At 41.6% G+C, this 72,089-nt stretch overlaps 1 protein-coding gene across 1 annotated transcript; it reads left to right on the forward strand.

Annotated features, from left to right (window-relative positions):
- The first annotated feature begins 974 nt into the window (after positions 1-974).
- prokr1b (prokineticin receptor 1b) lies at positions 975-25,205 on the forward strand. The gene is made up of 2 exons (XM_014154809.2): positions 975-1,444; positions 24,297-25,205. The coding sequence occupies exons 1-2, from the start codon at positions 975-977 to the stop codon at positions 25,006-25,008; spliced, it is 1,182 nt and encodes a 393-aa protein (XP_014010284.1). The 3' UTR covers positions 25,009-25,205.
- Positions 25,206-72,089: the final 46,884 nt, after the last annotated feature.

Here is a 72,089-nt window from a genome sequence, read left to right on the forward strand (position 1 = left end):
TATCTATCTATCTATCTATCTATCTATCTATCTATCTATCTATCTATCTATCTATCTATCTATCTATCTATCTATCTATCTATCTATCTATCTATCTATCTATCTATCTATCTATCTATCTATCTATCTATCTATCTATCTATCTATCTATCTATCTTCCCCCAACCACTCTGTCACTTGCTTCCTGTCCTCTGCCCTCCACACACACTCTCTCTCCCTTACCAAGAGTGTTGATGTTGTTTCTGGAGGGCTTGTCTATTGAGTCAGTGTTAAGCCTTTTTTCTGAGTGTTTCATAACACTATTGTGCGTTGGATGGTGTCCAGGTCATTACAGCTGGCTCATATTCCACGTTATTATTCCAACAATGAGAGTAAATTGGCAAATTCTCTTTCAGCTTTGTCTATCTCCTGACCACAAATCACTCTGACGCAATGTCCATTCATGTGGATTGAAGTGAATAATTTTACAACATACTTGTTAGGTACTTAACCCAGGGTTTCTCTTCAATAGAGAGCAGACTGGGGGCAAGAATCTGTGTCATTGACCAATAATAAAACTGATGAACAGAAAATATTGTTATAGCGGTTTTCATGATTATTTTACCAGCTCTGCAATGTCAACAGGGGCACCCACAAGATGCTACATTTATTCATGCTTATTTGATCCGGGGAGCATGTTTGCTTCTGAAATCAATGTTTAATGAGTTTTCACACATTCTCTGGTCTCTCTGTGAGTCTAAGTTGAGAACAACTGTGTTGCAGGTCAGTGGAAGATGTTCTCTTGGCTGTCTGAGTGACAAGTGGGATCTTCTCTACCCTCCAAAAGACCCTCCCTCATCCACCTCCATAGTTCCTGCAAGACACTGACACCATGACCCAAACATCTTCTGAAATGGTTCCTTGAAGACACTGAAATAATTTAGAAAGAAAACACAAATTAAAACAAGAAACCTAAAACTTATTGTGAATTCACCATGGGAGATCCCAACATCAGCCAGCTGGCTGCGGTGTACGCTGAGACCCCTGGCCACGTGCTGGGAAGTAGCGAGCTGGACCCGTTTACGGATAACTACGACACAGACTACGGTATTCCAGACAACGAGATTCCCGACACTACGCAGGGCACAGCCTTCTTCATTGCCACCATCGTCATCGCCATGGTGCTCATCTGCATTATGCTCGTCTGCGGTGTTGGCAACTTCCTGTTTATCGCTACTTTGGCACGGTACAAGAAGCTACGTAACCTCACTAACCTGCTCATAGCTAATCTGGCTATATCTGACTTCATAGTGTCAGTGGTGTGCTGCCCGTTCCTGGTGGATTACTATGTGGTGAAGCAGTTGTCCTGGGACCATGGCCTGGTGCTGTGTGCCTCCGTCAACTACATCAGAACTGTGTCTCTCTACGTGTCCACTAACGCACTGCTGGCTATCGCTGCAGACAGGTGGGTTAGTGCCTCATCCCCTTTTATTGGTGTTTTTCAATGACAGGTGTGTGTGTGCGCGTGTGTCCACTAATTGCCTTGCACTTGTCAGGATTTTTATCTTGTTGAAGGCACCTTGCCCCTTGTGTCAGCCTTGTAGCAATCAATAAGTGACTTAGCTAGCATAGTCTGCCATCAAAGTCAGTGTCAATGTCTCTAAATTGTCCCCTGTAAGTGTCTTCCTTCCTTTGTTGCAGCTTCATTAAATAGTACCCGCAAAACACCAGTCTCAACGTCAACAGCGCAGAGGCGACTCCGGGATGCTGGCCTTCTAGGCAGAGTTCCTCTGTCCAGTGTCTGTGTTCTTTTGCCCATCTTAATATTTTATTTTTATTGGTCAGTCTGAGATATGGCTTTTTCTTTGCAACTCTGCCTAGAAGGCCAGCATCCCGGAGTCGCCTCTTCACTGTTGACGTTAAAACGGGTGTTTTGCAGGTACTATTTAATGAAGCTGACAGTTGAGGACTTGTGAGGCGTCTGTTTCTCAAACTAGACTCTCTAACTTTCTTGTCCTCATGCTCAGTTGTGCACCGGGGCCTCCCACTCCTATTTCTATTCTGGTTAGAGACTGTTTGCTCTGTTCTGTGAAAAGAGTAGTACACAGTGTTGTACGAGATCTTCAGTTTCTTGGCAATTTCTCGCATGGAATAGCCTTCATTTCTCAGAACAAGAATAGACTGACGAGTTTCAGAATAAAGGTCTTTGTTTCTGGCCATTTTGAGCCTGTAATCGAACCTACAAATGCTGATGCTCCAGATACTAAATTAGTCTAAAGAAGGCCAGTTTTATTGCTTCTTTAATTAGCACAACTGTCATGTATACTCCCTCTCCGGCCTCTAGGTCATCAGGCTGCTGATTATCCTGCACACCTGTCACCATTGTCAAGCGCACCAGCACCTCATGACCTCATTATCTTCCCTATACAGTGAGGGAAAAAAGTATTTGATCCCCTGCTGATTTTGTACGTTTGCCCACTGACAAAGAAATGATCAGTCTATAATTTTAATGGTAGGTTTATTTGAACAGTGAGAGACAGAATAACAACAAAGAAATCTATAAAAACGCATGTCAAAAATGTTATCAATTGATTTGCATTTTAATGGAGGAAATAAGTATTTGACCCCTCTGCAAAACATGACTTAGTACTTGGAGGCAAAACCCTTGTTGGCAATCACAGAGGTCAGACGTTTCTTGTAGTTGGCCACCAGGTTTGCATACATCTCAGGAGAGATTTTGTCCCACTCCTCTTTGCAGATCTTCTCCAAGTCATTAAGGTTTCGAGGCTGACGTTTGGCAACTCGAACCTTCAGCTCCCTCCACAGATTTTCTATGGGATTAAGGTCTGGAGACTGGCTAGGCCACTCCAGGACCTACATGTGCTTCTTCTTGAGCCACTCCTTTGTTGCCATGGCCGTGTGTTTTGGGTCATTGTCATGCTGGAATACCCATCCATGACCCATTTTCAATGCCCTGGCTGAGGGAAGGAGGTTCTCACCCAAGATTTGACAGTACACGGCCCCCGTCCATCATCCCTTTGATGCGGTGAAGTTGTCCTGTCCCCTTAGCAGAAAAACACCCCCAAAGCATAATGTTTCCACCTCCATGTTTGACGGTGGGTATGGTGTTCTTGGGGTCATAGGCAGCATTCCTACTCCTCCAAACACGGCAAGTTGAGTTGATGCCAAAGAGCTCATTTTGGTCTCATCTGACCACAACACTTTCACCCAGTTGTCCTCTGAATCATTCAGATGTTCATTGGCAAACTTCAGACGGGCATGTATATGTGCTTTCTTGAGCAGGGGGACCTTGCGGGCGCTGCAGGATTTCAGTCCTTCACGGCGTAGTGTGTTACCAATTGTTTTCTTGGTGACTATGGTCCCAGCTTCCTTGTGATCATTGACAAGATCCTCCCGTGTAGTTCTGGGCTGATTCCTCACCGTTCTCATGATCATTGCAACTCCACGAGGTGAGATCTTGCATGGAGCCCCAGGCCGAGGGAGATTGACAGTTCTTTTGTGTTTCTTCCATTTGCGAATAATCACACCAACTGTTATCACCTTCTCACCATTCCGCCCATTCCAGCCTTGTGTAGGTCTACAATATTGTCCCTGACATCCTTGGAGAGCTCATTGGTCTAGGCCATGGTGGAGAGTTTGGAATCTGATTGATTGCTTCTGTGGACAGGTGTCTTTTATACAGGTAACAAACTGAGATTAGGAGCACTCCCTTTAAGAGTGTGGTCCTAATCTCAGCTCCTTACCTGTATAAAAGACACCTGGGAGCCAGAAATCTTTCTGATTGAGAGGGGGTCAAATACTTATTTACCTCATTAAAATGCAAATCAATTTATAACATTTTTGACATGCGTTTTTCTGGATTTTTGTTGTTGTTGTTCTGTCTCTCACTGTTCAAATAAACCTACCATTAAAATTATGGACTGATCATTTCTTTGTCAGTGGGCAAACGTACAAAATCAGCAGGGGATCAAATACTTTTTTCCTTCACTGTATCTGTCACTCCCCTTGGTTCTTTCCTCAGGTGTTATTAACTCTGTTTCATGTCGCTGCGTTGTTTGTGTTTCGTGTTTATTGTTTTCTTTATTTACTAAAACACTCACTCCCTGTACTTGCTTCCCGAGTCTCAGAGCACTAGTTACAGAATAACACCTCACCTAAGAGAAGCATCAGTGTTTTTTTTGTGACAGCGTAAATGACATTGGGTCCGTGGCCGTTCCAGGCTCTCATGCCTCAGCCAGATCGCCAGGCTCCGCTGCCTCAGCCGGCTCATCGGGCTTTCACGCCTCCGCTGGGTCGCCAGGCTCCCCTGCTTCCATCGGCTCGTCAGGCTCTCATACCTCATCCGGATCGCCAGGCTCCCCTGCCTCAGCCGGTCTGGCAGGTTCCCGCGCCCCAGCCGACTCGACAGGTTCCCACGCCTCAGCCGGCTTGACAGGGTCCCGCGCTTCAGCAGGGGTGACCGGTCCGCTCCTGATCCCTGGGTTTGTCCCCTTTGTCGGCATCCTGCGGCATGAGCCGCGCGTCGGGGAGGGGGTACTGTCACGAATATACTCTCCGGCCTCAAGGTCATCAGGCTGCTGATTATCCCACACACCTGTCACCATCGTCAAGCACATCAGCGCCTCATAACACTCACCTGGACTCCATCACCTCCTTGATTATCCTCCCTACATCTGTCACTCCCCTTGGTTCTTTCCTCAGGTGTTATTGACTCTGTTTCATGTCGGTGCGTTGTTTGTGTTTTGTGTTTATTTATTAAAACACTCACTTCCTGTACTTGCTTCCTGACTCTCAGCGCACTCGTTACAACAACAGTTTTCAGCTGTGCTAACATAATTGCAAACGGGTTTGCTAATGATCATTTAGCCTTTACAAATGATAAACTTGGATTAGCTAACACAACGTGCCATTGGAACACAGGAGTGATGGTTGCTGAAAATGGGCTTCTGTACGCCTATGTAGATATTCCATACAAAATCTGCCGTTTCCAGCTACAATAGTCCTTTACAACATTTAACCTCTATGGGCTAGGTGGGACGATTTCGTCCCACCTACTCAACAGCCAGTGTAATCCCGTGGCACGTTATTCAAATTCCTCAAAAATGCAAAAACTTCAATTTTTCAAACATATGACTATTTTACACCATTTTAAAGACAAGACTCTCATTAATCTAACCACACTGTCCGATTTCAAAAAGGCTTTGCAACGAAAGCAAAACATTAGATTACGTCAGCAGAGTACCCAGCCAGAAATAATCAGACACCCATTTTTCATGCTAGCATATAATGTCACATAAACCCAAACCACAGCTAAATGTAGCACTATCCTTTGATGATCTTCATCAGATGACAACCCTAGGACATTATGTTATACAATACATGCATGTTTTGTTCAATCAAGTTCATATTTATATCAAAAACCAGCTTTTTACATTAGCATGTGACTAGCATGTGACTAGCATTCCCACCGAACACTGCCGGTGAATTTACTAAATTGCTCACGATAAACGTTCACAAAAAGCATAACAATTATTTTAAGAATTATAGATACAGAACTCCTTTGTGCAATCGCGGTGTCCGATTTTAAAATAGCTTTTCGGTGAAAGCACATTTTGCAATATTCTGAGTAGATAGCCCGGCCATCACAGGCTAGCTATTTTGACACCCACCAAGTTTGGCACTCACCAAACTCAGATTTACTATAAGAAAAATGTTATTACCTTTGCTGTCTTCGTCAGAATGCACTCCCAGGACTTCTACTTCAATAACAAATGTTGGTTTGGTTCAAAATAATCCATAGTTATATCCAAATAGCGGCGTTTTGTTCGTGCGTTCAAGACACTATCCGAAAGAGTAAATAAGGGTGACGAGCATGGCGCAATTCGTGACAAAAAAATTCGAAATATTCCATTACCGTACTTTGAAGCATGTCAACCGCTGTTTAAAATCAATTTTTATGCCATTTTTATCATAAAAAAACGATAATATTCCGACCGGGAATCTGCGTTTAGGTAAACAGACGAAAGAAAATAAAGCATGGGGTCGACTCTGGCATGCGCCTAAGCCCATAGTACTCTGATCGGCCACTTGCCAAACACGATAAAGTGTTTCAGCCAGAGGCTGCCTCGATATCGTTCAGCTTTTTCCCGGGCTCTGAGAGCCTATGGGAGCCGTAGGAAGTGTCACGTTATAGCAAAGATCCTCAGTCTTCAATAAAAAGAGCCAAGATGAAACACAACTTTTCAGACAGGCCACTTCCTGCATGGAATCTTCTCAGGTTTTGGCCTGCCATATGAGTTCTGTTATACTCACAGACACCATTCAAACAGTTTTAGAAACTTAAGGGTGTTTTCTATCCAAAGCCAATAATTATATGCATATTCTAGTTACTGGGCAGGAGTAGTAACCAGATTAAATCGGGTACGTTTTTTATCCAGCCGTGTCAATACTGCCCCCTAGCCCTAACAGGTTAACAATGTCTGATATTTTGATGATATTTTAATGGACAAACAATGTGCCTTTCTTTCAAAAACAAGGACTTTCTAAATTACCCCAAACTTTTGAACGGTAGTGTACAAACTTTCCAGAAAGCCACAGGTTGGTTTGATGGAGTTTCTTACATACAGTTTCCACCTTTCAAATATTTTCTAAACAAACTAAAAGAGAGAGGAGGAAAGTAAGCTATTGGGGCACGTCTTTAATAAAAGATCAGCCTGCTGTACAGAAAATAATCGACTACACTCAGGCGGCATTTAGCTGCTTTATTTGTTCCTCATCAAAAAGACCAGTCTCATTTTTTCTTTGCTTGAACACCATATTTTATGTCCAAAACTGTATCAAAACGGTATTGTGAAAGAAGAATGTTGTATACAATTTTGTTCATGTCAATGGCTTGTGTCTATATTCATAGTCCTCTGAATTAGCCACAGCAGCAACCATTGCAAATTCAATTTTAGCCAATTTCTTTTTTTTTACTCCCCTCGATGTACTTTGAACATTTCATGACTCCAGGACCAACAAAATGTCTTTAAAATAGCTTCTGACGTTTCATAATTGGCCTTGCAAAGACGGGCATCTATTGGTAGATTGGAAAAAACAAAGCAGACATTGAATATCCCTTTAAGCATGGTGAAGTTATGAACTATACTTTGGATGTTGTATCAATATACCCAGTCACTACAAAGATACAGGCATCCTTCCTAACTCAGTTGCTGGAGAGGATGGAAACCGCTAAGTGATTTCACCATGAGGCCAGTGGTGACTTTAAAACAGTTACAGAGTTTAATTGTAGTTACTCCACAATATAAACCTAATTGAAATAGCGAAAAAAATTAAGCCTGTACAGAGTACAAATATTCCAAAACATGCATTCTGTTTGCAACAAGGCACTAAAGTAATACTGCTAAAAAAATCATTTTCGTCCTGAATACAAAGTGTTATGTTTGGGGCAAATCCAATGTAACACATTACTGAGTACGACACTCCATATTTTCAAGCATAGTGGTGGCTGCATCAGCTAGGGTATGCTTGTAATCGTTAAGGGCTGGGGAGTTTTTCAGGTGAAAAAATACATGGAATGCAGCTAAGGAGAGGCAAAATTGTAAAGGAAAACCTGGTTCAGTCTGCTTTCCACCTGACACTGGGAGACTATTTCCCTTTTCAGCAGGACAATAATCAAAAACACAAGGCCAGATCTACACTGGAGTTTCTATCCAAGAAGACAGTGAATGTTCCTTAGTGGCCAAGTAACAGTTTTGACTTAAATCTGCTTGAAAATCTATGGCAAGACCTGAAAATGGTTTTCTAGCAATGATCAACAACCAATTTTATAGAGCTTGAAGAATTTTGAAAATAATAATGAGCAGATGTTGCAGAATCCAGGTGAGGAAAGCTCTTGGAGACTTACCCAGAAAGACGTACAGCTGTAATCACTGCCAAAGGTGATTCTAACATGGGTGTTGAATATCTATCTAATCAAGATATAGTAGTGTTTGTCTTAAAAAAAAAATTTTTTTTTTTTACAAACGTTAGGATTTTTCTTCCACTTTGACATTGGAGTATTTTGTGTAGATCATTGACAAAAAAGACAATTAAATCCATTTGAATCCCAGTTTTTAACACAACAAAATGTTGAAAAAGTTTGAACACTTTCTGAAGGCACTGTATCTTACAAGAGACCACTGCTGGGGAGTAGTGAACTGTATGTAGTGCAACTAGTAATATAACTAGTTTCTTGGTGGTAGTTGAACTAAATTCAAATGTATGTAGTGTTTTAAGTACTTATTGTTTTGCTATGTAGCGGTGTAGATAACTACTGGAACAACACACTACATTTTTTGCAAAAATAAAATATGGAGGAAGTAGGCAATAATTTCCTTTCTTTTTTGGCATCAGACCTGCCTAATTCTCACTTGAAATATCGATTTTCTGTTTAATAGGCTAAATTACAATATTATGTTAACATATGACCCCAAAGTGATCTGTCTTGCAATTTGTTGTAATTGACATTTCAGATTTACATATGAGAATTTTTCAAAGTAACTTTAGTTAAGTCAACTATATTTTTCTTAAGGGTAGCTTAACTTCTTTCATTGTAAAGTAGCTGGTAGCTTGGTAAGCTATATTTTTAGAGTAGCTTCCCAAACACTTCAAGAGACTAAGTCAAAGGTCACACCATTTTTTTTTACATTTACATTTTAGTCATTTAGCAGACGCTCTTATCCAGAGCGACTTACAGTAGTGAATGCATACATTACATTTCATACATTTTTTTTCTGTGCTGGCCCCCCGTGGGAATCAAACCCACAACCCTGGCGTTGCAAACACCATGCTCTACCAACTGAGCTACAGGGCTGAGAAAAACATTTGTTACATTTGTTTATATTTGCCATCAACTCAACAAGGGATGTTGTACAATTGGCATTTTGGCAGTAGGCTGTTTTCATTCAAGTGTGGTGCAAGCTCTTGAACATATCTTAGAGCAGTATTTGTGGAAATTGCTTTTGAAATAAGAATTGAGTGAATGCCAAGGGTGTGTTATACAACCAACAATCAAATTACCATCTGGACTCTGGAGTACTCCTTGGAGATCCACAACAATGCAACAATTACCTAGAACTGTTTCTGGGAACATGTTGTGCATGTCTACACCCAGTCTGCAGTCGACTAGACATAAATGACCATGTGTGCTGCGATTCAGCCCTCTTAATGTATAATGTTAATTAGAATCACGCTCAGCATCGTGTACATATTGACTTCAGTTGATAACATGTTGTCCATTTGTTGAATGGATTCTGATTTCTACAGCTACCATTTCATTGCCCAGGGCTTTGACTGAACACTGTATGAGAAGTGTATAACACACTGTTATTGCTTATACTCTTATGGTAATAGTAGCTTTACATAAGTTTCGTCATATTTTGGTTGTGACTGCATCCTCCACTATATCACAACAACTTTGAAGCCACTGTGAGTCTAAATGATTTTACCAGCTCTGCTCACCATGGAGTGGCCCTACTCTATAGAGGGCTTGCAGTTGACGTACATCACCTCCTGGCGGCCATGTTGGAAGACCATCGCATTAACGATAACAGTGCCTAAAACTCGTTGATTCATCACCACGGTCATTTTCTGTGCAGTATTTGGCTGCTCTAACAAGTCAGGAAATCATGAAACACATTTGGTGACACCAAGGAGAAAAGACTCAAGAACTGTCTGAAAGTGAAGAAACCTTTTTGCCCGTCAAGACCTGAACCCAGACAGCTGTCAGTACAGGGTCTATGATAATTTAATCACTGGTAAGTCAAGTCTGATCAATTTCGAGTTTAGTTTAGCTGCTATGTTAACCCAGTGTTTTAACAACATCACCCAAAATGATCTAGCCAGATAGCTTTTAGTCTAGTTATTAGCATGTGTCGCGTGAGTTTCAAGTTTTTGCGAAGCAATTTGTTTCACCATAAAAAACACACATTTATATCAAAGGATTGCATGCATCTATCCTCGCATTTGCAGACTAATGAAAGCTACTATTCCTAATGTGATGAGTAGTTTGGATAGTCATAATTTAGGTTATTAATGAGTATGTAGTGGCATAAGTTATGTCTATAGGCTATATCAGAGACATTTCTTTACTTTGCACAAGAAAAATGTGGCCTTTGATAAATATTTCAGACACTTCTACCACACTTTCTACCACACTTGACAGGAGACATTAGCAGAGTCATTTTTAATTCAATGGTAGCCTAGGCCTACTCTGCTGACACTGACAAAAGATAAATTAAAACAACCTTGTCTTGAATGTAACCATGTAATCTAGGCCAATAAAATGAGGTCCATTGAGCCTGGAGGGGGACATTATTGTCAGAAATACTCCAGTGGCACTGACCCAATGATATTTTGTTGAGAACTTTATTTATAAGAGGGGATATGTATGGACATTACAGTACAAATGCCTCAATGGGACAGGACACCCTGCTGTGTTGACTATTGGTTGTTCCAGCCCAACAATAGATTTAATCTTTATTAGTGGTGTTGGAGGGCCAGTAGGAGGCACTCTTTCCTCTGGTCTAAATGCCCCAGGATAGTGATTGGGGACATTTCCCTGCGTATGGTGCTGTCTTTCGGATGGGTCGTTAAATGGGTGTCCTGATTCTCTGTGGTCACTAAAGATACCTTGGCACTTATCGTAAGAGTAGGGGTCTTAACCCTGGTGTCCTGGCTAAATTTCCAATCTGTCCCTCATTCCAATCATACCATCATGGTCACCAAATCATCCCCAGCTTCAAATTGGCTCATTCATCCCCCTCCTCTCCCCTGAAACTATTCCCCAGGTTGTTGCTGTAAATGAGAATGTGTTCTCAGTCAACTTACCTGGTAAAATAAAAATAAATAAGACACTAAAACACCTAAATGAGTTAAGCACAACCAAACAATTAGGAGCCCTGATGGTATAGGTAACCTGAAGAAGTGATATTCTAAAATCAGGTGTGCTTTTCATTTGTTTATGTACTGTAGGTTTACCAACTGTCCTCTATCAAGACACCGATGTCGACTGGATTCCCAGTGTGAAGATGAACAATGCTGCAGCAGCATCAGTTTCTACTTCTACTACTTCGTTCTTTTCCAGATATGAAAGGGGACATCCCTCAGTTATACAATATGGTTGTCAAATGCTGTGCTTTGGTCAATCTGAATGATTCTGTTGTGCCATTTGAGTAGAGATCACCTTCACCTTGTTGTCATGACACAAAATCGGTATGAATCCAGTATATTCATGTAATTTGGAACAGCATGTAAAAGACTATTGTTTGATATTGTAAACATATTTTAATAGTTGGCTATATTGTTGTATGGGTGATACCATTCTACTTATTCTGCTCCAGCCATTACCACGAGCCCGTTCTCCTCAATTAAGGTGCCACCAACCTCCTGTGTTCCACGTGCCACTCAGACCTCCTGGAAAAAAAGTATCTCACATTGAACTTAGTGGTAGTAGTAGTTGTGTGCATGTTTTAAGATAAGGATCCCATCTCTCCTGTTTCCAGACATTTCACCACCTAAACTACACGGGTTGGATTTGCACAAAACAATTTCATGTCAGCACAAGGCATGTGCAACATCTAGTATAATGATAAGCCACATTGTCTACTGCAGTGGTTCCCAAACGTTTTATAGTCCCGTACCCCTTCAAAGATTCAACCTCCAGCTGCGTACCCCCTGTAGCACCAGGTTCAGCGCACACTCAAATGTTGTTTTTTGCCATCATTGTAAGCCTGCCACACACACACTATACGATACATTTATTATACATAAGAATGAGTGTTTTTGACACAACCCGGCTCGTGGGAAGTGACAAAGTGCTCTTATAGGACCAGGGCACAAATAATAATATAATAATAATCAATAATTTTGCTCTTTATTTAACCATCCTACTGTCGTGTCTTTGGCTATGCCGGATTAAGTGATATGACATGCTAACTTATAAAATGATTTCTCTGTAATTAATATTACCTGATTAAGCTAATCATGTAAATGTAATTAACTAGAAAGTCGGGGCACCACGGAAGAACGTTTATAGAGCTGTTATCTTCCGAATAAACTCTTAAAATACTTAGTAATATTTTACCTCGATAGCAGTCAATATTAACCCTTGTCTTATTTTCAGTCTCATAATGAAAGTTGTAAGTTCTTGGCTATCTTCACGAACCCTGGCTAACAAGTTGAATCAGCAATACAAAATTGGGTTTAATTATTTATTTACTAAATACCTAACTAATCACACAGAATTACAAATACACAGAATACAATGACGTCATACAGAAAACGTCCTGGTGGACGGAACCTGTATCATGGCTGGTTACACAAAGGAAAGGGGGTTGGGCTTGAATGAAAAGCGGGAAGATTTAGGAACAAAGAAACAGCAGCTATGCTATCGTAAATACATTATCTTATGCATTCTAAATTACCGCCCATTTGGAAAAGGAAAATGCAATAAATATTTACTCTGAGCTGCGCTTCGGTAGATTGGTCGTAGATGCTGGCCGGGTTGGCCAACAGATCTTCCTGGCCGGAAGAATGTCAATGGTGGTCATTTGGATACGTGGTGGTATCTTCGTCTGGTTGTTAGACTGGATCCGTCGTCCGTCCTTTCCTAGCCCACGTAACTCAACGGCTAGGAAGTAGCACTTCTGTAGTGAATAAGCTCAAAGTTCATACCAGTTCATACCAGAGCTCACGCCGAGGTTGGCTTAGTTCTGTACTTGACATGTGTGTCCTTCTAACGTAGAGGCTGCAGACACTTTCCTTATGAAAACCCAAATCTCTCATTCGGAAGCTAAAATTACATTTCATCTCCTAACAAACATTTTCAATATCAAACATTTCAATTGCATAACAATTCCATGTGACTCTGATAACTAGAGGGCGTATACTTTCTCAGATACAGTTTATGTCGTCCTGTCATCAGTCATAATGTCTCAGATGACAACCGAACTGACATACATACTCATTACGTTCCCAAGCATATTTCCAACTGGTTTTATTAACAAAATATGTGGTACCTTTCCCCATTTGTTTGATGTTCCCAGACTCTCTATATTTAACACAGGCTATTCAAGTCCTTCAGTAGATTCAGAGAGGGGAAGTGGTAAAAGGTATTTATGGGGGGGGGGTCATAAACCTTACCCACAGGCCAACGTCATGACACTACATATAAAACTGTGAAAATTGTGAATAACTCACCACAGGTTAATGCAGACAGAGAAGAGCTCCAACTTCTTAATCATAGCCTCAATTTTGTCCCACACATTGAATATAGTTGCGGTGAGTTCCTGTAATCCTAGATTCAGATTATTCAGGTGAGAAAAAACATCACCCAGATAGACCAGTCGTGTTAGAAACTTGCCATCATGCAAGCGGTCAGACAAGTGAAAATTATGATCAGTAAAGAAAACTTTAAGCTCGTCTCGTCTATATTCAAAATAACATGTCAATACTTTGCCCCTTGATAACCTGCGTACTTCTGTATGTTGTAAAAGTTTTATTGCATTCAGCAGAAAATACACGAGAGTTCAGGGGCCTTCACTGTAGAGTCCAACATGTCTTTCAAGCTGTCAGACATTCCTTTGGCAGTAAGAGCCTCTCGGTGGATGCTGCAGTGTACCCAAGTGGCGTCAGGAGCAACTGCTTGCATGCGCGTTACCACTCCACTATGACTCCCTGTCATGGCTTTTGCACCATCAGTACAGATACCAACACTTCATGACCACCAAAGTCCATTTGATGTCACAAAGCTGTCCAGTACTTTATTAAAAATATCTTCTCCTGTTGTCCTGGTTCCCAGTGGTTTGCAGAAGAGGATGTCTTCCTTAATCGACCCCCCATAAACGTAACGGACATATAACAAGAGCTGTGCCTGGCCCGCCACGTCTGTTCACTCATCCAGCTGTAACGCATATAATTCACTGGCTTGTATGCGAAGCAGTAATTGTTTCAAAACATCTCCTACCATGTCACTGATGTGTCATGAAACAGTGTTGTTTGTTGAAGTCATTGTCTGTATAGTTTTTTGGGCCTTTTCCCCCAGCATTGTCCCAGCCATATCCGCGGCAGCAGGAAGAATTAATTCCTCCACAATAGTATGGGGCTTCCCTGTCCTAGCCACTCAGTAGCTCAACATATAAGACGCTTCAAGCCCCTTCTTATTAATGGTATCTGTTGCTTTTATACATGTCTTACTACTCGAAAGTAATCTTAATTCTTGCTCAAAAAACTCCCTTGGCTTATTTTTCAAATTGGCATGTTTTGTTTCTAAATGTCTGCGCAAGAGTGAAGGTTTCATTGAGTTGTGAGATAGTACTTTTGCACATATAACACACTGTGGCTGAGGAAAGGTACTACTCTCAATATAAGTGAACCCCAAATCAATGTAGTTCTCATCATATTTGCATCTCTTCGATGGTCCAACATCCATGTCTGTTGTTCGGTGCTTTCCCGGGTAAGGGGGCAGTAACTCTTCGGCTGCATCGGATTCCCAACTGTCAGTGTCCATGCTAGCTGGGCTAACAACAAATGTACAATTACTGATGCTAGCATTGGAAGTGTTCGTGGAAGCAGAACAACTTGTGTCGTCGACAGGTGCAGGTGTAGTACTGCTGGTAGTAAGAGTACTTCCAGTAGAGCTGGTATGTGTCTCTATGGATGTGGGCCTTACTTTTTTTAACCATTTATCCATTTTTTAGCAAAAAATGAGCAGCAGCTACGTTTGGCTACATACGGACCGTTAGTGGAATTCCCGCGAGAGGGAGGCTACCTGTATTTGACATTGTGTTGTTATTTTGATGAACACTAGATGGTTTAATTTTATTTTTGGCAGTGAAACGAGGCTACTCAGGCGAGAAAAAAAAGTCACCCAAATGTATAGCCCCGTTGGAAAATCTAAACGGACTGTTTGAAAATGTGAGATATTTTCTTTTTTTTTTATTAATAACAAAAATATATTGTCAGTCACATTTTTATTTAGCATACCCCCTACAGCTACTGCCCCATTACGCGTACCTCAGTTTGGGAATACCTGGTGTACTGGTATCGTTTTTAAAATGAGAACATATAGCTCAACAAAATGTAAACAATGTATGAGTTAAGCTATTCCCTGCTTCAGATGCACAATGTCAAGGGGTGCATTGCAGATGCCCATAAGGCTAATCTCAGGGTTTCCTAAACTCAGTCCTCGAAGGGGTGCACGTTTTGGCTTTTCCCTTAGCACTACACAGCTGAGCTGATTCAAATAATCAACTAATCATCAATCAATCAAATGTATTTATAAAGCCCTTTTTTACATTTGCATATGTCACACAATGCTATATAGAAACCCAGCATAAAACCCCAAACAGCAAGCAATGCAGATGTAGAAGCAGGCTAGGAAAAACTCCCTAGAAAGGCAGGAACCTAGGAAGAAACCTAGACAGGATCCAGGCTCTAAGGAGTGGCTAGTCCTCTTCTGGCTGTGCCAGGTGGAGATTATAAAAGTACATGGTAATTTAAGGCCAGATTGTTCTTCAAGATGTGCAAACGTTCATAGATGACTAGCAGGATCAAATAATAATCATTGGTTGTAGAATGTGCAACAGGTCAGTACCTCAGGAGTAAATGTCAGTTTGCTTTTTATAGCCGAGCATTGAGGTCGAGACAGCAGGTGCGGTGGATAAAGATCAAGCTTGGATAATTTGAATCAGCTGGGTAGTGTTAGTGCAAAAACCAAAACGTGCACCCCTTGGGGTCCTGAGGACAGAGTTTGGGAAACTCTGCGCTAATGCCATCATACTGTAGGGCCAGTGGTCCGGTGCTCAAGTACCCCCAACAGTACACATTTTTATTGTATTCCCAGACAAGCACACCTGATTCAACTTGTCAACTAATCATCAGACTCTCAATGAGTTGAATCAGGTATGTTTGTCTGGGCCTGCAACAAAAATGTGCTGTTAGGGTACTAAAGGGCTGGAAAACCACTGCTGTAGGCTTATGGCTGTACTGGCATTGCACGCCATTATCAGCTGCAAAATGGGTTCACATGGCTGATATCCTGAAAAAAGAGTGACAATCAAATAAAACTAATAAAAGAGTTTACAACTGTACGAAAAGTAAGTTAATGTTAATCTGAGAATACAACACAGACAAATTAGTGGCAGATTCCCTTATCCGCTATACTGCCGAATTGTGAGCTGTGATTAATCAACATTGACACTGTTCCACTTGAATAATAGTTTTAAGTTAACAATTAAACAAGTAAACACTTCAGAATCAAAACTTTCATATAATTTCACAAGTGTACAAGTAATCTAACTAATATGTAAAGGTTATACATAGTAGAGTTACAAGTAGGCTAAAACATAACTAAAACGTAATTTCCTCGCGCAAACTGCAGCGATAGTGGTCGATCAGGGCCCTGTCGTTCCATCCCGCTCCGGAGGCCAGGGTCTGAAAGTCCAAAGCGAACTCCTGTGCACTCTTCATCCCCTGCCGCAGGTGGAAAAGACGTTCACCCGCCGCTCTGCCCTCGGGCGGGTGGTCGAAGACTGCCCGGAAACGACGGGTGAACTACTCAAAGTGGTCCAGCACCGCATATCCTTCCACTCACACGGCGCTGGCCCACTCCAGGGCTTTCCCCGAGAGGCATGAGATGAGGGCGGACACCCTCTCACGTCCCGAAAGAGCCGGGTGGACGGTTGCCAGGTATAACTCCATCTGCAACAGGAAACCCTGGCAGCGGGCAGCCGTCTCATCGTACTCCCCGGGGAAGGTGAGGCGAATCCCACTAGAACCGGGGGAGGGGAAGTGCAGGGGGAGTGAATTGTGGAGGCCCTTGTTGTGCTGGTGGAGGTGCTGGATGAACTCTCCATCTCTCCCAGCGGTCCATAGCTTGGACGACGCGGTCCATGGCAGCGCCGAGATGGTGGAGCATCACTGTGTGTTCCTGGACACGCTCCTCGATCTCCATACCAGGGGCACCTGCTCCTGCTGACTCCATATTCGGGTGCGTAACTGGTGGAAGGGAAGTCAGACGCAGGAGAGCAGAACTAGGTAATAGCCAGAGCAGTTTAATTCCAAAACCAACGGCATCAAGAAAATAACAACTTGGGTACAAAACCCGACACGCACTAGTCCACATGTGCACAAGCACTTACAAACAAACAATACTACACAAAGACATGGGGGGAGAAGAGGGTTAAATACACAACACGTAATGAGGGAATGAAAACCAGGTGTGTGGGAAAACAAGATAAAACAATTGGAAAATGAAAAATGGACTGGCGATGGCTAGAAGACCGGTGACGTCGACCGCCGAACACCGCCCGAACAAGGAGAGGAACCGAATTCAGAAGAAGTCGTGACATCTACTTTCTTCACTGCCTCAGCATATAACTTCTGCACTAGTCTAACCCTGGGACCTCAACCTTGCTCTCTCGCACTGGACATTTCTGATCCCCAGCCCATGGTCACCCCTACAATTAACACATACCATTACTTTCCCCAATGCTACACATTCCTTTGTCTCATGCCCTTCTGCACACTTCTCACAGCTACAGTAGGGACCTTCCTCCTACACACTGCTGCCACATGCCCATAAGCTTGACACCTGTAACAATGTAATGTATTTGGCACAAAAGCTTGTATGGGATAACTTATGTATCCTAACATGCCTTTGTCGGGCAAAGACTCAACATCAAAACTCAAAGGAACAGACAATGAATTTTCTGTTTCACCACTCACACGCCTCTGTCTGCATCGCACTAAACGACGAGCATCACCGCTACCCCGTAATCAGTCATTTCAATGGCACCCTTTTCTTGAGAGCAAAACAATTCTCATCTCTTTTCCCCATTCGTTTAACGTGAAGCGCCTGTGCCCTCTGACCAGCAAAAACACAAACTATTTATATAAGACCACTTCTGGATACCTTCACTGACTCCACAGCAACCAAATCTGTTTTCACCCACCCTGAAACCACAAATGGATCAGCCAAAAGGCAAGGATCCACTTTTTCCCAAAATTTCACAGAGGGTCTTTATTCTGACCCTCGGTGCAAGACCCTTGGAGTAAAACAAGGTTGTCCACTATCGGCATATCTGTTTATTATGGCCATCAAAATGTTAGCTATTTAAAATCATATTCAACAAAAAATATATAGAGGGCCTAGAAATACAGGGCTTAAAAACAAAGGTGTCATTGTATGCTGATGTCACATCCTGACCAGTATAAGGGGTTATTTGTTATTGTAGTTTGGTCAGGACGTGGCAGGGGTATTTGTTTAGAGTGTTTCGGGGTTTGTTGGGCTATGTGTTTATGTAGAGGGGGATTGTTTAGAGTGTTCTGTGGTTTTTGGTTATGTTCTATGTTAGTATATTTCTATGTTCTGGTCTAGTCTTTCTAGTTCTATGTTTAGGGTTATTGGTTTGACCTTCAATTGGAGGCAGCTGTTCCTCGTTGCCTCTGATTGAAGGTCCTATAAGGTCCTATATGGTGTTTTTGTAATGGGTTTTGTGGGTAATTGTTTTTGCACTGCTGTGTTTAGCCTGCAATACTGTGCGTCGGTTCGTTTTCTTGTTAGTTAAGTGTTCAATAAAAGTTAAAATGAGCACTCAACCCGCTGCGCCTTGGTCTACTACATACGACGACCGTTACAGCTGATGACATAAATTTCTTCTTAAATCCGCAATCTGGATCCCTGCACAGCCTCAATGTGGATCTGGATTACAATCAAACTATGATAAAGTGTACCATATTACGCATTGGATCGCTAAAAAATACAACTTTTAGGTTTCTGTGTAGTTTACCAATAAAATGGTCTGACGGTGAAGTGGACATACTCGGTATTCATATCCCTAACGAAATAAAGGAACTTACTACAACAAATTTTTACAGAAAGTTAGCCAAAATAGATAAGCTCTTGCTACCATGGAGAGATAAATACCTGTCTATTTGTGGAAAAATCACCCTGAGTAATTATTTAGTCATATCCCGGTTTACCTATTTACTTATGGCACTGTCTACGCCGAACGATTTGTCTTTCAAATTATTTGAGCCAAAAATATTTCACTTTATTTGGAATGGCAAGCCAGACAAAATAAAACGGGCTTATTTATATAAGAAAAATGAGTTTGGGTGGCAAAAATGACTAAATATTAAAGTGTTAAACCTCTCACTAAAAGCATCAGTCATACAAAAGTTATACTTAGACCCGAACTGGTTCTCCAGTAGATTAGTAAGAATGTCTCATCCCTTGTTCAAAAATTGTCACTTTCAGTTAATTGAAAATGGAACCTTTTTCACAATATCGCCCTTTCTAAAACAAGACATTCAAAGCTGGTTGCAATTCCAGTTTCATCCTCCAGACAACACAGAACAAATAATATAACAAATTATATGGTTAATTTCAAATATAGTAATTGATAAAAAAAAACATTATTTATGGAAATCCAATTTTTTGAAGTAATTATCTTTGTTAAATATTATGAATAGGAAAGGTGGAGTTATGTCACATGTGAAGTTAACAAACATACTGTATATGGAAATGTTTGCTCTCTCCAAAATTACAACCAACTGATTGCGGCATTACTGCAAAAATGGAGGAGGCAAGTGGAAGGGGGAGAAGGTAGGGAACATGTTTGTTTGGCAAAATTAGCACACAAAAAAAACATGAATAAAAAAATATATCCGATTTTTACTTGAGGACCAAAATGTTGACCGCGACACCATACAGGTTACAAAATAGCTGGTAAGAGATTTTCGATGTGCCGATTCCATGGCACCTGGTTTATGAACTGATACGCAAAACAACGCTTGATTCAAAACAGAGGGATAGAATCATTTGATCATTTGATCACTTATTTTCTGGTTACAGGTACGGGAATATATAAAAAATTAATCCTGCAATAGCACTGTTGGGGAATTTGGAAAACCATCGTCAATCAATCAACAATATAACAATAATTTTAGCAATTTTTTTAATCTTTAACTTACAATCTGTATACAGTATACTATGCAATTAGACAGGTTCAGAATTTATGTGAAACATCATAGCACAGTAGAAAAATATATGACACATGGAAATCATAAGAGGGTGGTTTACAAAGATAGATGGGATGGAATGAGAATAGATGAGAGGTGGGTTTAAAAGCTCATTTTGACCAAAAACATGATTTATAATATAAGTATAGACAGTATAAGTACTATCTATCTAGATGTAACATATATCAAAATATCAAATACCATTATTCTTGCTATGTAATTATTGTAAAAAAGGGCCATGTATGTAAAATGTGTGTAGAATACACTACCGTTAACATAATTGCAAAAGGGTTTTCTAATGATCAATTATCCTTTTAAAATCATGAACTTGGATTATGCTAACACAACGTGCCATTGGAACTCAGGAGTGATGGTTGCTGATACTGGGCCTCTGTGCATTATCAGCAACCATCACAACATTGACAATGTTTACACTGTATTTCTGATCAATTTTATGTTATTTTAATGGACAAAAAAATGCTTTTCTTTCAAAAACAAGGACATTTCAAAGTGACCCCAAACTTTTGAACGGTAACAGCAAAGTTTACTTTTGGAGGGCCCAAAAAATTATAATAACAATAGAAAAAACTATTGGCCTATAGCAAATGCAGCATATGGTATACATTTTTCACATGCAAATAGCACTTTTCGGTAGTGCTCAAAGCATAGCATTCCATGAGAGCAACACAGCAGAGTAGGATAATACAGTGCCTTCAGAAAGTATTCACACCCCTTAACTTTTTCCACATTTTGTTTTGTTACAGCCTGTGTTGCATGTACTCACTCTGTGTGCAATTAAGGGGAATTTAATCTAAAAGTAACTGAAAGTAATCAGGTTATGTTATTGATTACAATTTCGGGCAAGTAACTAACGGATTACATTTAGAAAGTAACCTACCCAACCCTAAATTATGACAAGGCTGTTTGAAATGTACTAATAGCCCAGCTTAAGTTTTTCCTGGAAGATAGAGTGGAGATTGACCATATTGGAATAAGCAAAGGTTTGATTGTACCATCAAAGGAGCATTTACCCTATTTACCCTGGCTGATAGCCTGACGAGGTACGATCACGAATATCCTACCAACGGGACATCAAAAACTGTAATATCCTATGTTTCACGGAATCATGGCTGAATGACGACATGGCTATTCAGCTAGCGGGATGCATGCTGCACCGGCAAGATAGAACAACACACTCCGGTAAGACGGGGGGGGTCTTTACCACCACAGACAGATGCTGGCACTAAGACCGCACTCAATCAGCTGTATAAGGAAATAAGCAAACAGGGAACCACTCACCCAGAGGCAGCACTCCTAGTGGCCGGAGACTTTGATGCTGGGAAACTTAAATCAGTTCTACCAAATTTCCATCAACATGTTAAATGTGCAACCAGAGGGGAAAAAATTCTATATCACCTGTACTCCACACACAGAAACACCTACAAAGCTCTCCCTCGCCCTCCATTTGGTAAATCCGACCACAACTCTATCCTCCTGATTCCTGCTTACAAGCAAAAATTAAAGCAGGAAGCACCAGTGACTCGGTCTATAAAAAAGTGATCAGATGAAGCAGATGCTAAACTACAGGACTGTTTTGCTATCACAGACTGGAACATGTTCCGGGATTCTTCCGATGGCATTGAGGAGTACACCACATAACTTACTGGCTTTATCAATAAGTGCATCGAGGACGTCGTCCCCACAGTGACTGTACGTACATACCCCAACCAGAAGCCATGGATTACAGGCAACATTTGCACTGAGCTAAAGGGTAGAGCTGCCGCTTTCAAGGTGTGGGACTCTAACCCGGAAGCTTACAAGAAATCCTGCTAATCCCTGCGACGAGCCATCAAACAGGCAAAGTGTTATTACAAGGCTAAGATTGAATCGTACTACACCGGCTCCGAGGATCGTCTTATGTGGCAGGGCTTGCAAACTATTACAGACTACAAAGGGAAGCACAGCCGCGAGCTGCCCAGTGACATGAGCCTACCAGATGAGCTAAATCACTTCTATACTCGCTTTGAGGCAAGCAACACTGAGGCATGCATGAGAGCATCAGCAGTTCTGGACAACTGTGTGATCACACTCTCCGTAGCTGACGTGAGTAAGACCTTTAAACAGGTCAACATACACAAGGCTGTGGGGCCAGACGGATTACCAGGACGTGTGCTCCGGGCATGTGCTGACCAACTGGCAGGTGTCTTCACCGACATTTTCAACATGTCCCTGATTAAGTCTGTAATACCAACATGTTTCAAGCAGACCACCATAGTCCCTGTGCCCAAGAACACAAAGGCAACCTGCCTAAATGACTACAGACCCGTAGCACTCACGTCTGTAGCCATGAAGTGCTTTGAAAGGTTGGTAATGGCTCACATCAACACCATTATCCCAGAAACCCTAGACCCACTCCAATTTGCATACCGCCCAAACAGATCTACAGAGGATGCAATCTCTATTGCACTCCACACTGCCCTTTCCCACCTGGTCAAAAGGAACACTTATGTGAGAATGCTATTCATTGACTACAGCTCAGTGTTCAACACCATAGTACCCTCAAAGCTCATCACTAAGCTAAGGATACTGGGACTAAACACCTCCTTCTGCAACTGGATCCTGGACTTCCTGACAGGCCGCCCCCAGATGGTGAGGGTAGGTAGCAACACATCTGCTATGCTGATCCTCAACACTGGTGCTCCCCAGGGGTGCGTGCTCAGTCCCCTCCTGTACTCCCTGTTCACCCACGACTGCATGGCCAGGCATGACTCCAACACCATCATTAAGTTTGCAGACGACACCACAGTGGTAGCCCTGATCACCGACAATGACGAGACAGCCTATAGGGAGGAAGTCAGAGACTTCGCCGAGTGGTGCCAGAATAACAACCTATCCCTCAACGTAACCAAGACTAAGGAGATTATTGTGGACTACAGGAAAAGGAGGACCGAGCACACCCCCATTCTCATCGACGGGGCTGTAGTGGAGCAGGTTGAGAGCTTAATGTTCCTTGGTGTCCACATCAACAACAAACTAGAATGGTCCAAACACACCAAGACAGTCATGATGAGGGAACGACAAAGCCTATTCCCCCTCAGGAAACTAAAATGATTTGGCATGGGTCCTGAGATCCTCAAAAGGTTCTACAGCTGCAACATCGAGAGCATCCTGACTGGTTGCATCACTGCCTGGTACGGCAACTGCTCGGCCTCTGACCGCAAGGCACTACAGAGGGTAGTGCGTACGGCCCAGTACATCATTGGGACTAAGCTGCCTGCTATCCAGGACCTCTACACCAGGCGGTGTCAGAGGAAGGCCCTAAAAATTGTCAAAGACCCCAGCCACCCCAGTCATAGACTGTTCTCTCTACTACTGCATGGCAAGCGGTACCGGAGTGCCAAGTCTAGGACAAAAAGGCATCTCAACAGTTTTTACCCCCAATCGATAAGACTCCTGAACAGGTAATCAAATGGCTACCCGGAATATTTGCATTGTGTGCCCCCCCACGTACATTCATGTACATACTACCTCAATTGGCCCAACCAACCATCCTCATCTCCATCCCTTCTGCCTACTTTGCCTCCGTGACCATGTACCCTCATGGCTAACCGGGCTATCTGCATTGTGTCCCACCCACCACCCGCCAACCCCTCTTTTATGCTACTGCTACTCTCTGTTCATCATTTATGCATAGTCACTTTAACCATATTTACATGTACATACTACCTCAATCAGCCTGACTAACCGGTGTCTGTATGTAGCCTCGCTACTTGTATAGCCTCGCTACTGTATATAGCCTGTCTTTTTACTGTTGTTTTATTTCTTTACCTACCTATTGTTCACCTAATACCTTTTTTGCACTATTGGTTAGAGCCTGTAAGTAAGCATTTCATTGTAAGGTCTACACCTGTTGTATTCAGTGCACGTGACAAATAAACTTTGATTTCATCTACTAAAGATATTCAACCACTCTAGGTGGAGCATGGAAAACTGTTAGTATATTTTCATTGGAATTTTTGTTTGTTCCTACAGGAGCAGCTCAAAATTGTTTATAGATCCCACTAGGATTGGTTCGCTCATAATGTCATGCACCTTGGTTAAATTGAAAGGACTAGCGAGAGTATACTTTTCATTTGCATGTGTCCTAGTAGCCTGATGAAAATATATACTGACAAAAATATCCTTTCTGCTAGTTTTTATGTACCTTAATACACCCTCTCCTCTGTCCTCAGGTACATGGCCATCGTCCATCCTCTGAGGCCTCGTATGAAGTACCAGACGGCCTACTGTCTGATCACTGGTGTCTGGGTCGTACCTATCCTTATCTCCATCCCTTCTGCCTACTTTGCCTCCGAGACCATGTACCCTCATGGCGGTGCCAGCACCTCTCAGAACACCCACAAGACCTTCTGTGCCCAGATCTGGCCTGTGGACCAGCAGGCCTACTACCGCTCCTACTTCCTGTTTATATTTGCCCTGGAGTTCCTTGGGCCCGTTTTTGTCATGGCGATATGTTACGCACGGATCTCCCGTGAGCTCTGGTTCAAGAGTGTCCCGGGCTTCCAGACGGAGCAGATCCGGAAGAGGTTGCGTTGTCGGCGGAAGACAGTCATGGTCCTGATCGGGATCCTGACATCATACATTCTGTGCTGGGCACCATATTACGGCTTCACCATCCTACGCGACTTCCACCCAACGCTCATCTCCCGCCAGAGGAACTCCCTGGTGGCCTTCTACATTATTGAGTGCATCGCCATGAGCAACAGCATGATAAACACCTTCTGCTTTGTCAGTGTCAAGAACAACACGGTCAAATACCTGAAAAGGATTGTGCTGCTGCGCTGGAGGTCCACCTATGCTCCCAGTAAGACTGTGGATGAGACAGACATCCGGACGTCCTCCATGCCGGTGACCGAGGAGGTCAAATGCATTCGCCTGAGATGAACGAGGAGACACCATTTTGAAACATTCAGATCTTGTGATGTCTTTGTTGGTGTTTTGGCACAACAGAAACTTTTACAGAAACAACAGAAACTTATGTTAATATTGTTTTATGACATCTTCACACCATCTCAGTGATAGCATACACAGTACTGTTGAAAAAGGATATTTCACTTCCTGTTTTGGCAGCATGCAGTGAACACACGAGTCGGCCAGCTGCTCTTAACAAACATTTATTTCATTTCAAATGTAAGAAGAAAAAATGTCTTCTCCTTTATTCTGCTCAAATTTGCAGCAATTAATCTACTGATCAAATAGCCTACAAGCCGTCAGTGCATTTCCTGAAAATGAATAACACACTTCAGGGTTGATTTTCTCTAAACAGCCGATCAGTGACACTTCCGTTTGAACAAGCTCTGCTGCACTAAATTCTGAGATTGGTTGCACACATTGGATATTGTTGCAAAGCTCAGAATCTCCTCTTTTCAACAATATAATGATGAGTCCAATATACATTACCAGTAAAAAGTTAACACATACCTACTTATTCACAGGTTTTTCTTTATTTTGACTATTTTCTACATAATAATAGTGAAGACATCAAAACTATGAAATAACACATATGGAAACGTAGAAATCAAAAAAGTGTTAAACAAATCAAAATATATTTTATATTTGAGATTCCTCAAAGTAGTCACCCTTTGCCTTGATGAGAGCTTTGCACAATCTTGGTATTCTCTCAACCAGCTTCATGAGGTAGTCACCTGGAATGTATTTCAATTAACAGGTATGCCTTGTTAAAAGTTAATTTGTGGAATTTATTTCCTTCTTAATGCGTTGAGCCAATCAGTTGTGTTGTGACAAGGTAGGGGTGGCTTACAGAAGATAGCCCTATTTGCTATAAGACCAAGTCCATATTATGGCAAGAGCAGCTCAAATAAGCAAAGAGAAACAAAATACCATCATTACTTTAAGACATGAAGGTCAGTCAATCTGGAAAATGTCAAGAACTTCAAAAGTTTCTTCAAGCGCAGTCACAAAAACCATCAAGCGCTATGATTAAACTGGCAATCATAAAGACCGCCACAGGAAAGGAAGAAGCAGAGTTACCTCTGCTGCAGAGGATAACTTCCTTAGAGTAACCAGCCTCAGAAATCGGCAATTAATTGTACCTCAGATTGCAGCCCAAATAAGTAACAGACACATCTCAACATCAACTGTTCAGAGGAGACTGCATGAATCAGGCCTTCATGGTCAAATTGCTGCAAGGAAACCAATACTAAAAGACACCAATAAGAATAAGAGACCTGCTTGGCCCAAGAAACACGAGCAATGGACATTAGACCGGTGGAAATCTGTCCTTTGGTCTGATGAGTCCAAATTTGAGATTTTTGGTTCCAACCGTTGTGTCTTTGTGAGACGCAGAGTAGGTGAACGGATGATCTCCGCATGTGTGGTTCCCACCGTGAAGCATGCAGGAGATGTGATGGTGTGGGGCTGCTTTGCTGGTGACACTGTCAGTGATTTATTTAGAATTCAAGGCACAATTAACCAGCATTGCTACCACAGCATTCTGCAGCGATATGCCATCCCATCTGGTTTGCATATGTGTTATTTCATAGTTTTGATGTCTTCACTATTATTCTACATTGTAGATAATAGTCAAAATAAAGAAAAACCCTTGAATGAGAAGGTGTGTCCAAACTTTTGACTGATACTGTATATGTCAGGGTCCATGCAACTGACAAGGATGGAGCAAGTCACATATAAGGTTCTATGGACACAGGACGGATAATGGTCAGGTGGTAAGATTCCTTTTCAATTTGCTCATTGGCTGTTGATCAATGGAATGGGAATGAACTCAAAAAGCCAGTCGACTTTTTTCATTTTTCACTCTTATTTTCCTTGAATATGCTGTTTCACCCTTCAATTTGATATTTAATTAAGCCAAGCGTCTTTTGATATGACGCTTCGTAAGAAAACAAGTGACAAATGAATAGCCCAAGATTGACACAACACTTGGTCATAATGATTTTGTTATTACAAAGAATATAGCGCTCACATTTAACTGAAATACTGAAATAACATGACTTAGGTTTTTTATTTATCTATGAAGGGTGTTTTTCCATCTGTCTTATTTTCCTTTTAATTTTAAGTGTTTCTCTACATAGCATTATCCAAGATCTAGACCGCTAATCTCCTTACTCATTATATATTATATTAGGAGATAGATGCTAAGCAGCTCGCTATGCTGCAGCCCTGCATCTGTCCAGGGTGGGACAATGATGTATATAAACCCTGGATTGCGGATGCTATGTATTGGCCATTGAGAGGCTTTGAAGCCGCCGGTCGATCGGCCATATTGGCAGTCCTAATTAGGAGCAGTCCTCCATAGAAATAAATGGAATTCTACAGTATTTCAATTAAATACGACACAATTGTATTTAAGTATTTTTGTGTTGTAGTGGGGACAATAACATTAGTAATCTCAAAAAAAATTATACTTTAGAGAAAATGTTTCAATATATTTTTTCAATTCTTATTTGCATGTTAAACTGACATAATATAATTTATAAGTATGCATTAAGCTGTCTGTGATAGAATAAATATGGCAAAAACAACAGAGATTATGCCCATATCTACCATCAATCCTAAATCTTTACAAGACCAATTCAAATGGAAATGGTCTATGAAGAGTATTAAGTACACTCTTAGAAAAAAGGGTTCCAAAAGGTTTCTTTGGCTGTCCCCAATAGGAAAATCATTTTTGGTTTTGATAGAACTCTCTGTAGAAAGGGTTCTACAAGGAACTCAAAAGGTTCTAAGTAGCACCTTTTTCTGAGTGTACCAAGTAATTTAAATGATGGAAAAGGTTACCAATGAGTTGAAAAGAATAGACTTACTTCCTATTTATCTTATAAGCAGAGTTAATGTCATCAACATATCAATATTACCAACATTTCTTTATTTGTTTCATAATCTTCCAACTTCACATCCAGGTCCTGTATCATCCATATAAGGCGGGTGGTCTGAATTTATCTAACCTATAGCTTTACTATTGGAGAGCACAACTCGCCCAAGTTAAGCCATGGTTTTCAAACTGATTATTTTATTGGGCAAGAGTAGAATCCTTTGACATCTTCCCATATGAGTTGAAATATCTGCACTCCTTTGGTTTGTAAGAGGTAAAGGAGATTACTAATTACCCAGTCATTTTGAAGTCTACAAGTTTGGAAGGCATTTCATAAATTACTGGGTTACAATCTAGCTCTCTGCCCTTTAGCGCCAATATTTTGAGATCCCTGCTTCTCATCTTGTTTTAAGGATGATGCATTTAAATCCGGGTTTGATAAAGGAATAAGGGAAATTAACCATGTCTTCCAGGATGGTACTTTTTTTTCTTTCAACCAAGTAGGTAAGAAATTCAGTATTCTGTCGACCTATTTGTTTAGATTTTTTCAAGTCGAACATATGGTCCAATTGAAACAGGGTTCTCTTATGGAACCACATCCTCTTAACTAGATGTATTACTGAACAATGGTGAAAAAACTGTGAAGTGTATTTCTAAGGTTCATAAATTGTTATTAGATCACATGCCAATAGAGACAGATGTTACTAGACACAAATGGGAACAAGAATTACAGGTGGTAATAAACAGGGAAGACTGGTCTTATATACAGTTGAAGTCGGAAGTTTACATACACTTAGGTTGGAGTCATTAAAACACATTTTTCAACCAATCCACAAATTTCTTGTTAACAAACTATAGTTTTGGCAAGTCAGTTAGGATATCTACTTTGTGCATGACACAAGTAATTTTTCCAAAAATGGTTTACAGACAGATTATTTCACTTATTATTCACTGTATCACAATTCTAGTGGGTCAGAAGTTTACATACACTAAGTTGACTGTGCCTTTACACAGCTTAGACAATTCCCGAAAATGATGTCATGGCTTTAGAAGCTTCTGATAGGCTAATTGACATAATTTGAGTCAGTTGGAGGTGCACCTGTGGATGTATTTGTCACGTCCTGACCAGCAGATGGAGCTGTTGTTGTAGTTTTGGGGTCAGGACGTGGCAGTCTTGTGTGTGTGATTGTTCTGTGTTGGTCTTGTGACTCCTGATCAGGAACAGCTGGGGATCGTTGTTCCTGATTGGGAGTCATATATGTAGGAGTATGTTTGTCACTTGGTTTGGTGGGTAGTTGTTTTTGCACTGCGTGTTGTGTGCCTGCAAAACTGTTCCTGTCGTATATATTATTTGAATTGTTAAGTGGATGCTCTACTCCTTTATGTTAATTAAAGAAGAGGACAGAGGCAAGTGAGGGAGGAATGTTGGAGGCAGCCCCAAGAATTTTTTTAGGGGGGGGCACAAGGGCTATTTGGCGGGGCGAGATTACAGCCCCAGGCCAGCTCCCCGTACCCTTGTAGGGCAGACTGGACAGGTCCCGTGCTTTGGGGTTGGGGCTGTGGTGAGGCCTGGGATTTTCAGGCCGGTAGGCAAGGTACCAGCGCCCCGCATGTGCCAGGGCGAAGTAAGCATCGAGCCGGAAGGGGTGATGCCAACCCTGCGCTCAAGACCGCCAGTGCGCCCTTTCGGTCCGGTGTTTCCCGCCAGACGCACTAGCATGGAGGTGCGTGTCTCCAGGCTGGCACGTCCTATACCAGCCCCGCGCATCAGGAGTCTAGTGTGTCAACCCAGCCTCGCCAGTCAACCATCACCAGAGCTGCCCGCCAGTCAACAGTCGTCAGAGCTGCCCGCCAGTCAACAGTCGTCAGAGCTGCCCGCCAGTCAACAGTCGTCAGAGCTGCCCGCCAGTCAACAGTCGTCAGAGCTGCCCGCCAGTCAACAGTCGTCAGAGCTGCCCGCCAGTCAACAGTCGTCAGAGCTGCCCGCCAGTCAACAGTCGTCAGAGCTGCCCGCCAGTCAACAGTCGCCAGAGAGGTCAGACTGCCCTGAACTGCAGGAGTGGCCAGACTGCCCTGAACTGCCGGAGTGGCCAGACTGTCCTGAACTGCCAGAGTGGCCAGACTGCCCTGAACTGCCGGAGTGGCCGGACTGCCCTGAACTGCCAGAGTGGCCGGACTGCCCTGAACTGCCAGAGTGGCCGGACTGCCCTGAACTGCCAGAGTGGCCGGACTGCCCTGAACTGCCAGAGTGGCCGGACTGCCCTGAACTGCCAGAGTGGCCGGACTGCCCTGAACTGCCAGAGTGGCCGGACTGCCCTGAACTGCCAGAGTGGCCGGACTGCCCTGAACTGCCAGAGTGGCCGGACTGCCCTGAACTGCCAGAGTGGCCGGACTGCCCTGAACTGCCAGAGTGGCCGGACTGCCCTGAACTGCCAGAGTGGCCGGACTGCCCTGAACTGCCAGAGTGGCCGGACTGCCCTGAACTGCCAGAGTGGCCGGACTGCCCTGAACTGCCAGAGTGGCCGGACTGCGCTGTTCTGCCAGAGTGGCCGGACTGCCCTGTTCTGCCAGAGTGGCCGGACGGCCCGGTTCTGCCAGAGGTGCCCGCCTGCCCTGATCTGCCAGGGTGCCCGGCCTGTCAGGATCAGCCCGAGTGGTCCTCCTGCCCTCTGGTCCAGCCCGAGTGGTCCTCCTGCCCTCCGGTCCAGCCCGAGTGGTCCTCCTGCCCTCCGGTCCAGCCCGAGTGGTCCTCCTGCCCTCCGGTCCAGCCCGAGTGGTCCTCCTGCCCTCCGGTCCAGCCCGAGTGGTCCTCCTGCCCTCCGGTCCAGCCCGAGTGGTCCTCCTGCCCTCCGGCCCAGCCCGAGTGGCCCGCATGCCCTCCGGCCCAGCCCGAGTGGCCCGCATGCCCTCCGGCCCAGCCCGAGTGGCCCGCATGCCTTCCGGCCCAGCCCGAGTGGCCCGCATGCCTTCCGGCCCAGCCCGAGTGGCCCGCATGCCTTCCGGCCCGGCCCGAGTGGCCCCCCTGCTCTCCGGCCCGGCCCGAGGGGCCCTCCTGCTCTCCGGCCCGGCCCGAGGGGCCCTCCTGCTCTCCGGCTCGGCCCGAGGGGCCCTCCTGTCCCCCGGTCCGGCCCGAGGGGCCCTCCTGTCCTCCGGCCCGGCTCAAGGGGTCCGTCTGCCTGGCGCAGCTATCGGCTCCACCGAAGTGGGCGACGCCGAGGGTGGAGCAGGGTCCACGTCCTGCACCGGAGCCACCTCCAGGATAGGTGGGTTGGGGAGGGAGGGTGTAGCACAGTGCCGTCGTTGACGGCAGACACCCTCCCTTCCCTCCCTTATTGTTTAGGGGTTATTGTTTATGGGTTTTGTTGGGGATTTTGTTTGTTGGTGTTTTTTCGTTGTTAGGTGCATTCCGGGGTCTGCACCTTGAGGGGGGGGTACTGTCACGTCCTGACCAGCAGATGGAGCTGTTGTTGTAGTTTTGGGGTCAGGACGTGGCAGTCTTGTGTGTGTGATTGTTCTGTGTTGGTCTTGTGACTCCTGATCAGGAACAGCTGGGGATCGTTGTTCCTGATTGGGAGTCATATATGTAGGAGTATGTTTGTCACTTGGTTTGGTGGGTAGTTGTTTTTGCACTGCGTGTTGTGTGCCTGCAAAACTGTTCCTGTCGTATATATTATTTGAATTGTTAAGTGGATGCTCTACTCCTTTATGTTAATTAAAGATGAGTATTCACATACCTGCTGCGCCTTGGTCCATTTCTACAGAAGACAGCCGTTACAGTATTTCAAGGCCTACCATCAATCTCAGTGTCTCTTTGCTTTACATCATGGGAAAATCAAAAGAAATCAGCCAAGACCTCAGAATTTTTTTTGTAGAACTCCACAAGTCTGATTCATCCTTGGGAGCAATTTCCAAATGTCTGAAGGTACCACGTTCATCTGTACAAACAATAGTACGCAAGTATAAACACCATGGGACCACACAGCCGTCATACCGCTTAGGTTGGAGATGCGTTCTGTCTCCTAGAGATGAACATACTTTGGTGCGAAAAGTTCAAATCAATCCCAGAACAACAGCAAGGACTTGTGAAGATGCTGTGGGAAAAACAGGTACAAATGTATCTATATCCACAGTAAAACGAGTCCTATATTGACATAACCTGAAAGGCCGCTCAGCAAGGAGAAGCCACTGCTGCAAAACTGTCATAAAAAAGCCAGACAACGGTTTGCAACTGCACATGGGGACAAAGATAGTACTGTTTGGAGAAATGTCCTCTGGTCAGATGAAACAAAAATATAACTGTTTGGCCATAATGACCATCGTTATGTTTGGAGGAAAAAGGGGGAGGCTAAAGAACACCATCCCAACCGTGAAGCACGTGTTGTGGGGGTGCTTTGCTGCAGGAGGGACTAGTGCACTTCACAAAATAGATGGCATCATGAGGACGGAAAATTATGTGGATATATTGAAACAACATCTCAAGACATCAGTCAGGAAGTTCAAGCTTGGTCGCAAATGGGTCTTCCAAATGGACAATGACCCCAAGCATACTTCCAAAGTTGTGGAAAAATGGCTTAAGGACAACAAAGTCAAGGTATTGGAGTGACCATCATAAAGCCCTGAGCTCAATCCTATAGAAAATCTGTTGGCAGAACTGAAAAAGTGTGTGCGAGCAAGGAGGCTAACAAACCTGACTCAGTTACACCAGCTCTGTCAGGAGGAATGGGCCAAAATTCACCCAACTTATTGTGGGAAGCTTGTGGAAGACTACCCAAAACGTTTGACCGAAGTTAAACAGTTTAAACAGCACTGCTACCAAATTCTAATTGAGTGTATGTAAACTTCTGACCCACTGGGAATGTGATGAAAGAAATAAAAGCTGAAATAAATTATACTCTCTACTATTATTCTGACATTTCACATTCTTCAAATAAAGTGGTGATCCTAACTGACCTAAGACAGGGATTTTTTACTAGGATTAAAAGTCAGGAATTGTGAAAAACTGAGTTTAAATGTATTTGGCTAAGGTGTATGAAAACTTCCGACTTCAACTGTACTATGTGTTTGAAAGCCCACAAATGCTCATATAACCTAAGACACAAACTCTGCAAATGTAAAACCATTCACAGAGTTCACTATACACCAGAAAACAGCATTAACAAAATTAATGCTGAAATGTCTTTTCTGTTCTGGAGCTGTAAGAGGCAAAATGGTAGTGTTTTGGACATGCATTTTTATCTCAATGTTTTGGAAATCAGTGATTGATACAATTTCATTATGTTTACAGATTTACTGTTTATGCCTCTCTTGCCTCGCTTGTGTCTCTTTAGCACTAGTCACTGTTGTAGATCCATGGAATAAGTATAAAAAAAAAAAAATCCAAGATCTCAATCAAAGGCAGACCAGATGAATCCACAAATATTTTGCATTCCTATTTCCAATTCATGGCAATAAGTGCAAATCAATAATAATGATTGACACTTCAATTGTTTGTTGTTTTTATTTTGGGTTGTTTGATTGTTTCTCTATATGTATTGTTGCACATTTTGGTACTGTACATGTGTGTATTTGTAAACTTGTAAATGTAGCAAGTCATGGGGAGAGAAAAAGAATGGAAAAATGTGAATTGTTGATGCAATTAACTGTATTGTGATTTAATTGTTTCTTCTTCTTTTACAAATGCAAATAAACACATACATGAGTGATATTTCTATTGTATATCCGATCTGAATGTACAAAAGCAGCTTCTATAAAGGTTGTTCTGTTAAAATGTTACCCATGTATGTTGTATTTTTTAGTGGCGTTGTACCATTTGTACTGTTATGCCACTTGAACTAACTTTAAATCTGTAGATTTTGCTGTATGCTCTAAGGTCAGATCTGAATCTGTGAAGAAGTTATCTTATATTGCTGTTCACTGTATTGTATGCGTAAGTAGTTGATTAAACGTTTGGTTTTTATGTTTTGTAGTGGTACTTGATCTGATTGAAATTAATTCCCAAGAATTTCAAAATAATTTATGAGCTCAAACAAACTTCCCTCACCAACAGTCTGTAATGTGAACACGCATAGGTGTCCTGAATTGAACATATTTCATTATTTTGTATTTATTATCACTCTCACATTAGTTGCTAACAAACAGACCACAGGACTTTTCTTTGAAGAATAGGTTGATGGAGACTCACAGCACCAACAGTTGTAATATTTTTGGAAAACCAACTAGCTCTCACAGTCTCACGTCAGAATTAGACATTCAGTCATGTTTCTCATACGTCAAATTTGGAATTTGTTAAACGTTACATTTCTAAGCATTTAAGTTAAGTTTAGGCATTGACTCCAAAATCTTAAGGTTAGGCATTCATTCCGAATATTTAAGTTAAGGGTTAAGGTTTGGGATAGGCTTAAATCAAAAATAAATAAAAAACGGAACTGCACTCAACTGTTGCCCCTAGTGGCCAGTTTCCACATCATCTCCCAACATCCTCAGACATGGATGGACATCGAATACTGACTTGTATTACGGGTGACCTGGCTGTGGAAAACACAAGGGAAAACCACTTGGAGGATAGAAACATTTGATCCTTTTAAAATTGGAAAATGCGTTCATTGTTTTTTTGTTGTGTTTTTGTTATAGGGAATATATACATTTGTGCTTGTTTTCTTGTCTGTGAGTGCATGTACAGTTAATAAAACATAAGGGTAAAAAAAAACGCTTTCCTTATTTTACACAGGTGAGTTGTGATTATTTGTGCTCTTGATTGGATTCTATGATCCATGGAGATCTGACACAACTAGATACACAGTTTATTTCAACCATACTCTAGGGAGAAAGATTGACAGGAAAGATGGCTTGCTCACTTCCTCAACACCCAGTGCATAGTTTATCCAAAATCATAAATGGATACCACCCTCCATCCCACTGCTGGCTTGCTTCTGAAGCTAAGCAGGGTTGGTCTTGGTCAGTCTCTGGATGGGAGACCAGATGCTGCTGGAAGTGGTGTTGGATGGCCAGTAGGAAGCACCCTTTCCTCTGGTCTAAAGAAAATATCCCAATGCTCCAGGGCAGTGATTGGGGACATTGCCTTGTGTACAGTGCTGTCTTTCAGATGAGATGTTAAACAGGTGTCCTTACTCTCTGTGTTCACTGAAGATCCCATGGCACTTACTGTAGGGGTATTAAACCTGGTGTCCTGGCTAAATTCCCAATCTGGCCTTTATACCATCATAGCCATCTAATCATCCCCAGCTTACAATTGGCTCATTCATCTCCTCTCCCCTGTAACTATTCCCCAGGTCATTGCTGTAAATGACAATATGTTCTCAGTCATCTTACCTGATAAAAAAATAACATATGCAGAAAAACTACAAACCAGCATTGGTGGAGGACCATACAGTAAGATCACACTAAAGTTAAAGGCACAGCTACCATCATGACAAAGAAAATGAAGTAATTAACAATTCTATGTGTTTCAGCATGCTAGATGTGTGCACTAATAATGAACAACTAGACTGTACTGTGTGGGCCAGTTCAAATTAGTGATTAAAAACTGTTGTGATTTACATAAACATGGAAAACAGTTCCATACAAAAAGTAAAAGGGAACCTCAGAGCAAACATAGCCCGTTCAATAGCTCTCCTGATTTATTAGTACTGGAGAGCCAGATTTACTGGTACAACTCATGTCTATCATTCCGAGATGATGTACTGCCAAATAACTGCTCATCGTTACTCTGCATCAAACCAGAGCAACAGTATAGCTGACATCTCTGCTGCAGCATTTGATTGCACAGTACAGCTTCCTCATAAATACAAACAACCACTTATCCACCATAACATGATGAAAAAATAGTGCTGAGCGAAAGTACAAAGCTATCTCTGCAGGTAGTATAATTAACATACATTTTTATATTACCTTATTAGAATATTGAGTAAACAGTGACCTCAGCCCTCCATCCACAGTACCTGTCCCTTGAGTTTTTCAATGAGCTTAGCCGTGATGCTACTTGTCAGTCTATGGATGATCATTTAGCGTGTTGGCAGCTAATGGCGCTTGTCACCTGCTATGCTGATCAGCTGCAGGACCTTTGTGGGAGCTGTTAATTTGCCATTATCACGGGTGCTGCTTATTGGTGACATAAGTCTCCTTGCCACAGCCCCTTTAGGTGGGCTGTTAGTTAGCTGCACCGGAGCTAAAGATCACAGACTGTCCTCCTCTCTCTCCCTGGGTGCCCAGCCTTATGCACCTACAGACACACATTATTGTCTATATTGTCAATTTTCTAACATTTTCACAGCTTCGATTTGGCCCATTTAGAGGGGGAAGGCAATCTTTCCACACCATCAAATTTCTCAAAATAGACAACATTTCCTCACACCATTTGTTAATGCATTACGAAATGCTTTTGTGCATCACCTGCTTGTTAAGTCATGACTTGACACTCACATACTCTCATTACTTGTAAAGTGTGAGCCATTCATTATTGTAGATAGAGTGTTACATGTGGTTTAACAATTGCCAATACATTTAAAACTAAATAACTAAATAAATACATATGTCTGACAGAGTACAGACAATGACAAAGAACCAAAACACAAATAGAAGAACAAAGTAGTAAATGTAGTATCAGACAACACTTATTTCCAATGTGGTACTCAATTTCAGTTAGTCAAGTCGCTCAACAAAAACGTAAACACTAACACAGAAGGGCATCCCCACTCCTGTGTCTGACTTTAAGTGAAATGGAGAACATTTCATATCTACTTGGATCATCCCAGTGGATCTGGCCCCAGGTGTTACTTTGGTGCAAGTGTGTCCCATAGCGCTGATTGCCAGAGGCAGCGGTGGAACTGTGTCTTGACCTGCCCTGTCTGACCTCAGGTTGACCTGTAAATGGAACTAGCCCCAGCAGGACAGGCTTATTTGGGTCATCATATACAGCTTCTCCAAGTTTCTCTCTCTCTCTCTCTCTCTCTCTCTCTCTCTCTCTCTCTCTCTCTCTCTCTTCTGCCTGCCTGCCTGCCTGCCTTAAACCATTTTTGGTTCCACAAAATAAATTTTTTTTGAAGGTTAAATAAAGAACCATGCTTAAGGTTCTAAATGGAACCTGTATGGTGCTATAAGGAACCCTTCCCTAAGGTTCTATAAAGAACCATTATGGTTACAACCCTTTTTGGGGCTTTATAAAATCTTTATGGAGAACGATGCTATAAAGAACCTTTCTCATTCTAAAGATCCCTTTGAAGAATCATACAGGGATTTTTATTCTGGCCTGCCGTATTATACTGTATTATTAAAATTCCAAAGGTTTTCCTATTGTGTTAATTGACAAGTTGAATCAAGTGTGCTACAGTGCTGTGAAAAATGATTCGCCCCTTCTAATTTTCTCAACTTGTGCATTTTGTTTGATAATTAATATTATCAGATCTTCAACCAAAACCTACTATTAGATAAAGGGAACCTGAGGGAACAAATAACACAACAATTCCATACTTATTTCATTTATTTCATAAACAAAGTTATGCAACACTTGGGCTCCCGAGTGGCGCAGTGGTCTAACACACTGCATCTCAGTGCAAGAGGTGTCACATCCGGATGTGATTGGGAGTTCCATAGGGTTGCGTGCAATTGGCCCAGTGTTGTCTGGGTTTGGCTGGGGTAGGCCGTCATTGTAAATAAGAATTTGTTCTTAACTGAAAGGGATGGTTTGCTGCCTCAGGCCCCTGCGACTTGCCTTAATAGAAGGAACCATGAATTCTGCTCCGTATCAGAGAATTCTATAGGAGAATGTCAGACCATCCGTCTGTGAGCTGAAGCTGAAGCACAGCTGGGTAATGCAGCAAGACAATGATCCAAAACACAAAATCAACTCTACATGAAAATGGATGAAAAGCAACAAATTCGAAGTTTTGGAATAGCCTAGTCAAAGTCCAGACCTAATCCCAATTGAGATGTTGTGGCAGGACTTCAAACGAGCAGTTCATGCTTGAAAACTCACAAATGTCCCTGATTTAAAGCAGTTCTGCTTGCAAGAGTGGGCCAAAATTCTTCCACAGTGATGTGAGAGACTGATCAACAACTGCAGTCATTGCAGCTAAAGGTGGCACAGCCAGTTATTGTGTATACAGTAAGGGGGCAATTACTTATTTACACAGAGGAATTTGGTGTTGCATAACTTTGTTCATTAAATAAATAAATACAAATATTTTTTGTTGTTGTTATTTGTAAACTCAGGTTCACCTTATCTAATATTAGGTTTAGGTTGAAGATCTGCTAACTTTCATTATAAAATATGCAAAAATGTTGAAAATCAGAAAGGGGGCACATACTTTTTCACGGCACTGTACAGTACCTCTGGAACAGCTGGGAGTCACTGAGAAGAGAACTGAGAACCACTGACAGATTTAGTCAACCAACCAACCTCAACTGAGACAAGGCCATACGTGAGTCTTTCACAAGACACCATCACTGGCTATACTCATATATAATAATTAATGGCATAACACAACTTATTAGATCAACTGGAATGACACTATCACTCACAGTTACACAAAAGAGCTGTGAGCAAACCACACACACAAATATTCTAAAGAGCTGCCTCCCATACATTTTAACTATCACTGAAAGAACAAATGGCCCTTTTCTGAACTGTTGAAAACCCTTGAAAAGATCAAAGGATTCTTTGAGTAATTATGGTTCCACGACGAACAATCACCATTTCCAAAGAACCCTTGAGGAACCCATGTTTTTTTGTGTAAACGCTGGAATTGAATAAATGAAACGTTACCAAACACTTGGTTTCAGTGTGTGTGATGCATTTGATAACTTTCCATCCATTCCATTCCAGCCATTATGACGAGACCGTCCTTCTATATCTCCGCCTACCAGCCTCCTCTGGTGTATGAGTGTGTGTGTGTGTGTGTGTGTGTGTGTGTGTGTGTGTGTGTGTGTGTGCGCGTGACTGAAAATGTGTGTGTATTTATTGAACGCATCAGTAGTCTGAACATTGTGTTGTCTGTATAAAACATTATACAATCGGTGATAATTGTTCTTGGAGTTAACTAAACTATTCATCACAATAAAGCCTTTTAAGACAGAACTCAACACTGAAATACTCTTTGACTGGAGCTGCTGACTCCTTTATGGACCAGATGCACTCTTCCAATTAAATGCTCACTATGTGGGGGAAATTGTTCCTTCCTCTCCAAACCAATGTGAAGCCACAAGTGGGTGGGTGTGTGTCCTTTAAAGAAAGTGGCAATATGACTCATTTTTACAAGAGTAATAGGCACAAGTAAAACCAGGCATGTTGAGAGCACTGGTCGCCCGCTGCCTGATTAATTAAATGTTTGCGTGCATCTACGCACTCGTAGCCTGCAGGTTTTTAGGGACAGATACGTTTTGGGACAAGAAATCAATGGCTGGTGATGAATAATGGGATTGATTTCAGGCTCATTTAGTGCTCACCGGCAAATAATTTGATCAATTCTGTTTTTTCAATAGCTTAAATGAGGAACTGCCTATTTGTCATCATTATAAGGGAGAAGCATTAGGCCACAGTGCATGTAGAGATTACATTGAACCTTCACTTTCGAATAAAGAGAACCAGGGTGATGTAATTATGTATGTATGCAAATGTTATCTTTTCATTACATTCTCTATTTCATCATGAGCCAATTTCCAAATGTTTCTGTCAGTCTCTCTTTATTAATTATCCTTCATTGATTCCTCTCTGTCTGCTTCTCCTCAGAAAGTATCTGCAGTGTGTCTCATCTTGAACAACCACCATCTTAAACCTTTCTCAAGATGAACTCTACTTGGCTCTCTTTTTCAGCAAATGGGTTCAATTGACATAACTCTATTCAGTGCGAAATTGCTTTGAAATTCCAATTCATATAACAGTCATAGTTATAAACAGTTTCTGTTCTAATATTCCTTTCTGAAAGATATGCTTGCTTTTTTATGCAACGTGTTCAAAATATGTTTCATACCGCTCTCTAAATCGAAATGTAATGATGCTGTTTCACCTCTACAATAAACATGTTGTTGCTGAGATAACAGTAGGATTGTTTTCATCTTATTACATTGCTATTACATTATTATTATTTGTCAAATTATCTAACTTAATTAACATACTCTCTTTAATTGACCAATAAGATACTGAGACAGTCACTACAGCAAATCAGTTGTCGGAGTCAATAACACTGGAGTTAATAGGTACTACAGATCAGGATATCTCTTTGGGAAGGGAGTTGAAACTTTGACATGTGTGTTCTAACAGCTTCTGAAAGTCCAGCAATGGCTCTCTAATTACTGTAAATCTGGTACAGTATAAAGTGTAGATTTGCCAAAGGTCAAAGTTCACATCTGTCTTTTCTGACTGTACATTATCCTGTTATGTATGCTAAGGGAGGTCAAAAGCTATTGGTAAGCTGTGGTTAATGCTTTCTGTTGACATGAATTGCTTATTTAGCAGAGTGGCAGATAATTATTATGACCTTTACAGGAGGTTAAAACTGGTACATTCCGTCCTATGTTTGCTTCTCTTTGGAGCCAAATGCATCTGTGTCTGGGCAGCATCCTCTTTTCCAATCTCACCTGCCCCTCAGCACTGCGATGCATGAAAGGGACAACCTACTGCTCCACTGCATGCTGTCAGGTCGCTGCAACTCGTCCCTGCGTTTTTGACAGGCTGTCAGAAGCCAATGTTTTATCCCCCCACAGGAGGAGGAACACATAAACAAAATATTTATGGATATATACCGTTTTGGAATAAGAGTTTCATTCCATAACGCTATATATCCATTTTCAGAAATGTTGGTAAATTAGCTTTTATTCTTTAAAGCAATTCTGAAATAGATTGGTGTGTTTATTCACTATCTAATCATGGCATGGGGTTGTTTAAAAACAGATGTATTTGCTTATAGTCTTTCACTTGATGTTTTCATTTCAGACAGAAAAATAAGAATTGTTTTTGCTAAATTCTATATAGCCGCCGCTCTCAGAGAAATAAGTAGTAGTGCTAGGTTTTACACAGTCAAATGTAACAAATAACCACATTTTTTATAAATAATTGTACAAATTATTAATTTGGGACATCAATACTTACTTTTTCGTACTGTAAAAAAAATCCCCCCATCTACAAACAATGCCCCATAATGACAAAGTGAAAACATGTTTTTATAAATGTTTGCTAATATATTGAAAATGAAATACAGAAGTATCTCATTTACATAACTATTCACTCCCCTGAGTCAACATGTTAGAATCACCTTTGGCAGTGATTACAGCTGTGAGTCTTTAAGAGCTTTGCACACCTGGATTGTACAATATTTGCCCTTTCTTTATTTTTTTATTATTCAATCTCTGTCACGTTGGTTGTTGATTATTGCTACACAGCCATTTTCACGTCTTGCCATAGATTCTCAAGACGATTTAAGACAAAGTGGGAAATAGGCCATTCAGGAACGTTCAATGTCGTCTTGGTAAGCAACTCCTGCTTACAGTATATTTGGGCTTGTGTTTTAGGTTATTGTCCTACTGAAAGGTGAATTTGTCTCCCAGTTTCTGTTGGAAAGCAGACTGAACCAGGTTTTCCTCTAGGATTTTGCCTGTGCTTAGCTCCAGGGGCGCAACTTTCACTGGGGACAGGACGGGTCATGTCCCCCCTAAATTCTGAAATTGCATTTTTATCATTACAGTGTGATACAAAAAGCCACAACGGTGTGCTTTAGGACCATGCGGATGCCTCAGAGTGGTCTGGTAGGCTGTGGTCCTAAATCCAGACGTTTGGATTTCGGACTACTTGGACACCACAGAGTGGGCTGACAGGCTGTGTGAAGGCGAAGCTTCTGGAAGGCTGGCTGGCTGGACCAGCACAAGATAGTTGAGCATAGTTCAGTGTGTATGTGTTGCGCACTTTCACCGAGTTTTAAAAGGAAGAAGAGCAGAAACTGGCTAATATAGCTGGCAAGGTACTGCTGTTTAACTGAACAGAAAAAAACGAAACTAGTGTTTATTCGCAGAGCTGAGCTAGTATTGTAAATGATGTGTAACGTTAGCTAATGTTTCATCCCCTCTTGAATGAGGTGAATGAATTATCTACGCTAGCTAGTAGCTACCACAGCCAGGTCAGCTCTAGCCTCTAGCTATCTGACAGATAGAGATATAAGGTGGCTATTATTACTATCTGACATCTGTTTGTATGGACATGTTTTGTCCCATTTCAAACAGAATTAAAGGAACTTGGCTAGCTTTCGCTAGTTGATGTTCAGTTAGAGAGAGAGGTGGCCAAAAGTTGGCAAACATTAGCTATTATTTTTACCTCAATCACACTAGACCTGAATCAAACATCGGCCAAAGGACTGAAGATTGATATTTTGACGTTTTTTCAGTGCAATGTGAGTTTTTATTTGTCAGTATGGTCATGTAATGTTATTGATCTGTCAGTTTCCCTAGCTAATTCCCTACTTTTCACACTGACATAGTAATAAACAGATCTAACATTACTGGCTTTCTGACTGACTCCCACCCGCTACCGCAAGAACTGGTCCCAAACGCAATGTTTTTTAGTTATATGTGACCTATAGGCAATATCAAATGTGCAAAAATAACTTATGATATAGGTTAAATTACCAGAGATTCTTGCATGGCCCTTATATTAGGCTATCTGTATTACTGGGCTAGATCAGCCAATATACTAGATGTAGTTTGAAGAGAGCAGAGTTGGACTTTCTCTATTTTTATAGCCTACATTTTAGGAGTGTGAAGATTTTCAGATGGAGAAATATGGGTGATCAATATTTAGGCCTTTCTAGGCAATGTATTAAACTATAGCCAAATTATAGGCCTATTTAGGAAGTACATTACCTTGGAAAGATTCTCCGCCCATGTATATTCTATAGACGACTCAATTTAATTGAGACCACACGTGCACCTAATCGCACAGATATGGCTACTGAACTTGAAGCAGCAAGAATAGCACTTGCTATGTTTTGCATAGGCCTATAGGATATAGCCTACCTTTTAGGAGGACAATTTGTAGGCAGAGACAAATAAATGGTGTTGTGACTTTACTTTAATTAATAAGATAACTGTTATTTATTTAATCCACTAATTCTTTTTAATTGTTACCTGATTAAATTAATCATGTAACAATGAACTCATTAGGATTCTGGGCACCACGGAAGAGGTTGTTTAAAGAGTTACAATCTCCCAAATTAAACTCTATAAGGTATATACACTGCTCAAAAAAATAAAGGGAACACTTAAAAAACACAATGTAACTCCAAGTCAATCGCACTTCTGTGAAATCAAACTGTCCACATAGGAAGCAACACTGATTGACAATAAATTTCACATGCTGTTGTGCAAATGGAATAGACAACAGGTGGAAATTATAGGCAATTAGCAAGACACCCCCAATAAAGGAGTGGTTCTGCAGGTGGGAACCACAGACCACTTCTCAGTTCCTATGCTTGCGGTGCTTTCACTCTAGTGGTAGCATGAGACGGAGTCTACAACCCACACAAGTGGCTCAGGTAGTGCAGCTCATCCAGGATGGCACATCAACGCGAGCTGTGGCAAGAAGGTTTGCTGTGTCTGTCAGCGTAGTGTCCAGAGCATGGAGGCGCTATCAGGAGACAGGCCAGTACATCAGGAGACGTGGAGGAGGCCGTAGGAGGGCAACAACCCAGCAGCAGGACCGCTACCTCCGCCTTTGTGCAAGGAGGAGCAGGAGAAGCACTGCCAGAGCCCTGCAAAATGACCTCCAGCAGGCCACAAATGTGCATGTGTCTGCTCAAACGGTCAGAAACAGACTCCATGAGGGTGGTATGAGGGCCCGATGTCCACAGGTGGGGGTTGTGCTTACAGCCCAACACCGTGCAGGATGTTTGGCATTTGCCAGATAACACCAAGATTGGCAAATTTGCCACTGGCGCCCTGTGCTCTTCACAGATGAAAGCAGGTTCACACTGAGCACGTGACAGACGTGGAGAACGTTCTGCTGCCTGCAACATTCTGCAGCATGACCGGTTTGGTGGTGGGTCAGTCATGGTGTAGGGTGGCATTTCTTTGGGGGCCGCACAGCCCTCCATGTGCTCGCCAGAGGTTGCCTGACTGCCATTAGGTACCGAGATGAGATCCTCAGACCCCTTGTGAGACCATATGCTGGTGCAGTTGGCCCTGGGTTCCTCCTAATGCAAGACAATGCTAGACCTCATGTGGCTGGAGTGTGTCAGCAGTTCCTGCAAGAGGAAGGCATTGATGCTATGGACTGGCCCGCCCGTTCCCCAGACCTGAATCCAATTGAGCACATCTGGGACATCATGTCTCGCTCCATCCACCAACGCCACGTTGCACCACAGACTGTCCAGGAGTTGGCGGATGCTTTAGTCCAGGTCTGGGAGGAGATCCCTCAGGAGACCATCCGCCACCTCATCAGGAGCATGCCCAGGCGTTGTAGGGAGGTCATATAGGCACGTGGAGGCCACACACACTACTGAGTGTCATTTTGACTTGTTTTAAGGACATTACATCAAAGTTGGATCAGCCTGTAGTGTGGTTTTCCACTTTAATTTTGAGTGTGACTCCAAATCCAGACCTCCATGGGTTGATAAATTGGATTTCCATTGATCATTTTTGTGTGATTTTGTTGTCAGCACATTCAACTATGTAAACAAAAAATAATTTAATAAGATTATTTCTTTCATTCAGATCTAGGATGTGTTGTTTAACCTGTTATGGCTAGGGGGCAGTATTTTCACGGCCGGATAAAAAACGTACCCGATTTAATCTGATTATTACTCCTGCCCAGAAACTAGAATATGCATATAATTATTAGCTTTGGATAGAAAACACTCCAAAGTTTCTAAAACTGTTTGAATGGTGTCTGTGAGTATAACAGAACTCATTTGGCAGGCCAAAACCTGAGAAGATTCTGTACAGGAAGTACCCTGTCTGACCATTTCTTGCCCTTCTTGATTATCTCTATCCATTACAGGGGATCTCTGCTGTTACGTGACACTTCCTACGGCTCCCATGGGCTCTCAGAAGGCGGCAAAAAGCTGAATCGTGGCTTTGCAGGCTCTGGCTGAAAAAAAGTAGCGCGTTTGGATAGTGGCTGGTCACAGTACTGTGAGACTCAGGCTCGTGCACGAGGGGATCCCATGCTTTTATTTTCTCTCTCTTTGTACGTATACACGCTTTCCCGGTCGGAATATTATCGCTTTTTTATGAGAAAAATGGCATAAAAATTGATTTTAAACAGCGGTTGACATGCTTCGAAGTACGGTAATGGAATATTTAGAAATTTTTTGTCACGAAATGCGTCGTGCTCGTGACCCTTATTTACACTTCGGATAGTGTCTTGAACGCACGAACAAAATGTCGCTATTTGGATATAACAATGGATTATTTTGAACCAAACCAACATTTGTTATTGAAGTAGCAGTCCTGGGAGTGCATTCTGACGAAGAACACCAAAGGTAATCAAACTTTTCTAATAGTAAATCGGAGTTTGGTCAGGGCTAAACTTGGTGGGTGTCTAAATAGCTAGCCGTGATGGCTGGGCTATCTACTCAGAATATTGCAAAATGTGCTTTCACCGAGAAGCTATTTTAAAATCGGACACCTCGATTGCACAAAGGAGTTCTGTATCTATAATTCTTAAAATCATTCTTATGTTTTTTGTGAACGTTTATCGTGAGTAATTTAGTAAATTCACCGGAGGTTTGCGGGGGGTATGCTAGTTCTGAATGTCACATGCTAATGTAAAAAGCTGGTTTTTGATATAAATATGAACTTGATTGAACAAAACATGTATGTGTTGTATAACATAATGTCCTAGGTGTGTCATCTGATGAAGATCATCAAAGGTTAGTGCTGCATTTAGCTGTGGTTTTGTTTTTTGTGACATTATATGCTAGCTTGAAAAATGGGTGTCTGATTATTTCTGGCTGGGTACTCTGCTGACATAATCTAATGTTTTGCTTTCGCTGTAAAGCCTTTTTGAAATCGGACAGTGTGGTTAGATAAAGGAGAGTCTTGTCTTTAAAATGCTGTAAAATAGTTTGAAAAACTGAAGTTTTTGTATTTTTGAGGAATTTGTAATTCGCGCCACGCCTATCATTGGATATTGGAGCAGGTGTTCCGCTAGTGGAACGTCTAGATTTAAGTGTTCCCTTTATTTTTTTGAGCAGTATATATATTTCATCGATAAAAAGGCATCTTATTAATCATTACCTCTTGTCATATCATCATTCTGAACAGTCGTAACCTCCTGCATCTGCAAAACCCCCAGACTTACTCTTGATTCAGTACTACACAAATTGGTTTAATTATTTATTGACTAGCTAACTAAATAATAACAGGATAACATGCACACTTAAAACATGAGACAAAAGTCCCTAGCGGACTTTTACAATATGGTGGCTTTTTACACAACGACATGGAGAGGGAGAGAGCGAGAGAGAGAAAAAGACACTTATTGTCGATACATTTCAGAACGATTCTCACAGTAATCATTTAGATTGCACACGAACCGCCACCCATTTGGAATAAGAAATCATGAATGTATTTACGTGTGAGTGCCTTTGTTCGGTCGGAACCAGCCCTACTTAGGAAGGTTGTTGGCCTTTCAGCGGCAAGCTGTATGGCTCTGATTGTCCAAAAGGGGTCTCCTCTTTCCCGTCTTCTACTGTTGTTCACTCTGGAAGATAGCTAGCCAGCTGTGTTGACGGTTCCCATTGGTGATGAGCATAGTAGGATAGTCTCACTTAGATTTTATTTTCTAGATATTTGACTCAGGACAGCTAATCAGCTGTCTCAGTGATTGTCCCGTGTGGCTCAGTTGGTAGAGCATGGTGTTTGCAACGCCAGGGTTGTGGGTTCGATTCCCATGGGGGACCAGTTATTGACAATATTATTGACGTATACACTGACACAGTGACTGAGTTCATCAGGAAGTGTATAGTGGATGTTGTTCCCACTGTGAAGATTAAAACCTATCCAAACCAAAAAACGTGGATAGATGGTAGCATTCGCACAAAACTGAAAGCACAAACCACTGCATTTAAACATTTAAAGGTGACTGGGAATATGGTTTAATACAAACAGTCCAGTTACGCCCTCCGTAGGGTAATCAAACAAGCATAACGTCAGTACAGAGACAAAGTGGAGTCGCAATTCACTGGCTCAGACACGAGACGTATATGTGGCAGGGACTCCAGACAATCACAGATTACAAAGGGAAAACCAGCCACACTGATGACTTGCTCCCGGACAAGCTAAACAACTTCTTCGCCTGCTTTGAGGATAACACAGTGCCGCTGACATGGGCCGCTCCTGATGACTTTGAGCTCTCGTTCTCAGTGGCCGATATGAGAAAGACATTTAAGCACGTTAACCCTCGCAAGGCTGCCGGCCCAGATGGCATTCCTAGCCACGTCCTCTGACTATGCGCAGACCAGCTGGCTGGAGTATTTTCGGACATATTCAATCTCTCCCTATCCCAGTTTGCTGTCCCCTCTTGCTTCAAGATGTCCACCATTGTTTCTGTACACAAAAAAGTGAAGGTTTACTGAACTAAATGACTATCACCACACAACACTCACTTCTGTCATCATGAAGTGCTTTAAGAGGCTAGTTAAGGATCATATCACCTCCACCTTCCCCGACACCCTAGACCCACTGCAATTAGCCTACTGCCCAAATAGTTCCACGGATGACGCATTCGCCATCTCACTGCACTCTGCCCTATCCCATTTGGACAATAGGAATACCTATGTAAGAATACTGTTTATTGACTACAGTTCAGCCTTCAACACTGTAGTACCCTCCAAGCTCATCATTAAGCTCGGTGCCCTGGGTCTGAACCCTGTGTAACTGGGTCCTGGACTTCCTGACGGGCTGCCCCAAGGTGCTGAAGGTAGGCAACAACACCTCCACTACGCTGATCCTCAACGCAGGGGCCCCACTATGGTGCATGCTCAGCTCCCTCCTGTACTCCCTGTTCACCCTTGACTGCGTGCCTCCAACTCAATCATCAAGTTTGCACACGACACAACAGTGGTAGGCCTGATAACAAACAATGACGAGACAGCCTACAGGGAGGAGGTGAGGGCCCTGGCGGAGTGGTGCCAGGAAAATAACCTATCCCTCAACGTCAACAAACGAAGGAGCTGATCGTGGGAGCACACAGAAGAGGGAGCACACCCCCATCCACATCGGGTGGGCCGCATTGGAAAAGGTGAAAAGATTAAAGTTCCTCAGCATACACTTCACTGACAATCTGAAATTGTCCAACCACACAGACAGTGTGGTGAAGAAGGCGCAACAGTGTCTCTTCAACCTCAGGACCTTTACAGATGCACCATTTAGATCATCCTGTCAGGCTGTATCACCACTTTGTACTGCAACTTCACCGTCTGCAACCGCAGGGCTCTCCAGAGGGTGGTGCGGTCTGCCCAATGCATCACCGGGGGCAGACTGCCTGACCTCCAGGACATCTACAGCACCCTGTGTTACAGAAAGGCCAAGAAGATCATCAAGGGCCTCAGCCACCCGAGCCACGGCCTGTTTACCTCGCTTTCATCCAGAAGGCGAGGTCAGTACAGGTGCATCAAAGCTGGGACCAAGAGACTGAAAAACAGCTTCTATCTCAAGGCTATCAGATTGTTAAATAACCAGCACTAGCCGGCCTCCACCCAGTACCCTGCCCTGAACTTAGTCACTGACACTAGCCGCCTACCACCTGGTTACTCAATCCTGCACCTTAGAGGCTGCTGCAGTATATGCTGTACATAGACATGGAACACTGGTCACTTAAATAATGGAACACTGGTCACTTAAATAATGTTTACGTACTGTTTTACCCATTTCATATGTATATACTATATTCTAGTCAAGGCTATTGCTATCCACTATTCTATACAAGTATTCTTCAGATATACTACATATTCTGTCCACATACCTTCCATATTTTCTATACATCTCAACACATATACATACACAAAGTACCAGTCGAAAGTTTTTACTATGTTCTAAATTATAGAATAATAGTGAAGACATCAAAACTACGAAATAACATAGTTAGCTAACGCACTTTTGCACATTGTGCTATAACGTACAATTGACCTTATTTTAGCGCCCAAAAAATGTACTACTTCCAGGTCAACTGTAATTTGAATACCATTGTAAAGCACAATTTCTCCCCTTTCCAGAAAAGACCTTCATGCTGCCCGTCTCTGCATGATTGAAGAAGGCAATGAGCTCCGTTGGGTCTTTTTAGAAATGGGGAAGCGAAACCTACTGCGTGATAGGGAAAGGGGGAGATAAGCTGTGTGGTAAAACTGCTTTTTTTACCAAATCTGTCCAACCTATCACAACTAAAATCTAAATAAAACACTATAAAGAGTTTATATAATGTGTCATTACATACCTATTTGAAGGTTTGTGTCGAATTTGAATCGGGTTTTTAGGGCGACGCTAAAGTTTTCTTCAGAAGTAATCAGTGGCTGTCGCGGCTTTTGAGAGTCATGTTGGCTTGCAGTGGGGATGCAAAAAATGTATGCATTCAGTTGTACAATTGACTAGGTATCTTCCCTTACCCTTACCCTGTCCCTGTCCCTTTCTTGTTTTTAAACTGCAAGAGAATCGCTACACCTGGTGGAGAGAGAGGCTGTACGACACAGATTGAGTTGTATTATGCGTGCTGTATGTTACGTCATGACACATCACAATTTAACGTCAGAGGGGTCAGTTTTTTCAACTTTTCTCCAATACTATCGGGCCATTACCATGTCAATCAACACTTGAATAGAAACATAGTTGACACACCAGATTTTGATGCCAACAGTCCCTACAGTCCCATTAGTTTTCATTGCAGACTCGTTTGAATGCTGCGATTGAGCAATTTTTTTAGGAACGGGGTTAGTCAACAGTAGTAACCAAAAAAGTGTTAAACAAATTAAAGTATAATTTATATTTATATTTTTCAAAGTAGCCACCCTTTGCTTTGATGACAGCTTTTCACACTCTTGGCATTCTCACAAACCAGCTTCATGAGGTAGTCACCTGGAATGCTTTTCCAACAGTCTTGAAGGAGTTCCCACATATGCTGAGCACTTGTTTGCTGCTTTTCCTTTACTCTTCGGTCCAACTCATTCCAAACCATCTCAATTGGGTAGAGGTTGGGTGATTGTGGTAGCCAGGTCATCTGATGCAGCACTCCATCCCGCTCCTTCTTGGTCAAATAGCCCTTACACTGCCCGGAGGTTTGTTGGGTCATTGTCCTGTTGAAAAACAAATGATAGTCCCACTAAGCGCAAACCAGATGGGATGGCGTATTGCTGCAGAATGCTGTGGTAGCCATGCTGGTTAAGTGTGCCTTGAATTCTAAATAAATCACAGACAGTGTCACCAGGAAATCACCCCCACACCATCACACCTCCTCCTCCATGCTTCACGGTGGGAACCACACATGCAGAGATCATCCGTTCACCTACTCTGCCTAACACAAAGACACGGCGGTTGGAAACCAAAATCTAAAAAATGACAGACTTCCACCCATCTAATGTCCATTGCTCGTGTTTCTTGGCCCAAGCAAGTATTTTATTTTTAATTGGTGTCTTTTAGTAGTAGTTTCTTTGCAGCAATTTGACCATGAAGGCCTGTTTCATGCAGTCTCCTCTGAACAACTGATGTTGAGATGTGTCTGGTACTTGAGATTTTGGGCTGCAATCTGAGGTGCAGTTAATTCTAATGAACTTATCCTCTGCAGCAGAGGTAACTCTGGGTCTTCCTTTTCTGTGGTGGTCCTCATGAGAGCCAGTTTCATCATAGCGCTTGGTTTTTGCGTGTTTTCCGTGTTGACTGACCATGTCTTAAAAGAGGGACAGGAGCCTGGTGGACTTCAATGACCTGTTATTATCTTTGCAACCACAACATGCATCCACTCCCCGCTTCTATCACTCTCCCTCTCTCCCTCTTTCTCACATATGTCCACAAAACTGTTGTGTGTATTCCTACCCCACAAGATTGATCCCATCTCAATTGTGGCCTGCAATGATAAATCAACAGTTGGTCCTTCTCTCTTTCTCCCCCTCTCTCACCTCTCAGTTTCTCTCTCTCTCTCTCTGATATATGTAAGTCAAGCACTATTTGTAGTTATTCTGTATACAGTATTTTCTAAAAGTTAAATTGCCAAAGACTGCACATTTGATGAGAAGGTGCTAACTAAGCAATTGATAAAGACTTTATGCTGTAAGGTTAATTATGCGCATAAAGTACATCAGATAAAAAATGTCATGACAGGCCGGATGAAAATTTGTCGTCAACTTTCCAAATGTCGACAAAACAAAATAATAATAATAGACAAGGTGAGATATTTTTGTGTTTGTAATATTAATTATGTGAGAAATGTCCGTTGAAACGCTTTTATGCTCAAATATTGATATAATAACCATCATATCTAAGTAAATTTGGAGTCACTGTCACGCCCTGACCTGAGAGAGACAGTTTATTTCTCTATATTGTTAGGTCAGGGTGTGAGGTGGGCATTCTATGGTTTATATTTCTATGTTTTGGCCAGGTATGGTTTCCAATCAGAGGCAGCTGCCTATCGTTGTCTCTGATTGGGAACCATACTTAGGCAGCCCTTTTCCCTCCTTGAGTTGTGGGATCTTAATTTTGTTCTGCTTTGTAAAGCCTGCAAGACGTGACGGTCGTTTTCCCTTGTTTATTATTTTGTTTAAGTGTTCAGAGTTAAAATTAATATCAAGATGAACACATACCACGCTGCACCTTGGTCTACTCCTTTTGACGATCGTTACAGTCACGCAATGAAATATTATGCGGTCCTCCCACTACGACTCGTCGGGAAAGCATGCAGTTTATTAGGTTACAGATTAAATAAGTTTTGATGAACTTCACAGGGTGGTGAAAGTGCAAGGTGATTGTCACGTCCTGACCAGTATAAGGGTTATTTGTTATTGTAGTTTGGTCAGGACGTGGCAGAGGGTATTTGTTTTATGTGGTTCGGGGTGGTGTTTTTGTAGAAGGGTATTTGATTTAGGTATTCCGGGGGTTTTGGGCACTGTTCCTTGTTAATGTATTTCTATGTTTAGTCTAGTTAGTTGTATTTCTATGTTTAGGTTAATGGGGGGTTGGACTCTCAATTGGAGGCAGGTGCTTTCTCGTTGCCTCTGATTGGGAGTCCTATATATGGGTATGTGTTTGGTTTAGTGTTTGTGGGAGATTGTCTCTTGTTTTGTGTGTTTATGCCTGACAAGACTGTTTTGTTGATCGTTCGTTCTTTTGTTTGTTCTTTTGGTGTTCTTTTTGAGTTAAAATAAACTACAAGATGAGCATCCACATTCCTGCTGCGTTTTGGTCCTCCATTCCAGACGACAACCGTGGCAGTGATGAGCTTGATGCACCTTTCCAATAAATATTAAGGGTCTTATTCTGGTGATGTGATCATCGATGTTTGGCTGCAATTTGACAAATAAAATGATCTTGCTGTTTTATCCATAATAATATCATCATGTAGGCTATACCTGCTGTTGGCTAGTGTGCCAGTGCCAATATCAGAGTGGGCACACTCGCTATAACACAACCTTTTTGTGATTAAACCATCAGTACAGTTGAAAATACAATGGAAACCCATTTAACTAGTATTTTTTATTTGGTACTTGGGATTTTAACCTGCAACAAGTCAATTTGATGGAAACACATCTCTGGTGAAAATGTGCATATTGTTTTTATGTGTATTTTAGCATATTCACATGAAAATCTGTCGCCAATTGGATAGAAACCTAGCTATTGAGGCTAATGTAGTTCAGGCCAGCCTCAGACCAAAGCTCAGGACCCTGAACTCGTCGGGAAAGCAAGATCAGAGGGACGCCAAATGACTGTCATGAATCAGCCAAAACCTGGTTATTCCCCTCCCTCTGGACTATCTCAACAGACCAATTTATTATCCCACACTCTCGTAAACTGCTGAGAAGCTGACCTGTGCTGTGCAACATGCTTATATTTCAATTGAGTAAATCAATTTCATCAAGCTGTCCTTTTTTATGTTATTGCCCATCAGTTATGAAGGAAATGGGCTCCTTCTCTCCCTTTAGTGCAAAATGAGATTGCCGGGGCAAGGCACCATCTGTCCTAACACTCAATTAATTTGTATACCTAAGGGATGATGTTTTACAGGGTTGCTCGTTTATTCTGCTCTGAATTTGGTTTGTGTCTCCCATTGCTAGTCAGCAGGGCTTAAAAGAATTCTCTAACCTTTCCTGGCATTACCACTGTAGTGTCGGAGAAGCCTGCTTTTATTATGGTATTACCTCTGATCAGGACAGCCCTGCGTTGGTGTAAGGACATAATACCCCTAAAGTGAAGATTTTTGTGAAACTTTTTTCTCCCCCCGGTCCCTCAGACTGATACAATCTGCAGTTTAGAGAAGGGCAGGACAATGCTTTGGCATAAAACAGAAAAATAAATACCCTCTATCTGTAGCTCTTAATGCAGAGATGATGAAATGGTTGATGTGCGTTGGCTTGTGGTGAAAGTACCACATGGTGTACTCACTCTGAGAGAATCTTCAAGGCCATGATAAAGTCAAGCGTTTAGTGTTTATGTCCATAAAGGGATGGGGTGACTTTCTTAAATGCCACTTATAGAACCATTTGGCCAACTTGATAGGGTTCTGAATAGAGTGGCTTCATAACAACACTGAGAGCCATGCAACGGAAGAAAGAGAATAGCACTAATGGAATGAAGGTAGGAATCTGAAGGACTGTCAATGTGAATGGTGTCAAGTTAGGCCTACATGAGGAACCCACTCATCTTGAATCTGGGATATTTTTAGTACATCTGATGTGAATGAGGCTGTAGCGATACTATGGTTTTATACATTTATAATACCCTAATGAGTACTGCAATTATTTCTGAATACATTTCCCGGCTGGGAAATTACCTGACAGCTATAATGAGGTTATCCCTTTACACTCATGGGAATTGGCCTATTTGGATAGTGTCACATCTGCTCCTGCAACGCCCTCTACTGCTCATCCTGTGTCTCCTTGACCTGCCGCCACTCCCCCAGTACTCTCTCCCTCTCTCTCGCTGTGTGTGTGTGATTGTGTGGGCGGAGACAGGTGTGCTGGAGTCAGAGCAGATCCCCACCAGCTGCAACCTGCTCCATAATCAAGACCTCTACAAATACTCAGCCCTGCCACTTCCATGCTGCCAGATCGTAATCTCTGCTCAGTCAGTCTATGGGTCTAGCCATTTGTTCCTGTTTAGATCCTGTTGTCCCTGTTTTCCCTTGACTAACACTGTTTTCCTCTCCGCTACACTTCTGCCCACTCTGACTCTGGTCCCTGTCTCCAGTCCCACATCTCGTCATCCTGCTACTCTGTCCTTGTCCTGGATTCCCCACTCTACTACTCCCTTGGATTCCCCTCCGGACCTGCTTACCCTGTCCCAAACTCTCTCGCTCAGCCTCAGCCTTCGCACCTGGTTTCTTGCAACCCGCCCAAGCTTCCCATGGCCTGCACTCCATCTTCCCCCTGTATTTCAATAAATACCTTGGTTACTTCATCCCAGTCTCCTCATCTGAGTCTTCTCTTGGGTTCCCCTGTTCCACTCCGTGTAACAGATAGGGCTAAATTGAAATGTTTCTTACAGAAGAAATATTAAAAGCATACACATAAGCATGGTTTCAATTGAAAGGGAACAGTTTGGAGACTACGGGAAAATTATTAGACCAAAGTTGAGGACACAACAGTTCACCTGACACGACTGCATCCAAACATTACACTGTAGATTTTATGTGCATTTAACATGTACTGTACTTTCTCTCTGCATTTGTTGATAATGAAATCTGAAAACAATTTGGATACATTCAGTAACAATTTTTCTGGAAAATGTGGGGTAGGTGCAACAAAAGACAAAAAAAATGCAAAGTGTCTGAGTAAGAGGACTAACTGGTGTCTCCAAGTGGCCACACACCTCAATAATTTCAATGTACCTTTATGACTCAAAGAAGAGTCTTCAACTATAAAGTGATTGTTTTAGCTTTCCTAGCTGTGCCTTTGAGGAGCTAGAGCAAGCACACTTGTAGTTGTTTTGTTTGGAACACAACCCTGCATCCCCCATCACACAATTACTGTTGTTTAAGCAATCAGGGTCAGGTAGGCATCATTTGAAAGCTTGTTCTATTGTCAACATGACTGGCTAACTTTTAAAATGCGATCTTACAGTGTTAGGCTTTCACAGGGTTATTCAGAGAACCGGATCGTCATTTTGGTGCGCATAGAAATGAGTCATGCATGCATTCAGGTATGTGTTCCTCAGTGAATTTTCTTCAAAATAGACAGACAGGCTCATTCTGTTCAGAACAACCCAGGGTATGACACCATGTAATCTTGTAACTAAATCAAACACAGTGATCATAAACTTTGTCACTGTATATGACATGAGTTTTATGATATGGAATGTGAAGTGCACATTTGGACTCAAGGGTGTTTGGTTTGCTTGTATGACATCAAAGTGGTGTTTATTATAATACTCCACGTCTCAAATTTCCAAATACATTGAATCCTCTTAATTAACAGCATTTCCCTCACTCAGACATGATTTCTTAGCAAAATTGCCCAAGCCACTGTATTCCCATATTTAGGAATTATTTTCAACCCGTATACGGGTACGAGTGTAAAGGTCTATGACACTGAATGGTCATTTGTATAAGTCTATTTACTATTCACAGTTTAGATGGAGCATGCATGGGTACAGACTGCAGAGTAGCAGCATCACCACTAGGCTCTTCTCCAGCGGTTCCCAAACTAGCCCCATCTGGTGTTGCTTGATATGAATATGGGGTTGTGAGAGAATCACCAAAAGCCTGGTAAATGTCTTTATTTTTATTTAATAAATAATTATAATATCATCTTTGTATCTCAAAATCATTGTATTGTGGTTTACCCAAAAATTATAAATTAAAATGATAAACATCTCAAATTTGAAATTCAACCAGTGAGGGAGCACCATTAGATTGTGTTAAAAGGCTGCACTTGACCATTGCACTTGAATCATTAAATACCTAAATGCCTTCTGCAAAATAGACCATTTTCTTATACCAGCATCCTTGGCTAGTTCGGTAGCTAGTACATCAAGTGAATTCAGAGACAACTGAATCGCACAAAAACAGAAAATGTGCTAGAAAACATGACGAAACTTCCTCGAATATGGCTTTACTAGCATAATTGAAAACAATGAGGAGAAGCCAAAGTGTAACTTGTGTGGGAATATCCTCTCACGTGAGAGCATGAAGCCTAACAAGCTTAAACGGCACCTTGACATCATGCACAAGGAACATGTTAACAAACCCAAAGTAAGATTAATTTAATCACACCTACAGCGTCATGGCTTAAAATGGTATGCAGCATCATGTAGATATGTGTGCAACAAAAGTTCAACATGCACCTTCTGCTAACATTTCTGTCAAGCCATCTCCGCATACAATTTGATGCATATGTTGAAACGTATGCACCACACAGTGCGCCATGCAACTGCCTTTGCAACGCAATGCTGCAAGGAAAACACATAGTTCCATTGGAAATGAATGTACTTCTTGTCTACCAAAAAGCAATGACGCTATAGCTGTGATCGATGCTTAAGCAGCAGGTACAATTAAAAAAGGCCATGACTGTTTCTGAGAGAGCCCAGAAAGCATAGTTTGAGGTTAGCTATTTTATAGTACAGGACAAGCCATACACTATTGCAGAGATTTGATATTGCCGCCTGCAGCTTGATATAGTAAAAACAATGTATGGGGAGGCAAAGGCACATATCAATACCTTTGTGAAATAACACTGTGAAACATAGGATTGATGCTATTGCTATCACTCAAGAGGAAACACTGACTGAACGACTCAGAAATTCCCCAGTTTATGCTCTCCAAATGGACGTGCTCTGTGCGGGCCGAGATTCCCATGCATTGACTTCTGTTCGGTACATATCCGGGGATGCTATTCACCAGGACATATTGTTGAGTCTCACGCTTCCCAAGCTTGAAACGGCACATGGTTCAGTGCGCTGCGTGGCTGTATTGATGAAATACAGATTTTATGGGATCGAATAGTGGGCTTTACATCGCTTTTTCACATGGTTGGGGTCGTGAGAATTTTCACATTATAAAAATGGGGCCTTAGGCCCTACCCAATTAGACTCTAATGCGAGACTTCGGGTAGGCCTGGGGAGATTACCCAATAGTAAATACACTTTTAGCAGTGTGCAACAATACAACAATGGAAAAAATAGGACTCGAAATAGGACTCGAAATTTGTGGTAGAAAGATTCAGTTAGAGACTGTTTTTATGTTCTGGAATGAGCCCTAGAGAGAGTTTGGGAAACTTTAGGGCAAGACACCATTGTTTTTCACATTCTGTGTTGTGAATTACCATTCAGTGTTTCTCTTCTTAACAATTCTCAATGAATTTACCCTGTCTTGAAAACGTCCAACTCTGGATTTCTCCGTTCTACACTCAAAAAAGAAAGTCTTTGGATCTAGATAAAGGGATACTTGGGGATTTTGGCAATGATGCCCTTTATCTACTCCCCCAGAGTCAGATGACCTTGTGGATACCATGTTTATGTCTCTGTGTCCAGTATGAAGGAAGTTAGAGTTAGTTTCACAATCCAATGTTAACTAGCATTAGAGCATTCACTGGACATCAATGTGTATCTGCTAGCATGTTACAGTAGCATTGGCCTGCAAAACTACCTCTAACTTTCTTCATACTAGACACATTCATCGCCAGAATGCTGAAGTATCCCATTAAGATAACACACAACTTCATCTAGGTATTTCCATTAGAACTAGGGTATTGCCAAAATCCCAAAGTATCCCTTTAATTCTATTTTGGACAGTAGTTACATCTAATGGAAACAGGCTATTTTTACATTAAATTATTAATACAGATCTACTTAATATGATTGTCTTATTGAAACACTACTGAATTGAGAAATAATAATTATAAATTATTTTGTCCGATTGACAAAATCTATTTAGGTAATCAAGTTTCAACTCAGTTAGATCAGGTACCTCCCAAATTAACTTACATTCATCCTAACTACAAACTGAAAAAAAGCATTTTGCTACATTCAGCAGTTTTATTTTTCAATTAATCACAGAATAGTGAAGATTTTAGGAGCTTTGTGCTACCAGCTGCTTCTTGCTCATTCACGAGCTTCTCTGATAGCTCCTAAACCAGCAGAATTTAAGAGGCAATAAACTAACCAACAGATCAGTATAACTAAGATTACATTCTCAGTAATGGTTACATACACTTTTTACATGTGGTTGTTTGACTACCTTAGTTGAATGCACTGACTCAAGTCGCTTTCAATAAAAGTGTCTGCTAAATGACCAAAATGTAAATGTAGAAATGTACGGTTCCAATGCATTCTGGATATTATTCTAATGAGCTCTGCCCCCCAAAAAGACAAACTCTTTGACCAAACAAAATTTGGTCAATTCATTCCAACATGATGGAATCTGGTGCAGATCAAGTTCCACCATGCAGAAATGCGCCGCCATTTCCTGGTTGCTCAAATTCTAATGGTTTGCCTAATTTCAAATACACTGCTCAAAAAAATAAAGGGAACACTTAAACAACACATCCTAGATCTGAATGAAAGAAATAATCTTATTAAATACTTTTTTCTTTACATAGTTGAATGTGCTGACAACAAAATCACACAAAAATAATCAATGGAAATCCAATTTATCAACCCATGGAGGTTTGGATTTGGAGTCACACTCAAAATTAAAGTGGAAAACCACACTACAGGCTGATCCAACTTTGATGTAATGTCCTTAAAACAAGTCAAAATGACGCTCAGTAGTGTGTGTGGCCTCCACGTGCCTGTATGACCTCCTTACAACGCCTGGGCATGCTCCTGATGAGGTGGCGGATGGTCTCGTGAGGGATCTCCTCCCAGACCTGGACTAAAGCATCCGCCAACTCCTGGACAGTCTGTGGTGCAACGTGACATTGGTGGATGGAGCGAGACATGATGTCCCAGATGTGCTCAATTGGATTCAGGTCTGGGGAACAGCCGGGCCAGTCCATAGCATCAATGCCTTCCTCTTGCAAGATCTGCTGACACACTATAGCCACATGAGGTCTAGCATTGTCTTGCATTAGAAGGAACCCAGGGCCAACCGCACCAGCATATGGTCTCACAAGGGGTCTGAGGATCTCATCTCGGTACCTAATGGCAGTCAGGCTACCTCTGGCGAGCACAGGGCTGTGCGGCCCCCCCCTAAAGAAATGCCACCCCACACCATGACTGACCCACCGCCAAACCGGTCATGCTGGATGTTGCAGGAAGCAGAACGTTCTCCACGGCGTCTCCAGACTCTGTCACGTCAGTCACTTGCTCAGTGTGAACCTGCTTTCATCTGTGAAGAGCACAGGGCGCCAGTGGCAAATTTGCCAATCTTGGTGTTCTCTGGCAAATGCCAAACGTCCTGCACGGTGTTGGGCTGGAGGTCATTTTGCAGGGCTCTGGCAGTGCTCCTCCTGCTCCTCCTTGCACAAAGGCGGAGGTAGCAGTCCTGCTGCTGGGTTGTTGCCCTCCTACGGCCTCCTCCACGTCTCCTGATGTACTGGCCTGTCTCCTGGTAGCGCCTCCATGCTCTGGACACTACGCTGACAGACACAGCAAACCTTCTTGCCACAGCTCGCATTGATGTGCCATCCTGGATGAGCTGCACTACCTGAGCCACTTGTGTGGGTTGTAGACTCCGTCTCATGCTACCACTAGAGTGAAAGCACCGCCAGCATTCAAAAGTGACCAAAACATCAGCTAGGAAGCATAGGAACTGAGAAGTGGTCTGTGGTCTCCACCTGCAGAACCACTCCTTTATTGGGGGTGTCTTGCTTATTGCCTATAATTTCCACCTGTTGTCTATTCCATTTGCACAACAGCATGTGAAATTTATTGTCAATCAGTGTTGCTTCCTAAGTGGACAGTTTGATTTCACAGAAGTGTGATTGACTTGGAGTTACATTGTGTTGTTTAAGTGTTCCCTTTATTGTTTTTGAGTATATATTCGAGAGAATCATTTTACCATCTAAACCGCTGTGAAATATATTTTCCATAACAAAAAATATAGTATTTTCAGCTGTTTGAAGCTGGTGTATAAAACCGAAAATAAAAGACTCAAAAACGAAACTTAAGAACGAGAAGAGAAATAGCGCACATAGAACATATGTACCACTTCTTAGACTTGCTTTCAATGAGAATGACAGATCTATAACACACATTTATATGTGAATTTGGTCAGGTAGTCCAAAAAGTTATATATCGCAGCTTTAACCTGTTGGGGGTAGGGGGCAGTATTGACACGGCCAGATAAAAAACGTACCCGATTTAATCTGGTTACTACTCCTGCCCAGTAACTAGAATATGCATATAATTATTGGCTTTGGATAGAAAACACCCTAAAGTTTCTAAAACTGTTTGAATGGTGTCTGTGAGTATAACAGAACTCATATGGCAGGCAAAAACCTGAGAAGATTCTGAACAGGAAGTGGCCTGTCTGACAAGTTGTTGTTCATCTTGGCTCTTTTTATTGAAGACTGGGGATCTTTGCTGTAAAGTGACACTTCCTACGGCTCCCATAGGCTCTCAGAGCACGGGAAAAAGCTGAATGATATCGAGGCAGCCCCAGGCTGAAACACATTTACGCTTTTGGCAAGTGGCCGATCAGAGGACAATGGGCTTAGGCGCGTGCACGAGTCGACCCCCTGCTTTATTTTCTTTCCTCTTTTTACCTAAACGCAGATTCCCGGTCGGAATATTATCACTTTTTTACGAGAAAAATTGCATAAAAATTGATTTTAAACAGCGGTTGACATGCTTCGAAGTACGGTAATGGAATATTTAGAATTTTTTTGTCACGAAATGCGCCGTGCTCATCACCCTTCTTTAGCCTTTTGGATAGTGTCTTGAACGCACAAACAAAACGCCGCTGTTTGGATATAACTATGGATTATTTGGGACCAAACCAACATTTGTTATTGAAGTAGAAGTCCCGGGAGTGCATTCTGATGAAGAACACCAAAGGTAATAACATTTTTCTTATAGTAAATCTGACTTTGGTGAGTGCTAAACTTGGGGGTGTCTAAATAGCTAGCCCTGTGATGCCGGGCTATCTACTGAGAATATTGCAAAATGTGCTTTCACCGAAAAGCTATTTTAAAATCGGACATATCGAGTGCATAGAGGAGTTCTGTATCTATAATTCTTAAAATAATTGTTATGCTTTTTGTGAACGTTTATCGTGAGTAATTTAGTAAATTTTTAGTAAATTCACCGGAAGTTTGCGGGGGGTATGCTAGTTCTGAACGTCACATGCTAATGTAAAAAGCTGTTTTTTGATATAAATATGAACTTGATTGAACAAAACAAGCATGTATTGTATAACATAATGTCCTAGGGTTGTCATCTGATGAAGATCATCAAAGGTTAGTGCTGCATTTAGCTGTCTTCTGGGTTTTTGTGACATTATATGCTAGCTTGAAAAATGGGTGTCTGATTATTTCTGGCTGGGTACTCTGCTGACATAATCTAATGTTTTGCTTTCGTTGTAAAGCCTTTTTGAAATCGGACAGTGTGGTTAGATTAACGAGAGTCTTGTCTTTTAAAATGGTGTAAAATAGTCATATGTTTGAGAAATTGAAGTAATAGCATTTCTAAGGTATTTGAATAACGCGCCACGGGATTTCACTGGCTGTTACGTAGGTGGGACGAAGTCGTCCCACTGGCCCTAGAGAAGTTAAGTAAATTCTACAAGAGACAATTACATTCCACCATAAAACATGAATTGATTGTGTAACGTTAACAAAATATGATAGAGAAACTTAAGGGCAGTCAAAATAAAATGTTTGCGTGCATAGACTGTGTTTACTACTAATATGAAACACTCGTTTGAGACAAGCACTCTTCAGGCAAGTCCTACACATTTTTCAGATGTGGTATTATTATTATTAACCCCTGGTCGGGCTCCGTCCCATATGCGGGACAGACATCCAGCGAAAAATCCTATCGCCATTCGCATAACAAAATTTTATATTTTTCTTTTTTCAAATATAGGACTATGTTATATCGTTTTATAGATACACCTCTCCTGAATCGAACCACATTGTCCGATTTCAAAAAGGCTTTACAGCAAAAGCAAAACATTAGATTATGTTAGAGGAGTATATTGTAAAAGTAGCCACATAGCCATTTTCTGACCAACCACATGCATCACAAATAACCAAAAAACAGCTAAATGCAGCACTAACCTTTGACAACCTTTATCAGATGACACTCCTAGGTCATCATGTTACACAATACATGCATTCTTTTGTTCGATAAAGTTCATATTTATATATAAAAACAACATTTTACATCGGCGTGTGACGTTGACTAACTATTTTCCCTCAAATGCATCCGGTGAAACAGTGCGACAATTTACTAAATTACTATTCGAAAACATTTTTAAAATGTAATATTGTCATTCTAAGATTTATAGAGGAATATCTCTTGAAAGCACCTGTAATGCCAGATTTAAAAATAACTTTACTGGGTAATCACACTTTGCGATAAAAGGGGATGCGATACTCAGAAAAATAGGCTACCGTTACAGGTCAGCGCCATCTTGAAACAATCGCATATCAAATCTACTCTTGTATACTATTGTAAATAATCCCTTACCTTTGATTATCTTCCTCAGAAAGCACTTCCAGGAATCCCAGGTCCACAACAAATGTATTTTCGTTCGAAAAAGTTAATCATTTATGTCCCAATAGCTTCTTCTTGTTAGCGCGTTCTGAAGGCTGCACCAAATGTACCGTCGTCCGCGGGACTTCTCTCTCACCAAAATGCAAAAAAAATGTATTTAAGTTCGTTCAAACATGTCAAATGTTGTATAACATAAATCTTTAGGGCCTTTTTCAACCAGAGCTCCAATAATATTCAAGGGGGACGGTTGCATTGTCTTTCAAAACGTTTCGAAAGGGGAGGGTAGCCATGGGCGCCGGCGTCATAATGGTGATGGCCCTCCCCATGTGACCAAGATCAACAGCCTCTCATTCTGTCAGTTTTCACAGTAGAAGACTCAAACCACTTTGTAAAGACTGGGGACATCTAGTGGAAGCAATAGGAAGTGCTCAATGAACCATAGCTCTCGGTGTGATTTATAGGCAAAGTGATGAAGTTGAGTCCGCAATTCAGAATTCCACATCCTGTTACGATCTGTCTCGGGGTTTTGACTGCCATATGAGTTCTGTTATACTCACAGACACCATTCAAACAGTTTTAGAAACGTTAGGGTGTTTTCTATCCACAAGTATTAATTATATGCATATCCTAGCTTCTGAGTTTGAGTAGGAGGCCGTTTAAAATGGGCACGTATTTTTTTCAAAAATCGCTGTAGCGCCCCCTATCCTAGGCGACCGTCAAGAGGATAACATAATGTCCTAGGAGTGTCATCTGATGAAGATCATCAAAGGTTAGTGCTTCATTTAGCTGTGGTTTGGGTTTATGTGACATATATGCTTGCTTGGAAAATGGCTGTGTGATTATTTGTCTATGTACTCTCCTAACATAATCTAATGCCTTTTTGAAATCGGACAATGTGGTCTTTATAACACACACAAACAAGTTCAAATCTTAAACTACGCCTTGCTCAGACAGTCTGTGTTTTTCCACTACACAGATACATTGTTTCTTTAATCTGCAACATGTTTCATAATCTTCTGCAAGCCTAACAGTTTCTCCACTCCACGGGTGGGGACAGAATGTCCTGTAAGGAACACAGTAGTTCAACTTGTCTGTCGATAGCTCCTCTTATCATTTGTTTCACACTTGCACCCTGCTTACATACTAAAAAGGAGCAAAAGGTCCTTGTTCTAATTCTGACTAAAACTACACACATCATCAGATTATAGTTTTATGATTCTAATAAATTTCATACAATTATATGGTTTCAGGGTGGAATTCTTTAGTCATTACTCTAAACATATAAATTCCATTATCACAAGGCCAAGTGTTTTCCACGTCTGAAAGGAATCAATTGCCAACCATAGTTCGTCCTGTGTAATTAGACCTTCACAGGATTTTTTTTGTGTCACGTATAGTTTAACATAATTATTTGGGGAGAGGGATATCACAGAACTTATTGTCTAGTGACATTGGAGGAACTAGACAAGAGACCAATCTTCTGTAACAATTTTCTGTAGTTATTTTTTTTACGATACCAGTTATGTTACACTCTTGAAAAAAAGTGCTAAGTAGAACCATATAAGGTTCTTCGATTTGTCCCCATAGGTGAAACCTTTTTGGTGCTAGGTAACTCTCTGTAAATGGTTCTACCTAGAACCATCTATGCCTAGACCCTATATGAATAGTTATTCTACCAATAACTATTTTATCTTCTAAAGGTTCTCCCTAGAACCCCCTATGAAGGGCTCTACCGATAACAATTGTTAAGGGTTCTGAATGATTCCACCAGAGTTATCGCCTTTCAAATCAAACACTTTATGACAATACATTACATATCTCATAAAGCCTTTCTTTGGGGGCCTAGTTATACCCTAACATAGCAGCATTGGAAAACTCCCTTTGTATATGTCACATCTGGCCTGCAAATCAGATTATGCTGATTTGCAAAGTGATGTGTAATTACTATTGGAATCCATCCAGAGTCAGGATATCCAACAATTGCATTTTTTTTATTGACATGCACTGTCAACTTCCTACATTTAGAATGACTGCCAGGGTAGGGATGAATGATTAATGGGACTACCAAAATCATCTCAACTGTAACTATTACAGTAATGGGTGAAATTAGTCAAAGATTGGATTTGTTTAGAAAAGTGTACGTTATTTATTTTTTTGTAGCATAAGATTAATCAAATTATCATTAATATGATATTGATGGGCATGGTTGAGTGTTTTACTCAACACTGAGTAAAAATTACACAATCCCACACCACTCAAAACAAATCAAATCAATTATATTGGTCACATACACATAGTTAGCAGATGTTAATGCTTGTGCTTCTAGTTCCGACAGTGCAGTAATATCTAACAAGTAATCTAACAATTCCACAACTACCTACTACACACAAATCTAAAGGGATTTAGATTTAGTTATTAACAACAGCACAACAGCACAGTTTTTTTTTTACACCACTGAGGGTTAAGTTAATTTAACTCCTGTATCAAGACTAGAAATGTTACACTGAAAGTCAACACTAGGTAAAACTGGCCAATTTGGTGTGTACCATATACAATACATTGCTCATTCATACTCCCTTCTATTCTCCTACTCTCTGCTTAATAAAATCACAGAAAATGCTAATTTGAAAGACAAAAATCCAGGCAAAATCAAGATATCAACTCTGTATATAGCCTCGTTATTGTGTTACTTTTTATAATTTTTTACTTTAGTTTATTTGGTAAATATTTTCTTAACTCTTCATGAACTGCACTGTTGGCTTGTAAGTAAGCACTTCACGGTAGTCTACACTTGTTGTATTCAGCTCATGTGACAAATAACATTTGATTTGATCTATGTCAGTATTGTATTTTTTATTTAACTTTTATTTAACTAGGCAAGTCAGTTAAGAACAAATTCTTATTTACAATGACAGCCTAGGAACAGTGGGTTACCTTGTTCAGGGACAGAACAACAGATTTTTACCTTTACAGTTACTGGCCCAACGCTCTAACCACTAGGCTACCTGCCGCCCCTTGTATATGTACAATGATTATTAAGGGAATGGCAGATATGTGTAAAAATATTCCTATATACAGTGCCTTCGGAAACTATTCAGACTCCTTGACCTTTTCCACATTTTGTTATTTTACAGACTTACAGGCTTCCGTCTGGCCACTCTACCATAAAGGCCTGATTGGTGGAGTGCTGCAGAGATGGTTGTCCTGCTGGAAGGTTCTCTCATCTCAACAGAGGACCTCTGGGGCTCTGTCAGAGTGACCATCGGGTTCTTGGTCACCTCCCTGACCAAGGCCCTTCTCCCCCGATTGCTCAGTTTGGCCCGGGTGGCCAGCACTAGGAAGAGGAAAAAGGAGGAACCTGAGCTGAGCTTAATTGAGTTTCATAGCAAAGGGTCTGGATACGGTATTTCTGTTTTTATATTTTATAAATTTGCAAACATTCCTAAAAAACAGTTGCTTTGTCATTATGGGGTATTGTGTGTAGATTGATTAGAGCAAATATATATTTGATCAATTTTAGAATAAGGCTGTAAAGTAACAACATTGGGAAAAAGTCAAGGGTCTGAATACTTTCTGCATAGACTGTAGGTACAGTTTGAAACATTCCCACACCTATCTTTTTAAACATATCAGATTACTCAAACTCCTGATGTTAAAGTTTAAACACTGAAGGAAATACTATTGCTCAGGCACTATTAAAAATACAGATTTTTTTCCAATAAAAAGCTTATTCAGATTCAGAGGTGTTCTATGTAGAACTGTTCTTGCCTTCCAAAAAATCCTTCTTGCCTTCAAAACAATTATCACACACACACACACACACACACACACAAACCTTGAGGTTATGCTGCACTCGAACAGACAGAAATAAGAGGATCTGACCATGGCAGCTTTGATGCTGAGTGAGAATGAAGTATGGAAACTGGATGAGGAAAACATTGGACAGGATTTTCCATCCAGGTTGAGAGACAGGTCTTTATTTTCAGCTGCCATTAAAGAGAAACTTCACTGCTGCTCTATTTCACTATATGTGGCCAAAAATATGTTAATAACATATCATATGTGTCATAGAATTTTTTTTATTTCCTCACTACATGCAAATGCATGCATTTCTGCATCTCAGCAGTAGAAACAGGCCAGGTACATTGCCTTGTTGTAAGCTAACCACAATATCCAGAATTCATAGCGATTTCAGGATGTGATGGCCCGCCCCATGGAGGTGTGAAAAATTAAAACATTTCTGTGTTTGTAGCCAGCACTTTCAGTCAGAGGATTTCAAAACGGAACTGAAGTCTCAACTGATGTTTTTGCCATGTTGTCAAACATTGACAAGGGATGCTATTCCATTGATTTCCCCCTGCACTTCATAGAGGGAGATATCCGATCAGCCAACATCAGTGCAGCAGAAAATAAGTCACGCTGAGGTAACTTAGCTAAGGTTACATAGCTAACTAGCTAGCTGGTGAACTACATTTGTTTATCTAAACTAAAATCTAACTAGCTTTCATAATACGCTGAATAGACATTCTGAAGCATATCAATGTAATTAGGCAGCTGCTATCTAGCGATGTGATTTGTAACTTTGTAAGCTAACGTTAGCTTTGTTACGTTAGCTAACCTTTAGCCAGCCAACTAACTACCGCAGAGACTAACGTGACTGTGTTCAATTTAAAGTCCGATCCCATCAACTAGGGTGACCATACGTCTTCTTTTTCCCAGACATGTCCTCTTTTTGGACCTAAAAAAATGCGTCCGGCCGGGATTTCTAAATCGCCCAAAATGTCCGGGATTTGGCTTTTGCTTTCTACAGTCGCCATTCATTGTGTGCGTTTTTGGGGTTTTGCAAGGCTTTGATCTTTCTCTTTAGGTCCCGCCTTCTCACACGCCACCATTGGTGGGTCATGTAGGCCTACGCAAACATTGGTCAAACTGCATCTGAAACATTACCCTCACCATGGCAACAGCCAAGAGACAGAGCAGCAGCTTGCGTGTCAACAGTGACACATGGCTCCAGAACAGCGTAAAAATGCCCAAACACAAGTGTAAATTCACAGACGATTTACAGAGAAAATTCCCATGTTTTCGTCTTGGTCGGGATCCGTGTGAAGCAGAATGCATGACCTGAAAAGCTGGCACGTACGTGTCAGTGTCAAATAAAGGTGCTAGCGACCTAGAAGCCCACATAAGCTCTGCAAAACACAAAATTGCAGCTAAAGGAGAGAGTTCGTCAGGTAAATTAACCCCTGGTCGGGCTGACGGACATCCAGCGAAAAATCATATCGCCATTCGCATAACAAAATGTCTTTCTTTTTTTTTTTTCAAATATAGGACTATGTTGTATCGTTTTATAGATACACCTCTCCTGAATCGAACCACGTTGTCCGATTTCAAAAAGGCTTTACAGCAAAAGCAAAACATTAGATTATGTTAGAGGAGTATATCGTAAAAGTAGCCATTTTCCGACCAACCACATGCATCACAAATAACCAAAAAACAGCTAAATGCAGCACTAACCTTTGACAATTTTCATCAGATGACACTCCTAGGACATCATGTTACACAATACATGCATTCTTTTGTTCACTAAAGTTCATATTTATATATAAAAACAGCATTTTACATCAGCGCGTAACGTTGACTAACTATTTTCCCTCAAATGCGTCCGGTGAAACAGCGCTACAATTTACTAATTTACTATTCGAAAACATTTATAAAATGTAATATTGTCATTCTAAGATTTATAGATTAGCATCTCTTGAAAGCACCTGCAATGCCAGATTTAAAAATAACTTTACTGGGTAATCACACTTTGCGATAAAAGGGGATGCGATACTCAGAAAAATAGGCTACCGTTACAGGTCAGCGCCATCTTGGAACAATCGCATATCAAATCTACTCTTGTATACTATTGTCAATAATCCCTTACCTTTGATTATCTTCATCAGAAAGCACTTCCTGGAATCCCAGGTCCACAACAAATGTATTTTCGTTCAAAAAGGTAATCCTTTACGTCCCAATAGCTTGTTCTTGTTAGCGCGTTCTGAAGGCTGCACCAAAAGCTCCGTCGGCCGCGGGACTCCTCTTTCAATAAAATGCATTATTTTTTTTTTTAGGTTCGTTCAACCATATCAAACCTTGTATAACATAAATCTTTAGGGCCTTTTTCAACCAGAGCTCCAATAAGATTCAAGGGGGACGATTGCATTGTCTTTCTAAACGTTTCGAAAGGGGAGGGTAGCCAGGGGCGCCGGCGTCATAATGGTGATGGCCCTCCTCATGTGACCACTTTCCACAGCGTCTCATTCAGTCAGTTTTCACAGTAGGAGACTCAAACCACTTTGTAAAGACTGGGGACATCTAGTGGAAGCAATAGGAAGTGCTCAATGAACCATTGCTCACGGTGTGATTAATAGGCAAAGTGATGAAGTTGAGTCCGCAATTCAGAATTCCACATCCTGTTACGATCGGTCTCGGGTTTTTGACTGCCATATGAGTTCTGTTATACTCACAGACACCATTCAAATAGTTTTAGAAACTTTAGGGTGTTTTCTATCCACAAGTATTAATTGTATGCATATCCTAGCTTCTGAGTTTGAGTAGGAGGCCGTTTAAAATGGGCACACATTTTTTTCAAAAATCGCTGTAGCGCCCCCTATCCTAGGCGACCGTCAAGATGTTAACTGACTATTTTGTGAGAGCAGGTAAAACAGAAGATGTTGTTACTGCTGCGGAGGAAGCATCACAATAGCTTCAGATCAATGGACTGCACGTCTGCCTTGTTAAAAAAGGCTTTCCCTGATTCCGAGACTGCCCAAAAATGTTCAAGCGCTTGTACTAAGACCGAAGCAATTGTTAACGCTGTGATAGCACCACATTCTGTCGACATAGCTCAGAAAGCACTAGAAGACATACCTTACTGTGGTGTTTCTACTGATGGGAGCAATCACGGTGCTGTGAAAATATTCCCTCTGCTTATTCAGTATTTTGATTGGAAGAATGGTGGTGTGCAAAGTAAATTAGTCGAAGTTAAAAACACTCCAAATGAGACAGCTGATACTAGGGTGACCATACGTCCTCTTTTTCACGAACATGTCCTCTTTTTTGAAAACTAAAATATGGTCACCCTACATCAACATATGCAGAGGCATCAATATCAAGCTCTTTCTAAAGTCTTACTAAAATCTACTAAATCTTTCTAGGACTCCATGATGTGCTAGCCATAAACATGCTTGTTGTCCTAGTATGTCACGTCCTGACCAGTATAGGGGTTATTTGTGATTGTAGTTTGGTCAGGACGTGGCAGAGGGTATTTGTTTTATGTGGTTCGGGTGGTGGTTTGTTTAGAAGGATGTTTGATTTATTATTTCCGGGTTTTGGGTTATGTTCTATGTTTTTGTATTTCTAAGTTCTTTCTAGTTTAGTATTTTCTATGTTAGGTAATTGGGTGTTGGACTCTCAATTGGAGGCAGTTGTTTGTAGATGCCTTTGATTGAGAGTCCTATAATTAGGGATGTGTTTTGTTTGTTAATTGTGGGTAGTTGTTTTTGCATTGTGTTGGTGGAGCATGCAAAACTGTTTCCTGTCGTCATTTATGTTTTTGGTGTTCACATTTAATAAATGATAATGTTGAGCACGCAACCCGCAGCGCCTTGGTCCTCTCTTTACGAAGACAGCCATTACATAGTAGGTGCGTTTACAACATCCATATTAAGTTAGGCTGATGTTGTAGTATAATATAGAATGCCTAGTGTGCTCACAACTGCTTTGTGGTATAGATATTGCTAGCTGTTGTACATATGTACAGTACCAGTCAAAAGTTTGGACACACCTACTCATTCCAGAGTTTTTCTTTATTTTTACTATTTTCTACATTGTAGAATAATAGTGAAGACATCAAAACTATTAATAACACAAATGGAATCGTGTAGTAACAAAAAAGTGTTTTATATTTAAGATTCTTCATAGTAGCCCCCCTTTGCCTTGATGACAGCTTGGCAGAATTATCTCAACCAGCATCATGAAGTAGTCACCTGGAATGCATTAAAATTAACAGGTATTCCCTGTTAAAAGTTAATTTGTGTAATTTATTTTCTTCTTAATGTGTTTGAGCCAATCAGTTGTGTTGTGACAAGGTCGGGGTGGTATACAGAAGATAGCTCTATTTGGTAAAATACCAAGTCCATATTATGGCAAGAACAGCTCAAATAAGCAAAGAGAAATGACAGTTCATCATTACTTTAAGACATGAATTTCTAATATTTCAAGAACGTTGAAAGTTTCTTCAAGTGCAGTTGCAAAAACCATCAAGCGCCATGATGAAACTGGCTCTCATGAGGACCGCCACAGGAAAGAAAGACCCAGAGTTACCTCTGCTGCAGAGAATGTTCATTAGAGTTACCAGCCTCAGAAATTGCAGCCCAAATAAATGCTTCACGGAGTTCAAGTAACAGACACATCTCAACATCAACTGTTCAACTGAATCAGGCCTTCATGGTCGAAATGCTGCAAAGAAACTGCTACTAAAGGATACCAATAAGAAGAGACTTGCTTGGACTAAGAAACTCGAGCAATAGACCGGTGGACATCTGTCCTTTGGTCTGATGAGTCCAAATTTGAGATTTTTGGTTACAAATGCCGTGTCTTTGTGAGATGCAGAGTAGGTAAATGGATGATCTCCGCTTGTGTGGTTCCCACCATGAAGCATGAAGGGGGTGGTGTGATGGTGTGGGGGTGCTTTGCTAGTGACACTGTCAGTGATTTATTTAGACTTCAAGGCACAGTTAAGGAGATGTTTATCTTTCAAAGGGTGTAAAATAGTTGTATGTTTGAAAAATTTGAATTTTGACATTCATTTGTATTCAAATTTGCCGCTCTTGAAATGCACCTGCTGTTGATGGAGTGCACCACGGGTGGCACGCTAGCGTCCCACCTAGCCCATAGAGGTTAAGAAAGCAAATTTGATAACAAGGCTACCTAAATTCTATCAGCATATTGATTGCACTACGCGCCTGTGGAATACATTCGATCACTGCTACTCTAACTTCCGCGATGCATTCAAAGCCCTCCCCCGCCATCCCTTCGACAAATCCGACCATGACGCCATCTTGCTCATACCGTCTTATAGGCAGAAACTCAAACAGGATGTACCAGTGACTAGAACCTTTCAACGCTGGTCTGACCAATCGGAATCCACGCTTCAAGACTGTTTTGATCACGCGGATCACACCGTCATTGCCCGCTTTGAGGATAATACAGTACCACCGTCGCGGCCCACTAACAAGGACTGTGCACTCCCCCCTCTCCTTCTCCATGGCCAACGTGAGTACAACATTTAAACGTGTTAATCCTCGCAAGGCTGCTGGCCCAGAAGGCATCCCTA

Source organism: Salmo salar, chromosome ssa18 (genome assembly GCF_905237065.1).
Source record: "Salmo salar chromosome ssa18, Ssal_v3.1, whole genome shotgun sequence".
Classification (NCBI taxonomy): Eukaryota; Metazoa; Chordata; class Actinopteri; order Salmoniformes; family Salmonidae; genus Salmo; species Salmo salar.

Excerpts from the sequence above, each read along its gene's own strand:
- prokr1b (XM_014154809.2), top strand. The coding sequence starts at position 975 with ATGGGAGATCCCAACATCAGCCAGCTGGCTGCGGTGTACGCTGAGACC. Across the intron at positions 1,445-24,296 it reads CTGGCTATCGCTGCAGACAG|GTACATGGCCATCGTCCATC; the intron begins GTGGGTTAGTGC and ends CTCTGTCCTCAG.